The 72,089-nt window shown below is 46.3% G+C and overlaps 2 protein-coding genes and 1 pseudogene across 4 annotated transcripts; all 3 read left to right on the forward strand.

Annotated features, from left to right (window-relative positions):
- Positions 1-21,897: 21,897 nt before the first annotated feature.
- LOC121551668 lies at positions 21,898-27,851 on the forward strand (annotated as a pseudogene).
- A 440-nt stretch (positions 27,852-28,291) lies between these two features.
- LOC121550861 (intercellular adhesion molecule 1) lies at positions 28,292-35,541 on the forward strand. The gene is made up of 10 exons (XM_041863253.1): positions 28,292-28,975; positions 31,618-31,899; positions 32,085-32,414; positions 32,520-32,870; positions 32,995-33,258; positions 33,348-33,677; positions 33,804-34,037; positions 34,173-34,406; positions 34,677-34,940; positions 35,222-35,541. The coding sequence occupies exons 1-10, from the start codon at positions 28,900-28,902 to the stop codon at positions 35,443-35,445; spliced, it is 2,589 nt and encodes an 862-aa protein (XP_041719187.1). The 5' UTR covers positions 28,292-28,899; the 3' UTR covers positions 35,446-35,541.
- A 3,510-nt stretch (positions 35,542-39,051) lies between these two features.
- LOC121550862 (cdc42-interacting protein 4 homolog) lies at positions 39,052-59,815 on the forward strand. Of its 3 annotated transcripts, XM_041863254.1 has the most exons (15): positions 39,052-39,324; positions 48,464-48,579; positions 49,703-49,759; positions 50,266-50,413; positions 51,223-51,285; positions 51,975-52,079; positions 52,250-52,378; positions 52,585-52,731; positions 52,917-53,114; positions 55,105-55,275; positions 56,876-56,985; positions 57,225-57,357; positions 57,596-57,720; positions 57,817-57,956; positions 58,051-59,815. In XM_041863254.1, the coding sequence occupies exons 1-15, from the start codon at positions 39,301-39,303 to the stop codon at positions 58,200-58,202; spliced, it is 1,818 nt and encodes a 605-aa protein (XP_041719188.1). In that variant the 5' UTR covers positions 39,052-39,300; the 3' UTR covers positions 58,203-59,815. The 3 variants fall into 3 exon arrangements, with proteins under 3 accessions (XP_041719188.1, XP_041719189.1, XP_041719190.1); XM_041863255.1 differs by lacking the exon at positions 55,105-55,275; XM_041863256.1 differs by lacking the exons at positions 39,052-39,324; positions 55,105-55,275 and adding an exon at positions 49,973-50,061 and having other exon boundaries at positions 48,546-48,579.
- The last annotated feature ends 12,274 nt before the right edge of the window (positions 59,816-72,089 follow it).

Genomic DNA, 72,089 nt, shown 5'->3' on the forward strand with positions numbered 1-72,089 from the left:
ACACAACACTGACGGAAACAATCATATACAACACTAGACAAACACAACGAGAAACTTATAGGACACTAATTACGTCAAAACAGAAACAGGTGTGGAAACAAACAGACAAAAGCAAACGAACATGAAACATCTATCGGTGGCAGCTAGAATTCCGGAGACGACGAACGCCGAAGCCTGCCCGAACAAGGGAGAGAGGCAGCCTCGGCCGAAACCGTGACAGTACCCCCCCCTTGACGCGCGGCTCCAGACGTGCGCCGACTCCGGCCTCGGGGACGACCAGGGGGACGCGGCGCAGGGCGCGTCGGATGCCTCCGATGGAACTCCGTCAGGAGCGACGGGTCCAACACGTCTCTCCTCGGCACCCAGCACCGCTCCTCCCGGACCGTACCCCTCCCACTCCACTAGATACTGGAGACCCCCATCCGACGTCTCGAATCCAAGATGGATCTCACGGAGTACGCCGGTGCCCCTCAATGTCCAACGGGGGCGGAGGAGTCTCCAAGATCTCATCTTCTTGGAATGGGCCCGCTACCACCGGCCTGAGAAGGGACACATGGAACGAGGGGTTAATACACTTATACTCCACAGGTAGCTGTAATCTATAACATACCTCGTTCAACCTTCTCAGGACTTTAAATGGCCCTACAAACCGCCGACCCAGTTTCCGACAGGGCAGGCGGAGGGGCAGGTTTCTGGTAGAGAGCCAGACTCGATCACCAGGTGCGTACACCGGTGCCTCACTGCGGTGGAGATCAGCGCTCGCCTTCTGACGTCGGAGGGCCCGCTGCAGGTGGACGTGTGCAGCGTTCCAAGTCTCCTCCGAGCGCCGCGCCCACTCATCCACCGCAGGAGCCTCGATCTGGCTCTGCTGCCAGGGTGCCAGAACCGGCTGGTAACCTAACACACATTGAAATGGAGTTAGGTTAGTGGAGGAATGGCGTAGGGAATTCTGGGCCATCTCGGCCCAGGGAACGTACCTTGACCACTCCTCCGGCCGGTCCTGGCAGTATGTTCTGAGAAACCTACCCACATCCTGGTTTACGCTGCTCCACCTGCCCATTGCTCTCCGGGTGGTAACCCGAGGTGAGGCTCACCGAGACCCCCAACCGCTCCATAAACGCTCTCCAGACTCTGGAGGTGAATTGGGGACCCCGATCAGCCACAATGTCCTCGGGTACCCCGTAGTGCCGGAACACATGGGTAAACAGTGCCTCGGCAGTTTGCAGGGCCGTAGGAAGACCCGGCATGGGGCGCAAACGACAGGCCTTAGAGAACCGGTCCACAACGACCAGGATGGTAGTATTCCCTTGGGAGAGGGGAAGGTCTGTTATAAAGTCCACTGAGAGGTGGGACCATGGCCGTTGTGGAACGGGCAGGGGTAGCAACTTACCCCTAGGTAGATGTCTAGGCGCCTTACACTGGGCGCACACCGAGCAGGAGGAAACATAAACCCTCACATCCCTTGCCAACGTGGGCCACCAGTACTTGGCACTAAGACAGTGCACTGTCCGGCCGATACCCGGATGTCCAGAGGAGGGTGACGTGTGAGCCCAATAGATCAATCGATCCCGAACCTCGAGCGGAACGTACTTCCGACCCTCCGGGCACTGTGGTGGACTAGGGTCGGTGCGTAACGCCCGCTCGAGTTCGGCATCGACCTCCCACACTACCGGTGCCACCAGACACGACTCAGGCAGTATGGGAGTGGGCTCCACGGACCTCTCCTCCGCGTCATACCGCCGAGACAGCGCATCTGCCTTGCCATTCTGTGACCCAGGGATGTACGTGATCTTAAAAGTAAACCTGGTCAAGAACATACTCCATCTTGCCTGGCGAGGGTTCAGCCTCCTCGCCGCCCGGATGTACTCCAGGTTACGGTGGTCCGTCAAAATGAGGAAAGGGTGTTGAGCCCCCTCAAGCCAGTGCCTCCACACCTTTAGAGCCTGTACCACGGCTAACAGCTCCCTGTCCCCTACGTCATAGTTCCGCTCCCGCCGGACTGAGCTTCTTAGAATAAAAAGCACAGGGGCGGAGTTTAGGTGGCGCGCCAGATCGTTGTGAAAGCACGGCTCCTAAACCGGCCTCCGACGCGTCCACCTCTACTTGGAACGGCAAAGAGGGATCCGGATGCGCCAGCACCGGGGCCGAGGTAAACAGGTCCTTCAGCCTCCCAAACGCCCTGTCCGCCTCGGCCGACCACTGCAGACGCACCGGACCCCCCTTCAACAGAGACGTGATGGGAGCTGCCACCTGTCCAAAACCCTGGATAAACCTCCTGTAGTAATTTGCAAACCCCAAAAACTGCTGCACCTCCTTCACAGTGGTTGGTGTTTGCCAATTACGCACGGCCGACACCGGTCTACCTCCATCCTCACCCCTGACGCAGACAACTGATAACCCAAAAAGGAGACCGACTCCTGGAAAAACAGACACTTCTCTGCCTTCACATACAGGTCGTGCTCCACCAGCCTCCGCAACACCCTGCGCACCAGGGCCACATGCTCGACACGGGTAGGTGAGTACACGAGAATGTCATCAATGTACACCACCACCCCCTGCCCCTGCATGTCCCTGAAGATCTCATCCACAAATGATTGGAAAACTGATGGAGCGTTCATCAACCCGTATGGCATGACCAGATACTCGTAATGGCCCGAGGTGGTACTAAAGGCTGTTTTCCATTCATCACCCTCCCTGATGCGCACCAAGTTGTACGCGCTCCTGAGATCTAATTTCGTGAAGAAACGCGCCCCATGCAACGACTCAGTCATGGTCGCAATCAGCGGGAGTGGATAACTATACTTCACCGTAATCTGATTGAGACCACGGTAATCGATGCACGGGCGCAAACCACCATCCTTTTTCTTCACGAAAAAAGAAACTCGAGGACGCGGGGAAGTGGACGGCCGTATGTATCCTTGTCTCAGTGATTCGTCTATGTAAATCTCCATAGCTTTCCTCTCCTCCTGAGACAGAGGATACACATGGCTCCGTGGGGAGCGCAGCTCCTGCCTGTAGGTTTATCGCACAATCCCCCTGCCTATGGGGTGGCAACCGCGTCGCCCTCGCCTTACTAAACGCGATAGCCAAATCCCCATACTCAGGTGGAACGTGCAATGCGGGCACCTGGTTTGGACTCTCCACCGAGGTAGCCCCCTACGGAAACGCCCCAAACATCTACCCACACACTGAGCAGACCACTCCATCAGAGCCCTCTCCTGCCACGAAATCACTGGGTTATGGGTACTCAACCAGGGCATGCCCAGCACCACCGGATACGCAGGAGAGTCAATCAGGAACAGCTGAATCATCTCCTGATGATCCCCCCTGCGCACACATCCTAAGTGGCGCCGTGACCTCCCTGATTAAGCCCGTACCCAACGGACGACTATCTAGGGCGTGAACGGGAAAAGGAACATCAACAGGAATGAGGGGAATCCCTAACGCTAAACAAAACTCTTTATCAATAAAATTCCCAGCCGAGCCTGAATCTAACAGCGCCTTATGCTGGGAATGAGGTGCTACCTGTGGAAAACGTACAGGCATACAAAAATGGGCAACAGTGAGCTCTGGGTGAGTGGGGCGCCTACTCACCTGGAGGGAATCCCCAGTGCGGGACCTGTCGTCATCTCCCCTAGGAGGCCATCCCCAGCACCTAGCCGCGGTGTGTCCTCCCGACCACAGTTGGTGCAGTGGATGGACCCCCTAGCCTGCCGACTCCTCCTCTCTCTAGCGCCAGCGCCCCCGAGCTCCATAGGACAAGGCTCGGAGGCGCTGGAGGGTGGAATGGACGGACCCTCCGCAGGACGTCCGCGGGTAGCCAGCAGGGTATCCAGCCTGATGGACATATCAACCAGCTGGTCGAAAGTGAGGCTGGTGTCCCTACAAGCCAGCTCCCGACGGACGTCCTCTCGTAGGCTGCATCGGTATAGATCGATGAGGGCCCGATCATTCCACCCTGCATCTGCCGCTAGAGTACGGAATTCGAGCGTGAATTCCTGGGCACTTCTCCTCCCCTGCCGGAGGAAGACCAGACGCTCCCCGCCGCTTTCCCTCCGGGGGATGGTCAAACACCGCCCTGAAGCGGCGGGAGAACTCGGTGTACGTAATCGTCGTGGCGTCGATCTTCCTCCACTCCGCGTTGGCCCACTCCAACGCTTTTCCGGCCAGGCAGGAGATCAGGGCGGACACGCTCTCATGCCCTGAAGGTGCCGGGTGCACTGTGGCCAGGTATAGCTCTACCTGGAGCAGGAATCCCTGACACCCAGCCGCGGTCCCGTCGTAGGCCCTCGGGAGAGATAGTCGGACTCCTCGAGGTTCCGGCGCTGGAATGGGCGGGCTGGCCGATGGTGCTGGCAGGGCGGGCGGCGGTGGAGGCGAACCCCAGCCTCGGAGTGTGGTAATCACCTCCTGCAGGGCGGTCCCCATCTGCAGGAGCTGCTCTTGCTGGTCCCGAACCTGGGCTTCCAGTCTCGTCTGGGCTGCTTCGGCTCCTGCTGATTCCATTGTGGTATATGATTCTGTCAGGGCGTGTTGTAGGTGTAGTGTAGGAATCAAACGCAGGACGCAGACTGAATGTTCCAAAAGCTGTATTACTGGCCCAAACACAGGCAACAGGACAACTAAGCCCGACAGCAAAAACACGCACGAAGGCGAAGGTAGATGCGCACCAACAGGTGCGACCAAATGAAACGGTGCACACACAAGTGCAAATAAGCTCCAGCACAGTGGAGAAATACGCTCAACCGAGCAAGACACAACACTGACGGAAACAATCATATACAACACTAGACAAACACAACGAGAAACTTATAGGACACTAATTACGTCAAAACAGAAACAGGTGTGGAAACAAACAGACAAAAGCAAACGAACATGAAACATCTATCGGTGGCAGCTAGAATTCCGGAGACGACGAACGCCGAAGCCTGCCCGAACAAGGGAGAGAGGCAGCCTCGGCCGAAACCGTGACACTCATCTTTTTAAGTGGGAGAACTTGCACAATTGGTGGCTGACTAAATACTTTTTTCCCCCACTGTATATATATATATATATATATTGTGATGTCACGAGAGGCTGTGTCCTGGAGGGACGTTACAGCCCCCTGAGGTGGCTGCAAACCCAGACGGCTATGGCTCCATCTGCTGGTATGGTCGGGAACTCCACCCCTCTATGGCCAATCTTCCCACGCAGCTGAAACCAATCAGGAGCTGATGAGCTGAAGGTTTGTTGAAGGGAAGAGACACACTGGGGGTGAGTGTGTGGGGGTGAAGAGACACGGTCTCCAAGCTGGGCTCTCTGGAGGACAAGAGTGCTGCACGTCCACTTCCATGAGGAATATAAGGATTTGGAGATACTTACCTTTGGGAAATACTCACCTTTGGATATATGCACCTGTGGAAATACGTGTGGGACATTTGGAAGGACGTTTTGCTGGGTTGGCCACTAGCTGCAACGTGGAATACAGTAAGACTGGGGAAAAGTTATTTGAGCGAGGGAGAGTTATGATTTTGGATGTGGAAGAGACATCCCTGAACTGTTAACCCTTAAGAGCCACCAGAGAACAGAATTGTGTTATACTTTCGTTAGTTTCCCAAGACCTTTAATAAAATCCTTGTTTTGGTTGAACCTGGTCTCCTTGCACTACTTGAGCAATCCCGCTGAAAGCTGTGTAGCCTCTCGTGACGTCACAGATGGTGGAGAATACGGGCACGCTCAAGCGTTAATAGTGCATGTCAGAGGAGGATACCGAAGGTTTGATCACCCAGTTTTCCAAGTTGGCCGTAGGCTCCCCGCCGACTGAAATGGAGGACATATTGAAAGCCCTTGTTGCTGGCCAGCAAGCCCAGATGCAAGCAAACGTGGCTCTCTTGGAGGAGCAAAAGAAAGCCAACCTTCTGAAGGCAGAGGAATTGCAGTTGCAGAGACAGAGGGTGGTCCAAAATACCCGCCCAATAAAGGCAAGTGACTTTATATCTAAGATGGGAGCTACCGATGACATTGAGGCATACCTGCATGCATTTGAGGCCACGGCCACTAGGGAAGCCTGGCCCAAGCAACAGTGGGTTGGTCTGTTAGCCCCCTTTCTAACCGGGGAATCGCTGAATGCTGTCCGGGACCTGGGCCCTGACCAGGTTACTGACTATGATGCCCTGAAGTCTGAGATCCTCAGCAGATATGGACTCACAAAGTTTGGTATGGCCCAGCGCTTTCACAGCTGGACCTTCCAACCAGACCAACCTCCTCGGGCGCAGATGCATGAACTTGTCCGAATCGCAAGGAAATGGCTGGATCCGCAGAGGAATACAGCAGCGGCGGTGGTGGAGGCCGTTGTGGTGGATCGTTACCTACGCGCCCTGCCTTATGAGGCAAAACGGTTCATCAGTCAACAGGCCTTGACCACGGCTGATCTGACCGTGGAAGCTGTGGAAAAGTACCAGGCCACAGCGGAGATGCTGAATGCTTCCCGAAAAGACCCCAGGAGTGCGGCCCCACCACAAATGGGAAGAACCCGTCCAAAGGACCCCAAGGTCTCGAACCCAGCCACGTCAGGACTTATCCCGGCTCCAGGGGGAGCCAGAAACCAGGCGGGTCCAAGAAGAGTATACCAGGAGGGGGAAACTCGACAGTGTTACCGGTGTGGGGAGATGGGACATATCTCCTGGCAGTGTGGGAAACCAGCCGATGAACCTATGCCCACTGCGGAGTCCTCCAGCTCAGCACCCACACACCGTTTTGCCTCGCTCTTGGGAGTCGTAGATGGCGGCCCAGATCGACCCCCCACCTGCCCGGTAACTGTGAATCACCATGATGTGGAGGCCTTACTGGATTCTGGTAGCCGGGCCACCCTGGTGCGTAAGGATTTGGTGGGCCCAACGTGTCTGACCCCGGGGAAAGTCCTCCCAGTTTCCTGTGTCCATGGGGACACCAGAGAATACCCCATTACTGAACTTACAATGACCAGCACACGGGGAACCATACACACGACGGCGGGGGTGGTTGATTCCCTCCCCGTCCCTGTCCTAATTGGACGAGACTGCCCAGCCTTTTACCCACTCTGGAGAGAGTCTCAGGAGAGGATAACCCGAGTACCTCGGAAACGGAGAGGCAAGACTCATCCTGGGAAGGCTCCGGTGCAATCCTCCGAGTTACTCACTCCCGCCCGGGCTCTGATAGGGATGGCAGGTGCCCAGACCGACACAGAGACGGAGCTACAGAATCTGGACAAAGAACTGTCTGGTCTGAAGGGGACCGCTGAGAGGTATCGTTTGTTAAAGCAACAGTTAGACATGAAGACAGAAGAGTTAGATATCCTCCAGGCTAAACTCCAACAGAGCTCCTTCCCTAAGCAACAGGAGGAGCTGGAGAGGCTGCGCAGGACCATCGAGGAGTGTGAGGAGACCCTGCGCAGTAGTAAGGAGGTCCAGAAGAAGGCAGAGGAGAAGTACAAGGTGTTGGAGAACAAGATGAAGAATGCGGAGGCAGAGAGAGAGAAGGAACTGAAAGCTGCTCAACAGAAGCTAAACTCTGCTAAAACCAAGGCTGATGCGTTCAGTAAGAAACTCAAGGAGAGACAACAGGAGGCTGAGTCCCTGGTCCTAGAGTTGGAGGAGTTGAAGAGAGAGCAGTCTGGCAAGCACCACGGCAATGCGGACGCCCTCTCCCGGCGTGATGCCTTCTTCGCTGCCTTTACCCCGACGAGGACGTCGGTCCCGAGGGAGGGGATGTGTGATGTCACGAGAGGCTGTGTCCTGGAGGGACGTTACATCCCCTGAGGTGGCTGCAAACCCAGACGGCTATGGCTCCATCTGCTGGTATGGTCGGGAACTCCACCCCTCTATGGCCAATCTTCCCACGCAGCTGAAACCAATCAGGAGCTGATGAGCTGAAGGTTTGTTGAAGGGAAGAGACACACTGGGGGTGAGTGTGTGGGGGGTGAAGAGACACGGTCTCCAAGCTGGGCTCTCTGGAGGACAAGAGTGCTGCACGTCCACTTCCATGAGGAATATAAGGATTTGGAGATACTTACCTTTGGGAAATACTCACCTTTGGATATATGCACCTGTGGAAATACGTGTGGGACATTTGGAAGGACGTTTTGCTGGGTTGGCCACTAGCTGCAACGTGGAATACAGTAAGACTGGGGAAAAGTTATTTGAGCGAGGGAGAGTTATGATTTTGGATGTGGAAGAGACATCCCTGAACTGTTAACCCTTAAGAGCCACCAGAGAACAGAATTGTGTTATACTTTCGTTAGTTTCCCAAGACCTTTAATAAAATCCTTGTTTTGGTTGAACCTGGTCTCCTTGCACTACTTGAGCAATCCCGCTGAAAGCTGTGTAGCCTCTCGTGACGTCACAATATATATATATATATATATATATATATATATATATATATATACACTGCTCAAAAAAATAAAGGGAACACTAAAATAACACATCCTAGATCTGAATGAATGAAATAATCTTATTAAATACTTTTTTCTTTACATAGTTAAATGTGCTGACAACAAAATCACACAAAAATTATCAATGGAAATCAAATTTATCAACCCATGGAGGTCTGGATTTGGAGTCACCCTCAAAAAGTCTGTGGTGCAACGTGGCGTTGGTGGATGGAGCGAGAGATGATGTCCCAGATGTGCTCAATTGGATTCAGGTCTGGGGAACGGGCGGTCCATAGCATCAATGCCTTCCTCTTGCAGGAACTGCTGACACACTCCAGCCACATGAGGTCTAGCATTGTCTTGCATTAGGAGGAACCCAGGGCCAACCGCACCAGCATATGGTCTCACAAGGGGTCTGAGGATCTCATCTCATTCACACAGAGACTTTGCAATGTCCACATACCAGAAAGAGTATTTTGGATTCAGTTATTGGATAAGTTGATAACTGAAGCCAGCTTATCAAGGCCCTATAAGAAGAGAAAGTAATGTAAAAAGGATTTAATATTATTCAAATTTTATTATTTTTGTAATTTCTTGTACCATATTGTCTTTCATTGAAATAGTAAGTTGAATGCACCAATTTGTAAGTCGCTCTGGATAAGAGCGTCTGCTAAATGACTTAAATGTAAATGTAAAATCTCGGTACCTAATGGCAGTCAGGCTACCTCTGGCGAGCACATGGAGGGCTGTGCGGCCCCCCAAAGAAATGCCACCCCACACCATGACTGACCCACCGCCAAACCGGTCATATTGGAGGATGTTGCAGGCAGCAGAATGTTCTCCACGGCGTCTCCAGACTCTGTCACGTCTGCACATGTGCTCAGTGTGAACCTGCTTTCATCTGTGAAGAGCACAGGGCGCCAGTGGCGAATTTGCCAATCTTGGTGTTCTCTGGCAAATGCCAAACGTCCTGCACGGTGTTGGGCTGTAAGCACAACCCCAACCTGTGGACGTCGGACCCTCATACCACCCTCATGGAGTCTGTTTCTGACCGTTTGAGCAGACACATGCACATTTGTGGCCTGCTGGAGGTCATTTTGCAGGGCTCTGGCAGTGCTCCTCCTGCTCCTCCTTGCACAAAGGCGGAGGTAGCAGTCCTGCTGCTGGGTTGTTGCCCTCCTACGGCCTCCTCCACGTCTCCTGATGTACTGGCCTGTCTCCTGGTAGCGCCTCCATGCTCTGGACACTACGCTGACAGACACAGCAAACCTTCTTGCCACAGCTCGCATTGATGTGCCATCCTGGATGAGCTGTACTACCTGAGCCACTTGTGTGGGTTGTAGACTCCGTCTCATGCTACCACGAGAGTGAAAGCACCGCCAGCATTCAAAAGTGACCAAAACATCAGCCAGGAAGCATAGGAACTGAGAAGTGGTCTGTGGTCACCACCTGCAAAACCAGTCCTTTATTGGGGGGTGTCTTGCTAATTGCCTATAATTTCCACCTGTTGTCTATTCCATTTGCACAACAGCATGTGAAATGTATTGTCAATCAGTGTTGCTTCCTAAGTGGACAGTTTGATTTCACAGAAGTGTGATTGACTTGGAGTTACATTGTGTTGTTTAAGTGTTCCCTTTATTTTTTTGAGCAGTGTATATATATATATATATTTTTTTTAAATTTATTTATTGCATGACATAAGTATTTGATCACCTACCAACCAGTAAGAATTCTGGCTCTCACAGACCTGTTAGTTTTTCTTTAAGAAGCCCTCCTGTTCTCCACTCATTACCTGTATTAACTGCACCTGTTTGAACTCGTTACCTGTATAAAAGACACCTGTCCACACACTCAATCAAACAGACTCCAACCTCTCCACAATGGCCAAGACCAGAGAGCTGTGTAAGGACATCAGGGATAAAATTGTAGACCTGCACAACGCTGGGATGGGCCACAGGACAATAGGCAAGCAGCTTGGTGAGAAGGCAACAACTGTTGGCGCAATTATTAGAAAATGGAAGAAGTTCAAGATGACGGTCAATCACCCTCGGTCTGGGGCTCCATGCAAGATCTCACCTCGTGGGGCATCAATGATCATGAGGAAGGTGAGGGATCAGCCCAGAACTACGCGGCAGGACCTGGTCAATGACCTGAAGAGAGCTGGGACCACAGTCTCAAAGAAAACCATTAGTAACACACTACGCCGTCATGGATTAAAATCCTGCAGCGCACGCAAGGTCCCCCTGCTCAAGCCAGCGCATTTCCAGGCCCGTCTGAAGTTTGCCAATGACCATCTGGATGATCCAGAGGAGGAATGGGAGAAGGTCATGTGGTCTGATGAGACAAAATTAGAGCTTTATGGTCAAAACTCCACTCGCCGTGTTTGGAGGAAGAAGAAGGATGAGTACAACCCCAAGAACACCATCCCGTGAAGCATGGAGGTGGAAACATCATTCTTTGGGGATGCTTTTCTGCAAAGGGGACAGGACGACTGCACCGTATTGAGGGGAGGATGGATGGGGCCATGTATTGCGAGATCTTGGCCAACAACCTCCTTCCCTCAGTAAGAGCATTGAAGATGGGTCGTGGCTGGGTCTTCCAGCATGACAACGACCCGAAACACACAGCCAGGGCAACTAAGGAGTGGCTCCGTAAGAAGCATCTCAAGGTCCTGGAGTAGCCTAGCCAGTCTCCAGACCTGAACCCAATAGAAAATCTTTGGAGGGAGCTGAAAGTCCGTATTGCCCAGCGACAGCCCCGAAACCTGAAGGATCTGGAGAAGGTCTGTATGGAGGAGTGGGCCAAAATCCCTGCTGCAGTGTTGCAAACCTGGTCAAGACCTACAGGAAATGTATGATCTCTGTAATTGCAAACAAAGGTTTCTGTACCAAATATTAAGTTCTGCTTTTCTGATGTATCAAATCAAATCAAATTTTATTGGTCACATGCGCCGAATACAACAGGTGCAGACATTACAGTTGGAGAAACATCTCAAGGATGATCAATGGAAACAGGATGCACCTGAGCTCAATTTCGAGTCTCATAGCAAAGGGTCTGAATATTTATGTAAATAAGCTAAGGTTTTCGCATTGTCATTATGGGGTATTCTGTGTAGATTGATGAGGGACATGTTTTATTTAATCAAATCAAATCAAATCAAATCAAATTTTATTGGCCACATGCGCCGAATACAACAGGTGCAGATATTACAGTGAAATGCTTACTTACAGCCCTTAACCAACAGTGCATTTCTTTTTAACCAAAAAAGGAAAAATAAAACAAAACAAAAAAAAGTGTTGAGAAAAAAAAGAGCAGAAGTAAAATAAAGTGACAGTAGGGAGGCTATATATACAGGGGGGTACCATTGCAGAGTCAATGTGCTGGGGCACCGGCTAGTTGAGGTAGTTGAGGTAATATGTACATGTGGGTAGAGTTAAAGTGACTATGCATAAATAATTAACAGAGTAGCAGCAGCGTAAAAAGGATGGGGTGGGGGGGCAGTGCAAATAGTCCGGGTAGCCATGATTAGCTGTTCAGGAGTCTTATGGCTTGGGGGTAGAAGCTGTTGAGAAGTCTTTTGGACCTAGACTTGGCACTCCGGTACCGCTTGCCGTGCGATAGCAGAGAGAACAGTCTATGACTAGGGTGGCTGGAGTCTTTGACAATTTTGAGGGCCTTCCTCTGACACCGCCTGGTATAGAGGTCCTGGATGGCAGGAAGCTTTGCCCCAGTGATGTACTGGGCCGTACGCACTACCCTCTGTAGTGCCTTGCCGTCGGAGGCCTCTCGATGGTGCAGCTGTAGAATTTTTTGAGGATCTGAGGACCCATGCCAAATCTTTTCAGTCTCCTGAGGGGGAATAGGCTTTGTCGTGCCCTCTTCACGACTGTCTTGGTGTGTTTGGACCATGATAGTTTGTTGGTGATGTGGACACCAAGGAACTTGAAGCTCTCAACCTGTTCCACTACAGCCCCGTCGATGAGAATGGGGGCGTGCTCAGTCCTCTTTTTTTTCCTGTAGTCCACAAACATCTCATTTGTCTTGGTCACGTTGAGGGAGCGGTTGTTGTCCTGGCACCACACGGCCAGATCTCTGACCTCCTCCCTATAGGCTGTCTCATCGTTGTCGGTGATCAGGCCTACCACTGTTGTGTCGTCGGCAAACTTAATGATGGTGTTGGAGTCGTGCCTGGCCATGCAGTCATGGGTGAACAGAGAGTACAGGAGGGGACTGAGCACGCACCCCTGAGGGGCCCCCGTGTTGAGGATCAGTGTGGCAGATGTGTTGTTACCTACCCTTTCCACCTGGGGGCGGCCCGTCAGGAAGTCCAGGATCCAGTTGCAGAGGGAGGTGTTTAGTCCCAGGATCCTTAGCTTAGTGATGAGCTTAGAGGGCACTATGGTGTTGAATGCTGAGCTGTAGTCAATGAATAGCATTCTCACGTAGGTGTTCCTCTTGTCCAGGTGGGAAAGGGCAGTGTGGAGTGCAATAAAGATTGCATCATCTGTGGATCTGTTGGGGCGGTATGCAAATTGGAGTGGGTCTAGGGTTTCTGGGATAATGCTGTTGATGTGAGCCATGACCAGCCTTTCAAAGCACTTCATGGCTACAGACGTCAGTGCTACGGGTCGGTAGTCATTTAGGCAGGTTATCTTAGAGTCCTTGGGCACGGGGACTATGGTGGTCTGCTTGAAACATGTTGGTATTATAGACTCAGTCAGGGACATGTTGAAAATGTCAGTGAAGACACTTGCCAGTTGGTCAGCACATGCTCGGAGTACACGTCCTGGTAATCCGTCTGGCCCTGCGGCCTTGTGAATGTAGACCTGCTTAAAAGTCTTACTCACATCGGCTACGGAGAGCGTGATCACATAGTCATCCGGAACAGCTGGTGCTCTCATGCATGCTTCAGTGTTGCTTGCCTCGAAGTGAGCATAGAAGTGGTTTAGCTCGTCTGGTAGGCTTGTGTCACTGGGCAGCTCGCGGCTGTGCTTCCCTTTGTAGTCTGTAATAGTTTTCAAGCCCTGCCACATCCGACGAGCGTCAGAGCCAGTGTAGTACGATTCAATCTTAGTCCTGTATTGACTCTTTGCAAGTTTGATGGTTCGTCGGAGGTCATAGCGGGATTTCTTATAAGCGTCCGGGTTAGAGTCCCGTTCCTTGAAAGCGGCAGCTCTACCCTTTAGCTCAGTGCGGATGTTTCCTGTAATCCATGGCTTCTGGTTGGGGTATGTACGTACGGTCACTGTGGGGACGATATCATCGATGCACTTATTGATGAAGCCAGTGACTGATGTGGTGTACTCCTCAATGCTGTCTGAAGAATCCCGGAACATGTTCCAGTCTGTGCTAGCAAAACAGTCCTGTAGCTTAGCATCTGCGTCATCTGACCACTTTTTTATTAACCGAGTCACTGGTGCTTCCTGCTTTAGTTTTTGCTTATAAGCAGGAATCAGGACGATAGAGTTATGGTCAGATTTGCCAAATGGAGGGCGAGGGAGAGCTTTGTATGCGTCTCTGTGTGTGGAGTAAAGGTGGTCTAGAGTTTTTTTTCCTCTGGTTGCACATTTAACATGCTGGTAGAAATTAGGTAGAACGGATTTAAGTTTCCCTGCATTAAAGTCCCCGGCCACTAGGAGCGCTGCATCTGGATGAGCGTTTTCCTGTTGATTTATGGCCTTGTACAACTCATTCAGTGCAATCTTAATGCCAGCATTGGTTTGTGGTGGTAAATAGACAGCTATGAAAAATATAGATGAAAACTCTCTTGGTAAATAGTGTGGTCTACAGCTTATCATAAGATACTCTACCTCAGGCGAGCAAAACCTCGAGACTTCCTTAGTATTTGATTTTGTGCACCAGCTGTTGTTTACAAATATACACAGACCGCCACCCCTTGTCTTACCGGAGTCAGCCGTTCTATCCTGCCGATGTAGCGTATAGCCCGCTAGCTGAATGTTATCATTGTCGTCGTTCAGCCACGACTCGGTGAAACATAAGATATTACAGTTTTTAATGTCCCGTTGGTAGGATAACCGTAATCTTAAGTCATCCAATTTATTTTCAAATGATTGAACGTTGGCTAATAGGATTGATGGAAGAGGCAGTTTACTCGCTCGCCGTCGGATCCTTACAAGGCACCCCGATCTACGTCCACGATATCTCCGTCTCTTCCTCACGCGAATGACGGGGATTTGGGCCTTGTCGGGTGTCTGTATGATATCCTTCGCGGCCGCCTCGTTGAAGAAAAAATCTTCGTCCAATACGAGGTGAGTAATCGCTGTCCTGATATCCAGAAGCTCTTTTTGGTTGTAACAGACGATGGCAGAAACATTATGTACAAATTAAATTACAAATAACGCGGAAAAACACACATAATAGTACAATTGGTTAGAGGGCTGTAAAACGGCAGCCATCTTCTCCGGCGCTGTCTGTCTAAATACTTATGTCATGCAATAAAATGCAAATTCATTACTTAAAAATCATACAATGTGATTTTCTGGATTTTTGTTTTAGATTCCGTCTCTCACAGTTGAAGTGTACCTATGATAAAAATTACAGGTAATTACGAGGTAATTGAGGTAGCTACAGTGAGGGAAAAAAGTATTTGATCCCCTGCTGATTTTGTACGTTTGCCCACTGACAAAGAAATGATCAGTCTATCATTTTAATGGTAGGTTTATTTGAACAGTGAGAGACAGAATAACAACAACAAAATCCAGAAAAACGCATGTCAAAAATGTTATAAATTGATTTGCATTTTAATGAGGGAAATAAGTATTTAACCACCTCTCAATCAGAAAGATTTCTGGCTCCCAGGTGTCTTTTATACATTTACATTTACATCATTTAGCAGACGCTGTTATCCAGAGCGGCTTACAAATTGGTGCATTCAACTTATGATGGCCAGTGGGACAACCACTTTTTTTTTTTTTTTATGGGGGGGTTAGAAGGATTACTTTATACTATTCCAGGTATTCCTTAAAGAGGTAGGGTTTCAAGTGTCTCCGGAAGGTGGTCAGTGACTCCGCTGTCCTGGCGTCGTGGGGCAGCTTGTTCCACCATTGGGGTGCCAGAGCAGCAAATAGCTTTGACTGGGCTGAGCGGGAACTGTGCTTCCGTAGAGGTAGGGGAGCTAGCAGGCCAGAGGTGGATGAACGCAGTGCCCTCGTTTGGGTGTAGGGTCTGATCAGAGCCTGAAGGTAAGGAGGTGCCGTTCCCCTCACAGCTCCGTAGGCAAGCACCATGGTCTTGTAGTAGATGCGAGCCTCAACTGGAAGCCAGTGGAGTGTGCGGAGGAGCGGGGTGACATGAGAGAACTGGTCGAACACCAGACGGGCTGCAGCGTTCTGGATAAGTTGTAAGGGTTTAATGGCACAGGCAGGGAGCCCAGCCAACAGCGAGTTGCAGTAATCCAGACGGGAGATGACAAGTGCCTGGATTAGGACCTGTGCCACTTTCTGTGTAAAATAGGGTCGTACTCTGCGAATGTTGTAGAGCATGAACCTGCAGGATCGGGTCACCGCTTTGATGTTAGCGGAGAACATTTTTACATTTACATTTTAGTCATTTAGCAGACGCTCTTATCCAGAGCGACTTACAGTTAGTGAATACATTTTTTTTTTTTTTTTTTTATACTGGCCCCCGTGGGAATCGAACCCACAACCCTGGCGTTGCAAACGCCATGCTCTATCAACTGAGCTACATCCCTGCCGGCCATTCCCTCCCCTACCCTGGACGACGCTGGGCCAATTGTGCGCCGTCCATGAGTCTCCCGGTCGCGGCCGGCTGCGACAGAGCCTGGATTCGAACCAGGATCTCTAGTGGCACAGTTAGCACTGCAAAGCAGTGCCTTAGACCACTGCGCCACGACAGGGTGTTGTCCAGGGTCACGCCAAGGTTCTTTGCACTCTAGGAGGAGGACAAAATGGAGTTGTCAACCGTGATGGCGAGATCATGGAGCGGGCAGTCCTTCCCCAGGAGGAAGAGTAGCTGCGTCTTGCCGAGGTTCAGCTTGAGGTGGTGAACCGACATCCACACTGATATGTCTGCCAGACATGCAGAGATGCGATTCGCCACCTGGTTATCAGAAGGGGGAAAGGAGAAAATTAATTGTGTGTCGTCTGCGTAGCAATGATAGGAGAGACCATGTGAGGATATGACAGAGCCAAGTGACTTGGTGTATAGATAGAATAGGAGAGGGCCTAGAACTGAGCCCTGGGGGACACCAGTGGTGAGAGCACGTGGTGCGGAGACAGCTTCTCGCCACGCCACCTGGTACGATTGACGCAATCCAAGAGTGAGCAGCGCCGGAGATGCCCAACTCGGAGAGGGTGGAGAGGAGGATCTGATGGTTCACAGTATCAAAGGCAGCGGATAGATCTAGAAGGATAAGAGCAGAGGAGAGAGAGTTAGCTTTAGCAGTGCGGAGAGCCTCCATGACACAGAGAAGAGCAATCTCAGTTGAATGACCAGTCTTGAAACCTGACTGGTTTGGATCAAGAAGGTCATTCTGAGAGAGATAGCAGGAGAGTTGGCTAGAGATGGCACGCTCAAGAGTTTTGGAGAAAAAAGAAAGAAGGGATACTGGTCTGTAGTTGTTGGAGGGATTGAGTGTAGGTTTTTTGAGGAGGGGTGCAACTCTCGCTCTCTTGAAGACAGAAGGGACATGGCCAGCGGTCAAGGATGAGTTGATGAGCGAGGTGAGGTAAGGGAGAAGGTCTCCAGAAATGGTCTGGAGAAGAGAGGAGGGGATAGGGTCAAGCAGGCAGGTTGTTGGGTGCCCGGCCGTCACAAGTCGCAAGATTTCATCTGGAGAGAGAGGGGAGAAAGAAGTCAAAGCATAGGGTAGGGCAGTGTGAGCTGGACCAGCGGTGTCATTGGACTTAATAAATGAGGATCGGATGTCGTCAACCTTCTTTTCCAAATGGTTGACGAAGTCATCCACAGAGAGGGAGGAGGGAGGGGGAGGAGGAGGAGGATTCAGCAGGGAGGAGAAGGTGGCAAAGAGCTTCCTAGAGTTAGAGGCAGAGGCTTGAAATTTAGAGTGGTAGAAAGTGGCTTTAGCAGCGGAAACAGAGGAAGAGAATGTAGAGAGGAGGGAGTGAAAAGATGACAGGTCTCAGGGAGTCTAGTTTTCCTCCTTTTCCGCTCGGCTGCCCGGAGCCCTCTTCTGTGAGCTCGCAATGAGTCGTCAAGCCACGGAGCAAGAGGGGAGGACAGAGCCGGCCGGGAGGATAGGGGACATAGAGAGTCAAAAGATGCAGAAAGGGAGGAGAGGAGGGTTGAGGAGGCAGAATCAGGAGATCGGAGGGAGAAGGATTTAGCAGAGGGAAGAGATGATAGGATGGAAGAGGAGAGAGTAGCGGGAGAGTGATAGAAGAATTTGGTAATGACTAATTATTAATGACTAATTATTACACCCTGAAACTGTGTGAAAAGTGTTAGAATCATAAGACTATAATCTGATAATATGTGTAGCTTAGTTAGAAGTACAATGAGGCAGTCAGAATATTGTGAGAACGGCGATAACTAAAAAATGCAGCCTGCCCGAGCAAGGAGTATACTATGATAATAATATGTGTGTGTGTGTGTGTGACCTGATGGTCAGGAGAGCAGAGGAAAACATGAGCTAAACCCATGTATAGTGGAAAAATACAGCCCGCCTAAAGTGGGGTGGGATTTTTGTATGACGTGTGTATAAAAGATGGACTCTGAAATTGTGATAACAGAATTCTCTGGGCAGAATTCTCTGAATAAAGACCTGGCTATTGCACTGAGGCTCTGTCCGTTTCTTGATCCAAAAGCCTTACAACCTTTTGGGAGACGCCCAGAGACACTGAAATAGTTAGTTAATAAATTATCTTAACAGAGAGAGAGAGCGAAGGTTGCAACGGCACATTACCATCTGAGTAGGGGCAGACTGAGTAGTGTTGGAGGAGAGCGAGAGAGAAAAGGATACAAAGTAGTGGTCGGAGACTTGGAGGGCAGTGAGATTAGTAGAAGAACAGCATCTAGTAAAGATGAGGTCAAGCGTATTGCCTGCCTTGTGAGTAGGGGGGGACGGTGAGAGGGTGAGGTCAAAAGAGGAAAGGAGTGGAAAGAAGGAGGCAGAGAGAAATGAGTCAAAGGCAGACGTAGGGAGGTTAAAGTCACCCAGAACTGTGAGGGGTGAGCCATCCTCAGGAAAGGAACTTATCAAGTCGTCAAGCTAATTGATGAACTCTCCAAGGGAACCTGGAGGGCGATAAATGACAAGGATATTAAGCTTGAATGGGCTAGTGACTGTGACAGCATGGAATTCAAATGAGGAGATAGACAGATGGGTCAGGGGAAAAAGAGAGAATGTCCACTTGGGAGAGATGAGGATTCCTGTGCCACCGCCGCACTGACCAGATGCTCTCGGGGTATGCGAGAACACATGGTCAGACGAGGAAAGAGCAGTAGGAGTAGCAGTGTTTTCTGTGGTAATCCATGTTTCCGTCAGCGCCAAGAAGTCGTGGGACTGGAGGGTAGCATAGGCTGAGATAAACTCTGCCTTGTTGGCCGCAGAATGGCAGTTCCAGAGGCTGCCAGAGACCTGGAACTCCACGTGGGTCGTGCGCGCAGTTCTATACAGGTAACGAGCTGAGATTAGACCAAAGGATGTCAGGGACAAGATTGTAGACCTACACAAGTCTGGAATGGGCTACAAGACCATCGCCAAGCAGCTTGGTGAGAAGGTGACAACAGTTGGTGCGATTATTCGCAAATGGAAGAAACACAAAATAACTGTCAATCTCCCTCGGCCTGGGGTTCCATGCAAGATCTCACCTCGTGGAGTTGCAATGATCATGAGAACGGTGAGGAATCAGCCCAGAACTACACGGGAGGATCTTGTCAATGATCTCAAGGCAGCTGGGACCATAGTCACCAAGAAAACAATTGGTAACACACTACGCCGTGAAGGACTGATATCCTGCAGCGCCCGCAAGGCCCCCCTGCTCAAGAAAGCACATATACAGGCCCATCTGAAGTTTGCCAATGAACATCTGAATGATTCAGAGGAGAACTGGGTGAAAGTGTTGTGGTCAGATGAGACCAAAATCGAGCTCTTTGGCATCAACTCAACTCGCCGTGTTTGGAGGAGGAGGAATGCTGCCTATGACCCCAAGAACACCATCCCCACCGTCAAACATGGAGGTGGAAACATTATGCTTTGGGGGTGTTTTTCTGCTAAGGGGACAGGACAACTTCACCGCATCAAAGGGACGATGAACGGGGCCATGTACCGTCAAATCTTGGGTGAGAACCTCCTTCCCTCAGCCAGGGCATTGAAAATGGGTCGTGGATGGGTATTCCAGCATGACAATGACCCAAAACACATGGCCAAGGCAATAAAGGAGTGGCTCAAGAAGAAGCACATTAAGGTCCTGGAGTGGCCTAGCCAGTCTCCAGACCTTAATCCCATAGAAAATCTGTGGAGGGAGCTGAAGGTTTGAGTTGCCAAACGTCAGGCTCGAAACCTTAATGAGTTGGAAAAGATCTGCAAAGAGGAGTGGGACAAAATCCCTCCTGAGATGTGTGCAAACCTGGTGGCCAACTACAAGAAACGTCTCTGTGATTGCCAACAAGGGTTTTGCCACCAAGTACTAAGTCATGTTTTGCAGAGGGGTCAAATACTTATTTCCCTCATTAAAATGCAAATCAATTTATAAAATTTTTGACATGCGTTTTTCTGGATTTTGTTGTTGTTATTCTGTCTCTCACTGTTCAAATAAACCTACCATTAAAATTATAGACTGATCATGTCTTTGTCAGTGGGCAAACGTACAAAATCAGCAGGGGATCAAATACTTTTTTCCCTCACTGTATGTAGTGTACATATAGGTAGGGGTCAAGTGACTAGGCAACAGGATAGATAAAACAGTAGCACCACTCTGACACCACCTGGTATAGAGGTCCTGGATGACAGGGAGCTCTGCCCCAGTGATGTACTGGGCCGTACGCACTACCCTCTGTAGCATCTTGTGGTCAGATGCCAAGCAGTTGCCATACCAAACGTTGAGACAGCCAGTCAAGATGCTCTCGATGTGCAGCTGTAGAACGTCTTGAAGAGCTAAGGGCCCATGCCAAATCTTTTCAGCCTCCTGAGGGTTAAGAGGTGTTGTCGTGCTCTCTTCATGACTGTGTTGGTGTGTTTGGACCATGATAGATCCTTAGTGATGTGGACCCCGAGGAACTTGAAGCTCTTGATCTGCTCCACTACAGCCCTGTCGATTTGAATGGGGGCGTGCTCGGCCCTCCGTTTCCTGTAGTCCACGATCAGCTCCTTTTTGTTGCTGACGTTAAGGGAGAGGTTGTTGTCCTGGCACCACATTGCCAGGTCTCTGACCTCCTCTAGATAGGCTGTCTCATCGTCGTCGGTGATCAGGCCTACCACCGTCATGTCGTCGGCAAACTTAATGATGGTGTTGGAGGCAAAGACTTTTGGAGGATGGCCTGGTGTCAAGAAGGGCAGCGAGAAAGACACTTCTCTCCAGGAAAAACATCAGGGACAGACTGATATTCTGCAAAAGGTACAGGGATTGGACTGCTGAGGACTGGGGTAAAGTCATTTTCTCTGATGAATCCCCTTTCCGATTGTTTGGGGCATCCGGAAAAAAGCTTGTCCGGAGAAGACAAGGTGAGCGCTACCATCAGTCCTGTGCCATGCCAACAGTAAAGCATCCTTAGACCATTCATGTGTGGGGTTGCTTCTCAGCCAAGGGAGTGGGCTCACTCACAATTATGCCTAAGAACACAGCCATGAATAAAGAATGGTACCAACACATCCTCCGAGAGCAACTTCTCCCAACCATCCAAGAACAGTTTGGTGACGAACAATGCCTTTTCCAGCATGATGGAGCACCTTGCCATAAGGCAAAAGTGATAACTAAGTGGCTCGGGGAACAAAACATCAACATTTTGGTTCCATGGCCAGGAAACTCCCCAGACCTTAATCCCATTGAGAACTTGTGGTAAATCCTCAAGAGGCGGGTGGACAAACAAAAACCCACAAATTCTGACAAACTCCAAGCATTGATTATGCAAGAATGGGCTGCCATCAGTCAGGATGTGGCCCAGAAGTTAATTGACAGCATGCCAGGGCGGATTGCAGAGGTCTTGAAAAAGAAGGGTCAACACTGCAAATATTGACTCTTTGCATAAACTTAATGTAATTGTCAATAAAAGCCTTTGACACTTATGGAATGCTTGTAATTATACTTCAGTATACCATAGTAACATCTGACAAAAATATCTAAAAACACTGAAGCAGCAAACTTTGTGAAGACCAATACTTGTGTCATTCTCAAAACGTTTGACCACGACTGTACTTTCACCTTCCTGGGGAACATCTGGTGGGCATTCAAGGCTTGAAAGACAGTCTGAGCTGCATCTTAGATATTGCGGTAGCGCTTTTACATGCTCTGCTTTCCACTGAAAATACCTGTATGGGTTTTTGCATCTGTGTGGAGTGTCTGACTGTGATGTACTTCTGGTGTACAATTACAGTTGTTTCAAATGGGGAAATTTTTACTGAATTAATACATTTCTACATGTTATAGATATAGAGTAGCATGTTTTATTGGGGGAATCTGCTAATGAATCTCTATCACTGCTTATTTCCATGGACAGAGGAGCAGTTGAACAGGTTGATGGAGAAGCAGCTGACTATTGGCCTGTCTCTGTTGCTGGGGCTCCTCCTAGTCATGTCTGAGGTGGAAAGGGGGGGCGGAAGGAGGAGTCCCAGAAGCACCCGTCCCACTCCTCAGAGCAAAAAGCAGGCCACTGCTCCTACACCTTCATCGTTCCCCAGCAGAAACTGAAAGGGGCGCTGTGTGTGAGCACCGAGTCTACCACCGGCGCCGCCAACCACTCAGAGATAGCGGCTCTGCGGGAGGAGTTGAGCCATCAGCAGGAACAGCTGGAGAAGCTGAGGGGCCAGCTGGAACAGGAGGGGGCCCTGGCTACGGAGGTATGGGCGCTACGGAAAGAGAGTGGCAGCATGAACGCCCGCATCGCCCAGCTCTACACTCAGCTGCTGCACGAGGTTATGTTCAAGAAGGACCAAGTGGTCGAACAGAGGCAGGTCGAGAACCTACTGCTCAACGTCACCACACAGGTAATCAGACAGAGAGCATTATGGGAACAGCTGTGTTCATAAGGGGGAAGTTAGAATCATATAACTGTATACCTGCTCCTACTATCTCTCTACTGTCTTAGCATCCTTTGCCTATCTATGACTGGCATGTAACACCTTTATAACATCCCTCATTGTCCCATTGTCTGTTGCTCGGCCATGGTGGACCAACATCCCAGATGCTGCAGATGTCCACTAGTTACAGGGATCTGGAGAAGAAGTATGGAGCCCTCACCTCCATGATGAGCAACCAGAGTCAGCTCATCACCCGGCTGGAGAAGCAGTGCCAGGCCACCAAGAACACTACCCCGCCTCCACAGGTAGGGAAGCTCTGTATTTATCAAACCACTGGTATTGTTATCATGGGCCTTTCTCAGATTGAACATCATTAGCCATCTCCTTGGACTCTGAGCTGTCATTTAGCGGCCCACTGGACTGGATACTCCGGGGTTCAGAGGTCATCTGTCCAATACAACACAAACATATAAAGACTTTTGTACAGAGCATTATGGGTACTGTAGTATGTTATGGTACAACTTTAGCTTAAGATGTGGCTGTAGTGGAGACCAGGGTGGTCCTCCACTACAGCCACATTTACATTTACATTTACGTCATTTAGCAGACAGGAGGAGAGAGAACCCCTCCAGGGGATAAAGGTGCTCCCCACCACCATGGCCGACACTCCTACTGATGCCCACTTCATAAACTTCCCTGTCGCTAAGACCCCAGGTAAATCACTGCACCCTCGGATCTTACAGCTTAACCATCACTGTCTGTGTAGGAATGGAGGACTGTTTTTGTAAGGCAGTGGGTGAAAGAGCAACACTGTGTATCAATCTTCACCCCGCAACGTTATCACACATTATAACACTTTGTTTCTATTTCAGTCAATACATTGCACATCTCATTGGTTCCTGTTTAGTTTTGATATTGTTTTTCATTGTCACCTCTGACAACAATCACAACAAGCAAGCTGTTTTCTTTCGGCCCTTCAAATGCTTAATTGTTTGCGGTTCGGACCTTGAGTTTGTGTATGAAACAATGTCAGTATTTTGTCAGTGTTATTTACTCTCCAGAAGACACTGTGCAGAAGCTCGGGGAGTCACTGACCTGCTGATAGGCCTAAACAATGTCGAATAACTGCCAGCTGTTCTCATCTGAGAAGAGTAGGGGCTTTGTTAATGAGGAATACACACACGCATGCACACACACACACTGTCACGATCGTTGTAAGAGGCAGACCAAGGCGCAGCGTGATAGGCGTACATCTTTTAATGAGTACTTGACACCAACAACAAAATGATACGTGAAGTCTAAAGGTTCACCAACACAAACCTATACAGAACAAGATCCCACAATGACTAGTGAAAACAGGCTGCCTAAGTATGGTTCCCAATCAGAGACAACGAGCCACAGCTGCCTCTGATTGGGAACCACCCTGGCCAACATAGATCTAAACGATCTAGAATGAAAACATAGAACAACTAAACATAGGAAAATCCACACCCTGGCTCAACATTTAAGAGTCCCCAGAGCCAGGGCGTGACAGTACCCCCCCCAAAGGCGCGGACTGCGACCGCGCCACACCAACACAAGAGGGTAGGGGCCGGGTGGGCATTCCGCCTCGGCGGCGGATCCGGCTCCGGGCGTGACCACCACACTCTCTCTACCCCCTCGTTGCGCCCCTGGTCTGGCCCCTCTGGCCGGAGCTGGACTGAACACCGGTGGAGCGGATTGCTCTGGCTCCGGCGTGGAGCAGCTGACCGGTGCCGGACCAGGCACCGGTGGAACAGGCACGGACCGTGCCGGACTGACGACACGCACCACTGGCTTGGTGCGGGGAGCAGGAACGGGCGGACCGGGCTGACGACGCGCACCACTGGCTTGGTGCGGGGAGCAGGAACGACCGGGCTGGACGTCGCACCACTGGCTTGGTGCGGGGAGCAGGAACGGGCCGGACCGGGCTGACGCACGCACCATTGGCTTGGTGCGGGGAGCAGGAACAGGCCGGACCGGGCTGGCGACACGCACCACAGGCTTAGTGCGGGGAGCAGGAACGGGCCTGACCGTACTGGGAACACACACCACTGGCCTTGTGCGGGAATCAGGAACAGGCCGGACCGGGCTGGCGACGCGCACCACAGGCTTAGTGCGGGGAGCAGGAACGGGCCTGACCGTACTGGGAACACACACCACTGGCCTTGTGCGGGAATCAGGAACGGGCCGGACCGGACTGGTGACACACACCACTTGCTTGGTGCGAGGAGAGGGACTGGGTTTCCTCATAAACCTCCGCTCCCTCTGCTGCCTAACCAGTTCCTCTCGCCGTGCCTCCACACTCTCCTTCTCCCTTGTGACCAGTGGCCCCCGTAACCTGGCGGCCTCCTCTGCTAACCTGCTGAACCGCTCTATCGCGGCCTCCTGCTGCCTCGTCGTCCATGGCGTGAGCCCCCCCCTAAATATTTTTTGGGCTTGTCTATCCCCCGTGAACATGGCCTCCATGGCTCTCGCCAGACTCTCACTCTTCTCCTCCCAAGTCCATCCTCTCTCCTCTTCACGCTGCTTGATCCAGTCATGGTGGGATCTTCTGTCACGATCGTTGTAAGAGGCAGACCAAGGCGCAGCGTGATAGGCGTACATCTTTTAATGAGTACTTGACACCAACAACAAAACGATACGTGAAGTCTAAAGGTTCACCAACACAAACCTATACAGAACAAGATCCCACAATGACTAGTGAAAACAAGCTGCCTAATTATGGTTCCCAATCAGAAACAATGAGCCACAGCTGCCTCTGATTGGGAACCACCCTGGCCAACATAGATCTAAACGATCTAGAATGAAAACATAGAACAACTAAACATAGGAAAATCCACACCCAGGCTCAACATTTAAGAGTCCCCAGAGCCAGGGCGTGACACACACACACAAAGTTTGACTTTGATATAACATTTGCAAAGTCATCAATAATATTTGTTATAAATAACAATCAAATGGGCCAAAATATAATCCTCTCTTTTAGGAAATAAACCATCAAAGTACCTAATCCAGAATTTGGCACCAATAATCAGATTTGTCAGCACCTCCTCTTTAGAAAGAGCGATTAGGATGAATTCCAAATAAAAAGATAATTGAATCTAAAAAAATCTAATTTACCAGCAGTACACACAGCAAACACACACACACATACACACACACACACACACACACACACACACACACACACACACACACACACACACACACACACACACACACACACACACACACACACACCCTAACAAACACACACCCTAATCACAGCCCTCTTTAGGACATTGCAATGTAACCTTGAATTACAAGGCGATACCCTCCTACAATGCACTTTGTGTGTGCAACTGGAATGTGTGAGATTACAAGGCAGACCATTTAGATGAGTGTGACCACCTTGATGGACAGGGTCCTCCCACAGTGGAGCTGAGCAGCAGCAGTAACAGGGGGACTTCACACCAGTTAGAGTGTATAATAAAGGGACCATGACTCAGAGCTTATCTATGTGTGTGATGAGGAGATACTCGTCTATAGAATGAGTGTACAGTTACAGTATGGATGACCCTTGGTCTGATGTGTGTGAGAGAGAGGTGATGCTTAGCCTTTCTGTGTCCGTTCATGCAGTGTATGCTTATCTTTTCCAGTGTGACATGAGACATTCAACATGTGTTGTGAAAGAATGTCTTCGGCAGTAAAGAGATAAGCTGAAGCAAAGCGAAAAAACATGTATCTGTGACCCTGTTGACTCTAAAACAAACAGAATTCCAGACCACTCTCTCAATTACGTGTTTCACTCACATCACTCCCTCATTTCAAGCATTTGGTTGAGCCTGCCTGGTGGCAGGTGGGCGGAGTTGGGACGTTCTGGACTTCCATTGGTTCCATTGCACCCATTGGTTCCTTTGTACCAGGCAGGCTCAATCGAGCACAATTATTACTATTTGAACCCAGGTCTGTTCCTAAATCCTAACTGCCTTTGTGAATCACATACCTATACTATCTCTGTCCCTCAAGACCCTGGAGATACTGCCAGCATGTGCTGGACTCGGGCGAGACCACCAATGGGATCTACCTGCTGCATCCACAGAGCACCAACCGGCTTCTGCAGGCCTGGTGTGAACAGACCAAGGCCCAGGGAGGCTGGACCGTCATCCAGAAGACACAGGATGGATCAGTCAACTTCTTCAGGACCTGGGAGCAGTACAAGGTGCTCTCACCTCCAGTGGCAGTGATCCACTAAAAGCGAAGCTCTCAAGAGCTTGTTATGACATCAGACAGTGTGCAGTTACCATTGTTGTGCTCCAAAACACTGCAATACCAAAAACCCACACCGTGAGTGTGTGCACTGCAGACCCATAATCCTTTCCCTCCATATAATCCTCCATTTACCTTTCATTTCAGCTGATTATATGTGATGAAACATGAGCTGTATAGTTACTGTAATTGGCAATCATCACAATGGGCTATAAAACCAGAAGAACAGCTGGTATTACAGGTCAGAGACTCAAGAGTATCCTTCAGTTGAGGACGGTTTAACATCACAGAAGTCATGAAAACTATTGCTACAGTGAACATAACCCTAAACTATCTGTTGTACCCCTCCACCCCAGCAAGACTTTGGGAACCTGGATGGAGATTACTGGCTGGGTCTGGAGCACCTCTACTGGCTGACCAAGCAGGCCCACTACAAGCTTCAGGTGGCCATGGAGGACTGGCAGGGCCGCCAGGTGTTTGCAGAGTATGACAGCTTCCGTCTGGAGCCTGAGAGCGACTGGTACCGTCTGAGGCTGGGGGAATACCAAGGCAACGCCGGAGACTCAATGTCCTGGCACAATAACAAAGCCTTTACAACTCTGGACAAGGATAAGGATGCTTATTCAGGTGAATCCTCTCTCACCTCTACTACCCTCTCTCTTTTCCTTTCTGCCTCTTTTCATGGCTGCCTGTTTTAACACCCAGGTTTGGCATGATGAGTTGGTTTTTCTCTCCATTTCCTCATTAGGGAACTGTGCCCACTTCCAGAAGGGGGGCTGGTGGTACCACATGTGTGCCCACTCCAACTTAAACGGCGTGTGGTATCGAGGGGGTCACTACCGCAGCCGCTACCAGGACGGGGTTTACTGGGCAGAGTTCCACGGGGGCTCCTACTCCCTCAAGACGGTCACCTTGATGATCAAACCCACCTAACCCTCTTAGATATACACCACAGGAGGTTGGTGGCACCTTAATTGAGGAGAATGGGCTCGTGGTAATGGCTGGAGTGGAATAGTTTCAAATACATCAAACACATGGTTTCCATGTGTTTGATGCCATTATTCTCTTAGTTCCAGCCATTATTATGAGCCGTCCTCCCCTCAGCAGCCTCCTGTTGCGATGAGGTGTTGTTGAATGAGTCAGGCGCAGCAGGCTAAATCACAGAATAACACTTTAATCTGCAAAATACAGGTTTACGCAGAAATGCGTCAAACACACTCCAGGGCACAAAACAGGCACACTGGAAAATACAAGGCACACGGGAAAAAGACTCCCGTCGAGACAAAATACACGAGCTCCACCGAGCTTCACTAACCTCCACAATAAACAGTCACCCACACAGACAAGGAAGCAGAGTGAACACTTATACAATGACTAATGAGGGAATAAGGACCAGGTGTTTGTGATTGAAGACAAGACAAATGGAGTGATGATAAATGGATCGGCAGTAGCTAGTAAGCCGGTGATGCCGAACGCCGAAACCTGCCCGAACAAGGAGGGGAGGCAGCCTCGGCGGAAGTCGTGACACCTGTGTTATACACACATGTCAATCATGCATCAGGGCAATATTATTGTGCCTTCATTGATAAGGAAGGATGTTAATGAAGTTCTTATATGTTAAACAAATATGTTAATAAGACAGTGTTAGACTGACATGACAACCCAACATGTGGAATTGTTTTCTAACTGCAATGTATTTTTTAAATAAAAAATTGCAAAACAATGTTTGAACATGACTTTTTGATATTATCTATCTGTCCTCTCACACATATACACTCGCATACACAAACACCACAAGGTGATGTAGGAGTCCGTTTCTTTTGCTTGTGAGAACTGACGTTGTGGTTTGATGTCATGTTTCCGTTTAGCAGTTTCCTCTCTCTGCACAGCATCAGGGCAGGGTTTGAATTTCCTCTTTGAAACACTCCCTTCACACAGCAAGGTCTTGCTCTCTGCCTGAGATACACTAACTGGCACTAGCACAGCGTTAGGACCGAGCCTGGACCAACGGTCAGTCAGGGCATCCTCTCTTACAACATCCCCCATCACCCTCACCGTGCTCAGCATGGAGTGCCAGAGAACTACCATGCTGTCACCCCAGAGGATGTTGGGCCTCCTCATGCTCATATTGTTACATGGAGGTGAGTGGTTAATTTGTTCCATACTTATCTATTAATATCTATTGTTGTGATCGCTGTGTGGATTATGATGTTTATGTTGATCGTAGTTTATCACATAGTTCACATAGTTATTATCTACTCTGGTGATATGGTAACAGTTTGCTGTCTCCCAGGATGGTACTCAAACATGTGCTCACCTCCCACTAATCGAAGTTGAACGGAAGTTGATTGTTGGCAAAGGAAATTCGTTTTAACCCCACAATGGTCAATTTGAAGACTAATATTTGAGAGAAATTAATGTCAAGAAATTAAAGTATTGAATGAGCAATAAAAAATGAATATTGATACAGTGGGGAAAAAAAGTATTTAGTCAGCCACCAATTGTGCAAGTTCTCCCACTTAAAAAGATGAGAGAGGCCTGTAATTTTTATCATAGGTACACGTCAACTATGACAGACAAATTGAGGGAAAAAAATCCAGAAAATCACATTGTAGGATTTTTTATGAATTTATTTGCAAATTATGGTGGAAAATAAGTATTTGGTCACCTACAAACAAGCAAGATTTCTGGCTCTCACAGACCTGTAACTTCTTCTTTAAGAGGCTCCTCTGTCCTCCACTCGTTACCTGTATTAATGGCACCTGTTTGAACTTGTTATCAGTATAAAAGACACCTGTCCACAACCTCAAACAGTCACACTCCAAACTCCACTATGGCCAAGACCAAAGAGCTGTCAAAGGACACCAGAAACAAAATTGTAGACCTGCACCAGGCTGGGAAGACTGAATCTGCAATAGGTAAGCAGCTTGGTTTGAAGAAATCAACTGTGGGAGCAATTATTAGGAAATGGAAGACATACAAGACCACTGATAATCTCCCTCGATCTGGGGCTCCACGCAAGATCTCACCCCGTGGGGTCAAAATGATCACAAGAACGGTGAGCAAAAATCCCAGAACAACACGGGGGGACCTAGTGAATGACCTGCAGAGAGCTGGGACCAAAGTAACAAAGCCTACCATCAGTAATACACTACGCCGCCAGGGACTCAAATCCTGCAGTGCCAGACGTGTCCCCCTGCTTAAGCCAGTACATTTCCAGGCCTGTCTGAAGTTTGCTAGAGTGCATTTGGATGATCCAGAAGAGGATTGGGAGAATGTCATATGGTCAGATGAAACCCAAATATAACTTTTTGGTAAAAACTCAACTCGTCGTGTTTGGAGGACAAAGAATGCTGAGTTGCATCCAAAGAAAACATTACCTACTGTGAAGCATGGGGGTGGAAACATCATGCTTTGGGGCTGTTTTTCTGCAAAGGGACCAGGACGACTGATCCGTGTAAAGGAAAGAATGAATGGGGCCATGTATCGTGAGATTTTGAGTGAAAACCTCCTTCCATCAGCAAGGGCATTGAAGATGAAACGTGGCTGGGTCTTTCAGCATGACAATGATCCCAAACACACCGCCCGGGCAACGAAGGAGTGGCTTCGTAAGAAGCATTTCAAGGTCCTGGAGTGGCCTAGCCAGTCTCCAGATCTCAACCCCATAGAAAATCTTTGGAGGGAGTTGAAAGTCTGTGTTGCCCAGCGACAGCCCCAAAACATCACTGCTCTAGAGGAGATCTGCATGGAGGAATGGGCCAAAATACCAGCAACAGTGTGTGAAAACCTTGTGAAGACTTACAGAAAACGTTTGACCTGTGTCATTGCCAACAAAGGATATATAACAAAGTATTGCGAAACTTTTGTTATTGACCAAATACTTATTTTCCACCATAATTTGCAAATACATTCATAAAAAATCCTACAATGTGATTTTCTGGATTTTTTTCCCTCATTTTGTCTGTCATAGTTGACGTGTATCTATGATGAAAATCACAGGCCTCTCTCATCTTTTTAAGTGTGAGAACTTGCACAATTGGTGGCTGACTAAATACTTTTTTCCCCCACTGTATGTTGCAATAATGCAATACTGTAACAGTCATCAGTAGACAGGGCTCTGAGTTTTTTCTGGTCAGGTCACATGGATAGGAACAACTCAGGACCCTAATTAAAGGATACAATTATATAATAACATCAAATCACAAGAAATACACTTACACTCACTTAGGTACAACACAGACACTGTTGATGTAATTGAGTGTCTAAATGGGTGCGGTGCGTGTGAATTTCCATGTGGTGTAACATTGATGGCAACATATATGACTGGTGAAAACCACTGATGGTGGGTGTGGTGCTTGATTGTTAGTATGGTAGTTTGGCTAGTATGTGCTAACCTATGGAAGCTCCATATTTGACAGATCCACCATTGTCACTCAGGTGTCAAAAATAAGAATCCTTTGACTTTCATTTTGTAACACAGGGATGGACTATGTGCTTTTCAGTGCCCTTTTAAGCAATTGTTGTTCCATTATATACTCTACCTGCACAATAGGAAATGCGTCTGAATATTTTGGGCAAGGTGATTCCCCTTTCAACGTGTTTTAGTAGGGATGAGATCATCAACAACATAATGTAATATTTTCACAAGAACTTTAAATGTCTGGGCAGCCAATGATCAGCCATTTTATGTAATGTGGCTCAGAGTTCACCCGTACTGCAGTTTCTAGGAAAGGTAATTGTGAAATTAGACTAAAGACACCACCCACTCTGACTGCATCACCAGCTGCAGATGGAGCCTGTCCTCCTGACATCAACCCTCTGACTCTGGAGCCTCCTGTGGTGGTGGTGAGACACGGGGATCCACTGGAGGTCAACTGCAGCACGTTGTTCAACACCCACCTGGGGATGCACTGGGTTTCTACAGAGGGAAAAACAAGCTTGGAGGAAGATAGACAGTTTGTCACCTGGAACGTGGCTGGGGTGGACTGGGGTACACAGGCTCAGTGCAACATAAAGTTGAATGGGAGTCTCCAATGCAGTCAAGACCTTACTCTCACTGTGTACAGTAAGTGTGTCCCATTGAATATGAGTAGATTCATTAGGAAAACGTCACCGTTTAGCAAGTATGAAATATAGTGACTGGACTATTGAAGTCCACTCACTATACAATTAACACATATAAGCAGGAAGTGTACAGGATTTTTTTTAAAGTGTGGAAAACAATTATTGAGAAAGGTTTTTCTATCACAGAGACTCCAGACAGCGTCTCCATCTCTGTTCTGAGCCACTCTGGTCCCATGGTGGAGGGGACAGAGTACCAGCTGCAGTGTGACATACAGAACATCGCTCCTCTACAGAACCTGGTTGTGAAGTGGTACAAAGGGAATGAACCCGTAGGTAATGTAACTTACAGTAACATCAGTAAGACACCAGTGGATGTGTCAGCTACTCTGATGATCAGCCCCAGTAGAGATGATGATGGAGCTCAGTATAGATGTGGAGCAGAACTGGACCTGGGACCAGAGGGACCACAACCCCATCCTACAGTGACATCAGAACCTCTCAACATTACTGTGCACTGTGAGTTTATCAATACTCGATCTTGCCTCTGTACCCCTGACCAGGAGGGAAATTCTACAACTGTATACGTTTAAACTGTCTAAAAGCCCCTCCTTTTCTCCTCAGACGCTCCTAAGTTCCTTCCAGGGAATGACACAGTGGTGGTGAGTGCAGGTAGTGATGTGTCTCTGGACTGCAGTGCTGAGGGGAACCCTCCTCCTGAGCTGAAGTGGACCAACAACACTGCAGAGGGAAATGCCAATGAGACCACTGTAGGGCCCCTGCGTACTCTCTCTATCTCCAGAGTAACAGCTAATGCAACATACAACTGCACAGTCACAAATAGACTGGGCTCCATCACCAAGCAAATGCATGTCCTTGTAGAAGTACCTCCACAACGTCACCTAACGATGTTCCCCACAGTACCCACAACTCCAGGAGCTACGACCACCCTCCCAGCAGCAGCCAAGCCAAAAGGTATTTACCAGCTCATCTCTGCGCTCACATTATTTAATTCACCCTCACTTACCTCACAAGGCAGAACAGTTTATATTTGATGTGGATTTGACATTAATGTCTTCATTCTTGTATGTTTTTACAGTAGTTACCTCTCCTCTTGAGCTCAACCCTCCCAGAGTGGTGGTGAGATATGGAGACTCAGTCTCAGTCAACTGCAGCACATCATCCACAGTCCACGAGGGGATGGGCTGGGAGGCCACATACGGAGGTACAGGTTTTGAACAAGATGTTAACATTGTCACCTGGACTGTGGATCATCTTACTGATTGGACAATAGAACCTAAATGCTACATGACCCTCACTAACAGCGACCAACCCATAGAAGTGCTTCCAGTCATTCTTTACAGTGAGTATTTTCCTCCTTGTGAATGTGAAAGTTATATTTAACTGTATATCAGCATTGAGGGTGTTTTACCTTGTTGACCTCCTCTACAGAGACTCCAGACAGCATCTCCATCTCTCCTCTGAGCCACTCTGGTCCCATGGTGGAGGGGACAGTGTACCAGCTGCAGTGTGACATACAGAACATCGCTCCTCTACAGAACCTGGTTGTGAAGTGGTACAAAGGGAATGAACCCGTAGATAATGTAACTTACAGTAACATCATTAAGACACCAGTGAATGTGTCAGCTACTCTGATGATCACCCCCAGTAGAGATGATGATGGAGCTCAGTATAGATGTGGAGCAGAACTGGACCTGGGACCAGAGGGACCACAACCCCATCCTTCAGTGACATCAGAACCTCTCAACATTACTGTGCACTGTGAGTTGGCTATTAATCTTGATCTTTATCATGATCATAAATCAAAAACAGCACCACATGACAGGTTTAGCTTCCAGTTGACTCATTTCGAGTTGATACTCCTTCTCGCTTTCTCTCCATTTGCAGACAAGCCAGTGATTGAACGTCTAAACCTGCACAGTCATGTGAATGAGAGTTCCACCCTGGACATGATCCTTTATACTGTCAGTGGGAATCCTCCCCCTAACGCTGTGTGGTACCAAGAGGGCAGACAGGTCAATGCCTCTGCACCCCTGGCCAGGACGGACTCAGGCCAGTATGTCATCACGATCACCAATGACATAGGCAGCACCAACTCTACTGTTCACATCACAGTGGAATGTAAGTGTGTGAGATCTAGTATTGTATTGCGAGATGAGATCTATCAGATTGTTTCCTGTAAGATGCTTTTCTATCTCCATCTGTTTTCAAATTGATAAAATCTATGCTGAATATTTCTCTCCCTACTCTTTTCAGATGCCCCCAAGTTTACCTGTCCTGATCAATATATTTTTAAAGAGAATGAAAATCACAACCTCTTAGTCACCTGTACAGTTGATGGCAACCCATCTTCTAAAATCACCTGGTATAAAGCCCAACAGAAAGTGGATATCCCTCAAAGTCTGACTAGGGAAAACAGAGGGGAGTACACCCTGGTTACAAACAACAAACATGGACAAGCCTCTCACACGCTTGTTATTGACGTCTTGTGTAAGTAATGTTTCTATCTTTCAAGTATGTTATTATTGGACTATTTTACAAACATTTAACTCATTCTAGACACACATACTATCAGCTTTACACTGTTCGAACCAATCTTAAAGGTAGAATAGGCCTAATAGTGATTGAGCCAGGTTTTACATAATTGTTTATAACCTTTAGTATTTTAGTCTCAACTGAACTGCATGGCACCCTATCTGAAATCCCATAAGTTGCATGGTTTTGAGTGGCCTACTCTAAAAGCACCCCCGTTCTCCTTAGATGCTCCTGAGTTCCTTCTAGGGAATGACACCGTGATTTTGAGCGGAGACAGTGATGTGTCTCTGAACTGCAGTGCTGAGGGGAACCCTCCTCCTGAGATAAAGTGGACCTTCGCTGCAGGCAATGTGACGGTGTCCACTGAGGGGCGCCAGAGGACTGTTAGAATCACCAGAGCCACGTCTACCAACGCTGGGATCTACATCTGCACTGCCACGAATAGAGTTGGGACGGCCACTAGAACTACAACAGTAATCCCTATGAAAGGTATTATAAGTGACCGACTGTGGGTCATGTTATGGTAGAAACGTAGCTGACCCTGATGTAGTGATTCATGTTGTCATAAGACATACTTCATATATACATCATCTTTGCAAACGCCAAACATTCTTTCAGTAAGATGAATGAATGAATCACATTCAATCCCAGAGAGATGAATTACGAAACAGGAATCCTAGGTCACGAGCTAGCCTGAATCTAATTATAAACAGAATTGGTCTGAATCATGTCTAAACTCTCCTGTTCTCTTTCTATCTCCTCCTCTTCAGGTTACTCCACAATTATGATTTGGTGGATTCCAGTAGTTATCCTAGTCACTTTTGTCCTGATAGTTGTTCTCTACTGTAGGTGGAGGAAAAGACATGGACATTATAATTTCATAACAAACAACAACACAGAAGTCAACCAGCCAAACAATGTTCCAATGATGCCACCGCCTACAACAGTGGTAGGCAACCCTGATCCAGGGGGGTATCCTACGAAGAAGGTTTGAGAAGTTACCGAGGTAAATTTGATCAACTCTGAGTTCAATTCGGGATAACCGGTCATACAAAAGTGTCTCACCCTTTTTTTTTTTTTTTTTTACTATTTTCTACATTGTAGAATAATAGTGAAGACATCAAAACTAATAAATAATACATATGGAATCATGTAGTAACCAAAAAAGTGTTAAACAAATCAAAATATATTTTATATTTGAGATTCTTCAAATAGCCACCCTTTGCCTTGATGACAGCTTTTCACACTCTTGGCATTCTCTCAACCAGCTTCATGAGGTAGTCACCTGGAATGCATTTCAATTAACAGGTGTGCCTTCTTATAAATACATTGGTCATTTAGCAGACACTCTTATCCAGAGCGACTTACAGGAGCAATTAGGGTTAAGTGCCTTGCTCAAGGGCACATCGACAGATTTTTCACCTAGTCGGCTCGGGGATTACAACCAGCGACCTTTCGGTTACTGGCACAACGCTCTTAACCACTAAGCTACCTGCCGCCCCGCTAATTAAACGTTAATTTGTGGAATTTCTTTCCTTCTTAATTTGTTTGAGCCAATAAGCTGTGTTGTGACAAGGTAGGGGGGGTTTACAGAAGATAGCCCTATTTGGTAAAAGACCAAGTCCATATTATGGCAAGAACAGCTCAAATAAGCAAAGAGAAACGACAGTCCATCATTACCTTAAGACATGAAGGTCAGTCAATATGGAACATTTCAAGAACGTTGAAAGTTTCTTTAAGTGCAGTCGCAAAAACCATCAAGCGCTATGATGAAACTGGCTCTCATGAGGACCGCCACAGGAATGGAAAACCCAGAGTTACCTCTGCTGCAGTGGATAAGTTCATTAGAGTTACCAGCCTCAGAAATTGCAGCCCAAATAAATGCTTCACAGAGTTCAAGTAACAGACACATCTCAACATCAACTGTTCAGAGAGGACCGTGTGAATCAGGCCTTCATGGTCGAATTCCTGCAAAGAAACCACTACTAAAGGACACCAATAAGAAGAAGAGACCTGCTTGGGCCAAGAAACACGAGCAATGGGCTCCCAAGTGGCGCAGTGGTCTCTTCTAGAGATCCTGGTTCGAGTCCAGGCTCTGTCGCAGCCGGGAGACCCATGGGGCAGCGCACAATTGTCCCAGCGTCGTCCAGGTTAGGGGAGGGTTTGGCCGGCAGGGGTATTCTTGCGCATTAGCGACTCCTGTGGCGGGCCGGGCGCAGTGCACGCTGACACGGTTGCCAGGTGTATGGTGTTTCCTCCGACACATTGGTGTGGCTGGCTTCCGGGTTAAGCGGGCATTGTGTCAAGAAGCAGTGCGGCTCGGCTGGGTTGTGTTTCGGAGGACGCACAGCTCTCGACCTTCGCCTCTCCCGAGTCCGTACGGGAGTTGCAGTGATGGGACAAGACTGTAACTACCAATTGGATACCATGAAAATGGACATTAGACCGGTAGAAATGTGTCCTTTGGTCTGGAGTCCAAATTGGAGATTTTTGGTTCCAACTGCCGTGTCTTTGTGAGACGCGGTGTGGGTGAACGGATGATCTCCGCATGTGTATTTCCCACCTTAAAGCACGGAGGAGGAGGTGTTATGGTGTGGGGGTGCTTTGCTGGTGACACTGTCTGTGATTTACATTTTTACATTTAAATTTTCGTCATTTAGCAGACGATCTTATCCAGAGCGACTTACAAATTGGTGCATTCACCTTATGATATTATGATATATTATCATTTAGAATTCAAGGCACACTTAACCAGCATGGCTACCACAGCATTCTGCAGCGATACACCATCCCATCTGGTTTGGGCTTAGTGGGACTATCATTTGTTTTTTAACAGGACAATGACCCAACACACCTCCAGGCTGTGTAAGGGCTATTTTACCAAGAAGGAGAGTGATGGAGTGCTGCATCAGATGACCTGGCCTCCACAATCCCCCGACCTCAACCCAATTGAGATGGTTTGGGATGAGTCGGACGTCAGAGTGAAGGAAAAGCAGCCAACAAGTACTCAGCAAATGTGAAGCTGGTTGAGAGAATGCCAAAAGTGTGAAAAACTGTCATCAAGGCAAAGGGTGGCTATTTGAAGAATCTCAAATCTCAAATATATTTAGATTTGTTTTAAAAAATGTGGTTACTACATGATTCCATATGTGTTATTTCATAGTTTTGATGTGTTCACTATTATTCTACATTGTAGAAAATAGTAAAAAATAATGAAAAACCCTTGAATGAGTAGGTGTGTCCAAACTTTTGACTGATACTGTACATTTCTGAACTAATCTGCTCCGGGGCATCTCATGGCTAACTCCAGTCCAGTGGAGGCTGCTGAGGGGAGGACGGTTCATAATAATGGCTGGAACAGAGCAAATGGAATGGCATCAAACACATGGATACCATTCCACTGATTCCACTCCAGCCATTACCACAATTAAAGGTGCCACCAACCTCCTGTGAACTCCACTTACCCTGAATGAAATGACTGAGCCACGAGTTGAGGATCATTGAAATAAGATTCCTTCCCACTTGTAAAGATTGCATCATCATCCCCTTCATTTGAGGAAGACAATATTTTTTATTCAAAATTGAAATGTTAAAATATATCACATTACAAATTTAGTAATGACAGAATGCATTTTAAACTTCAGGCACGGTAACACTTTTGTATGACACAAAAATTATTTGGTCTACAAGCAACAATGGGATTTAATAAATAAAATCCTTAAAAATACATTTCATCCACATCATTGAACAATTAATTATGAATGAAAAACTAAATATAATTTATTTCAAACAACAATGATCTGCAAAATGTTTCTTTAAAAATTAAGATTAGGGTGGGGATTCAATCAGACTCATGTATCTTGCTTGATTTTGAATGTGACTTTGAGTAAGAAATCTGAGAAATGTGAGTTTACTCAATGGTTTTCAACTTTTAACTCTGGCAGGCAACTATGGCAGAGCATGTTAAAGTGCTTGTATGGGATTTTGAATCAATTTCAACTGTGTGTAGACTAGACTAGAAATTACACTGTATAATAAAATAACAAAAGGAAATTGATTAATGCCATGCGCTGGCTGCCCTCTTGAACAAATAATGTTGTAAAATTAGAGGATTTCTGTAAGTATGAAGTAGCTGTGTGTGTGCTTATCTCAGTCTAGAAAAGGAATCAGAATACTGTAGATACATAGGCCTTGATTCAGTGGTACAGTTTGTTGAATTGTGTTTATACAATCTAACTATGAGCTTTTATGTGTGACTCTAGTGTTTATTTTTTATGCTTTTGTTGATATTTTTTTGCCTGTTCAACAAATGTCTTGCATGTCACCATAACAATGAATTTCATAAGAATGTAAATATTTCTATATCAGAAATTAATTGTATTGCTTGCTGAAGCCTAATTACAGTAGAATCTGAACATTCATTTTCCTTTATAAAACTATTTTCAAAACTGTTTTTAAAAGTGACTTGTGGATTCTCATAAATAAACAAGCATCACTGCTTTTGATATGCCACTGCCAGTCTGTCGCCAGTGAACATTTTAATGAAGGCAAATACATTAGTGAACGGTCCCTTTAAGAATTAGGATTTGGGAGTGACGCGGATATGAAAGCTAGTTTATCCCTCTTTCCTTTGCAACGAATATTGTTTAGATTAACTAGACTAGTTAGCGATAACTAGCTAAATTATAGGGTGAAATGATTCTCACTGTTTAGAAACGGAAAGGATACCAGAAGGGGTGTTTGAGCGTCCTCGGAATTAATATTGTCGGGATTGAGGCGTCCTCCAAATTGCGATAACTTTGAAGAAGTTCTTTGTATTCAGGGATCCGCTGATAAAAAGACGTTAAACATGGACTGGGGCACGGATCTCTGGGTGAGTTCGCGAGCTGTATGGGATCTGCCAAGAGCTTTAGCTCTCGTGAAGTTTTGCAAAGTATTGTTTTTGCCAATTTTAATGTGATGTAGTATGTAGGTTCTTCTACGACTATGAGCATACCAAGAGACGGGGTTTGATGGAGGTAGTCAAACTATACTGAGAATTCTTTCTCTCAGAACATCTGTCCCAGCCATACTCAACTGGACCCAGAACGGGGTCAGAAACGGATCGCGGGTCCCAAGTGTAAAAAATAAGAATATATATATATATATATATATATGAACTCATTTAGGCTTTGTCCCCTGGTATCATATAAACACACATACGATATCGTAAAATTGCAGGAAATAAGCTTTAAAACTGCAAAAACAATCTCTGCCCCATGCAGAATTCAGGGCTGCCAACTTTTGAAGAAAGCTTGGAGTGGGATTTGCTATGTGAATTTCATTGCCCCCTGGCACAACTCCTAGATGGGGGACTGGAGATCCTCCACCAGGAAAATGTTACTGTTTTAAAACTAATTTCTTGCAATTCTACATATTTTGACATGGTTTAGGCCTATGACCGGGATGGAAAATTAAAACCACAGGTCAGGTGTATTTAGGATGTGTGAACTATAAATGAACACTCAAAATTGGACTACTTTGAGATTTTGGGGGGATTTATGTGGTTTTACATTTTATTCAGACAGTAATGAAATGAGATGGGGCAAATGCTAGAAACAGTTGGAAGGTTGTAAGCAGGGATTGATCCCTGTTCTCAGGTGGAAAGTTGTATGCAAGTTGTATGCAAGTTGTATGCAACATGTGCACAGGACATTTTAATATTAATGGTTGATGGCAGTGGGTAACCAAATCATAGATTGCAGTCTCCTTGTCCATAGAATGCTTTCAAGGTAAACACACAAACATTTTGTAATTTGGGTGAACTCTCTCTTTAAAATAGGGCTTGAAGAAAATCCTTCTTGCTCTCCAGGAGGGTTGGCCACTCCTGATCTATGTTTCCCAAGTGCTGGGTGTTTGAAAATGTACTTGTTATAACAATATTTTCTTAAAATCACCCAAGCTTGATGAAAAATCGAATGAATATCAATATTCAGGGGGTTTATGCCTACTAAGGAGATAGATTGGGGGTAAGGCCCTGCGATAGACTAGCGTCCTCACGCTACAGAAACAGGAGACTATAGGGCTCCTGCCCTATGAGCCATTCGGCTCACACAAACCAAGGCTTGTGCAGGGCTACTTACTTACTACTTATGCCTACTATATAGTTGAAGATCCTTGGCGTCATCTTACTCTATATAGACAAAATATGATGTGTTTATGAGTTGTGAGTCCCCCTACCATCTCTGCCTAGCTTGTGCACAATACTAAAATATTTGATTCCTGGAGCATTTAATATCAATGCTTATTTGTATGATTTATTCCAAACTGTCCATGAATTGCTGCAATAATACATTGCCTCATATCATTCATTTTCAAAGACACAGGTAGACGTATCAGATTTCAAATATGTGATTACACTGGAAAAATTGGGAAGAAGTGGAATAATAATGTGTGGGGAATACCAGTATTGTTCTTGCTGACAAGCACACTAATTACCCTCTATTTTAGCCCATTGTTTAGAATGAGAATTGTTCCACTGATCAGACTGAATTAAGTAAATAGATAATAAAGTCTCCTGAAGACAAGATTACATAAATCTGCCCCTACACCCTTACCAAAAAATTGTTCTATTCATTGTCCCCCCCCTCTAGAATCAAACATACACTTTTCGGTTCACAATCTGTTTCACAAAATTATTTCATTGTTACAAATAAGTTCACCCTACCAAACTTCCCTGCTAAAACATACTGTAGGTCTCTCTGATGCCTTTTTGTTGTTACAGCCTAAATGCCAATCACCAAATGAGGGGACTAATGCAAGTGTGGATTAAATTGACTTTAGTACATGTTGTCAAAAGGCTGCATTCTATGAAGCTGATTCCTACTCCAATATGTGATCGATGCCGTATGAATGCTGTTGGAACACTAATGCACATGTTTTGGGAATCTGTCAATTCAAGCTAGAGATGTTTTTTTGCTTTGGGTGTGTCTCAATCCACCGCATCCACTGATGTTGCAGTTCTGCATCTGCTGTGAAAAGTGGCAGAATTATAGCAGGGTTTGTCAGACCATGACACATCCCGAAAACCGTTCTTCTCGCAAAATCAAATGTAGCGTCCGAACGGTTTGGCCTACAAACTATTATGACCCCTCTATGGAAAGATGACTCTCACGAACACGATGGGACGCGTCTGAAGTCGGTACAGCCGATCTGCCAACTTCTGTCTGTAGCATTCAAACAGTCTGGGCTTCACACTAATATGACGCCTCTGTGGAAAGTTTAGACTCACGAACTTGTACATGTCGGTTGTTTTGTTCTAGGATGCCCACAGGCCTCAAGACTCATCTGAAGGTCCCCCAGCACCAGTTGAAACATGTATATACACAGCGCATTTGGAAAGTATTCAGACCCCTTCCCCTTTTCCACATTTTGTTACGTTACAGCCTTAAAATATCTGTGCAGCGACGCTCCCCATCCAACTTGACAGAACTTTAGAGGATCTGCAGAGAAGAATGGGAGAATCTCCCCAAATACAGGTGTGCCAAGCTTGTAGCGTCATACCCAAGAAGACTTGAGACTGTAATCACTGCCAAACGTGCTTCAACAAAGTACTGAGTAAATGGTCTGAATACTTATGTAAATGTGATATTTCCGTTTTTTTATTTGTAATAAATCAGCAAAATTTTCTAAATCTGTTTTTGCTTTGTGATTATGAGGTATTGTGTATAGATTGATAAGGAAAATAAACAATTTAATATATTTTAGAATAAGGCTGTAACGTAACAAAATGTGGAAAAAGTCAAGGGGTCTGAATACTTTCCGAATACAATGTATACATTAGTCTATGCCGCTCTGACATTGCTCGTCCATATATTTATTTATATATTCTTAATTCCATTGCTTTACTTAGATGTGTGTGTATTGGGTATATGTTGTGAAATTGTTAGATATTACTTGTTAGATATTACTGCGCTGTCGGAGCTAGAAACACAAGCATTTCGCTACACTGGCAATAACATCTGCTAAACACGTGTATGTGACCAATTATTTGATTTGATACATACATACATACTGAACAAAACTATAAACGCAACGTGCAACAATTTCAAAGATTTTACTGAGTTACAGTTCATATAAGGAAATCAGTCAATTGAAATAAATTCATTAGGCCCTAATCTATGGATTTCACATGACTGGGAATACAGATCTGCATCTGTTGGTCACAGATACATTAAAAACAAAGGTCGGGGCGTGGATCAGAAAACCAGTTTGTATCTGGTGTGACCACCATTTGCCTCGTGCAGCGTGACACATCTCCTTCGCATAGAGTTGGCAGGCTGTTGATTGTGGCCTGTGGAATGTTGTCCCACTCCTCTTCAATGGCTGTGCGAAGTTGCTGGATATTGGCGGGAACTGGAACACGCTGACATACACATCGATCCAGGGCATCCCAAACATGCTCAATGGGTGACATGTCTGGTGAGTATGTAGGCCATGGAAGAACTGGGACAGTTTCAGCTTCCAGTAATTGCGACATGGGGCCGTGCATTATCATGCTGAAACATGAGGTGATGGCGGCGGATCAATGGCACGAAATAGGCCTCAGGATCTCAACGCGGTATCTCTGTGCATTCAAATTGCTATCGATAACCCCACCGTCACCATGGGGCACTATGTTCACAACGTTGACATCAGCAAACCGCTCGTCCACACAACGCCATACACGCTGTCTGCCATCTGCCCAGTACAGTTGATTCATCTGTGAAGAGCACACATTTCCATCATGCCAGTGGCCATTGAAGGTGAGCATTTTCCCACTGAAGTTGGTTACGAACTGCAGTCAGGTCAAGACCCTGGTGAGGATGACGAGCACACAGATGAGCTTCCCTGAGACGGGTTATGACAGTTTGTGCAGAAATCCTTCGGTTTTGCAAACCCACAGTTTAATCAGCTGTCCGGGTGGCTGGTCTCAGACGACCCCGCAGGTGAAGAAGCCGAATGTGGAGGTCCAGGGCTGGCGTGGTTACACGTGGTCTGCGGTTGTGAGGCCGGTTGGATGTACTGCCAAATTCTCTAAACGGCTTATGGTAGAGAAATGAACATTCAATTCTCTGTCAACAGCTCCTAGTGGATGCCGATTGCACGCTCCCTCAATACTTGAGACATCTGTGGCATTGTGTTGTGTGACAAAACGGCACATTTTTGTGGCCTTATATTGTCCCCAGCACAAGGTGCACCTGTGAAATGATCATGCTGTTTAATCAGCTTCTTGATATGCCACACCTGTCAGGTGGATGGATTATCTTGGCAAAGGAGAAATGCTCACTTACATGGATGTAAACATATTTGTGCACAACATTTTAGAGAAATAAGCTATTTAAAATATGAATATCATACAGTGGACACCTACGCCTTTGCATGCAATGCCCTGATGCTTTTAGTGCTCAAATCTCAGACAGCTGAACCGTGAGGTGGACAATTATTGTTTTAGGAAAGTAGCCCCCCCCCCAAAAAAAGTCTATAAAGTTTTGCATGTGCTACACCGAAACACAAGGAATAGTGTTTTTGTAATTTGTTATAGGCTGTTTTTAAGGACTCATAAATGTGGTTCATTTGGCCAACATCCCTCATTTATTGATGGCGCTGGCAACGCCAGGGTGGATCTGAATGCAGATTGATGTCTATAACATTTCTCAAATGTCTGGTAAATGAAAATGTTCTCTGTTATGTTGTCCGGCGCCACATTTTCCTAAAGGAAACACTGAAATGGCATATTGTTTTTATGAAGATTTTAGAATATTCACATGAAAATCTGTCGCCAATTGGATGGGTGCATTATTTATTTTTGACACCTTGTGTTGGACCAGCGTGTCACTCTCTGAACCGATACAAATGTGACTCTGTTTACACAGGCAGCCCAATTCTGATATTTTTCACTAATTTGTCCTTTGCCCAATCAGTTAGTTTTGCCCATAATTGGAATAGTGTGTGATTGCAGCACGCAATTTGTGGCGTTCCTGCATGTGGGCATTCCTGAATCTGCATATACGCAGATTTCCATAATTGGGCAAAAGATCAGAATTGGGCTGTCTGTGTAAACGCAGCCATTGTAGCAGGTACATAAGTTGTAGCACGATTAGTAACTTTAGAATCGAAGTGCTGTCATTGGGGACGCTGAACAACAAAGCGGCTCGTGCTGGTCTCTTGTCTAGTCTCTCAGCTCATTATGGTATTAGCTAGCTAGCCAAGTTCAAGTCAATGTTTCATTTCTCAAGAAAAAGCTTATGACCCAGATTGTCGTGCACAAACTGCCAGACATGCAGAATGTCTAGGGCCTAGGCCTTTGATGTTTTGAACTTGTGTAAACTTCATTGACATTCCTTGCCCCAAGACTAATTTATGTTGTGTCCCAAGGAAGGATCCACTTTTGGGAGGGCCATGCCCGCAACAAGTTGTCACCCAGTTGGGCGTTACTTGATTCCCAGAAATAGGACACTTTTGCCTCCTGCTGCCCACCGCGCGCATGGATGGAGCACACAGTCTCATGGGCATGGGCATGGCTGCTTGAACCAATCACTTGCTTGCTCCCCTGTAGTCATTTTGCTTCAAATACATTTTATTTTGCGACTTATATTGACACCCACCATTGACTTGAAGTTGACATATTGAATGATATCAGTTGCATGACGGCACGTTTACCCCAGATCCTTCAATGTTTTCAACAGTGCACTGTACTGAGCATGCCAGTGGTCACCAACCCAACCCAACTCTAGTCCTGGAGAGAGGGTTTAACAACTAGGCTAATTACTGACCACCAATACCTTCATTGAGGAGTTTAAAATAGCCTGGAAAAACACTGTAGTGTACACTGTTGCTTTCCAGGACCAGGATTGGTGCCCACTAGAGTACCGTGTGACAACAAGCAATAGCCTTCTTTTTTACATAGATTGCTGGATGGATCTTTGCTCTCGCTAATCGATCTCACATGGTTTTAATGAGTATAATGAGTTGATTTCAACCTCTGTTGACTGCCACCGGTTGTCATGGATTCCCCAGCCAATGTGCACCAGAGTGAGTTACAGTGGTAGCTGGTAGGTGACACAATGGACAAGACAAACAGAGAAACAAGCAGTCTTTTCACTAAAGATCAGGCCAAGAACACACTGCCCCTCAATGCTGCTACACTGTTTGTCTGAGAGCTAGGCTATGGCTACTCCACCACCCACCCAGTGATCTGACTTCCTACACACACACACACACACACACACACTTAATGAATATGCAAATGGAGCGTTACAGAGAGGAGGGTGTGACGGTAGGCTCTGACCTCATTACCCATGTTCCCCCTGGGCCTCTCTCTCTTCCTCCTGTCCGTCCTGTCCCCTTTCCATCCTCAGTGCTGCGCTGCATGGAGCACCAGCAACCTAATTAGTTTTGACCTCATTTAATGAACTCAAAACATCTCATCTAGCCATGCTTTTGTATTTATTTATATGGATATATTTGCCACATCTGTTTCACTTTTTAACCCAAGAGGCATTTCTTCAAACCACCTACTTTTCTCTGAAAACATGCAAACTCAAACAGATTTTATTAGCTAGTAGTTTACTGTACCTTCTATCAGGTTTAGCCGATACTACTAGTTAAATTGATTGTGAGAGAATGACTTCAATTTGCACACAGACCTAACCAGGTTTTCATATGTTTGTATTTATGTGTGAGGGAGACTATTGGCATTGGCAACATTCATTCAACATTCATTCTTTCCCTCGCCACAACGTCCAGACTGCCCAATTGGTTGTGATTGTGTTTGGGCAGTAACGTTCGTGGCCAACTCTGCTGCCTGCTCTGTGGCATCTATCACCCTGCTTTCCTTGCCGTTAATCCAGCAGCTATTTTAGGCACCTAGTGTTCAGTGTGCAAGATCAGTGCATGGGCATTAGACCTGGCTGCTAGTGTGACTGAGTGAGTACAGGCTCTGTGTGTGTTCCACAACTGTAAAAAATGTAGCATGGCAGACATGCTCTTTATAAAGTTCATGAAAGACAGAGGCTAAGGGAGGAAACATTCTCCATAGTCATGGAACAGGATGACTTCCCATGCCCAGGATGACGCCTTTACAAGTTAATCTGTCTGGAGTTGGGGGTGGGGGGGGGGTGGTGGAGGTAGAAGACACAGGCTGCTGGGTTGAGGCAGGGCCAACATGGATGGATAGGCCTACAGTCTTTGAAAGATTACTGTCTTTGATGTGTCTGTGTGTCCTAAATGCTATTGTGAAGCCTACAGTATGCTAATGAAAGCCAAACTGAATGTCCTAGCTTACTGAAACTTTAAATTGGAACCAATTTCTAAACAAAATGGTCTTATGGAGAGGGAATAAGACCCCCCCCAGCCAGTAAGCCTAATGGTTGTGAAACAACACTCAGCTTGGTTTATTTACAACTTAACCGCTAAGACAGGAGGACTCTGTTAAACTTGAATGAAAACCAACCAGTTGGTATGTTCTCTCCTTGTCTCTTGGTGGTGTTTAGGGTGAACACAAAAGAGCACACTGTGGCCCTCATTTTCCTGCCCCAAAACATTTGATCAGACTTCTAAAAATAACTCCTCCGTGTTGGACATACACATGCACACATACAGCAACTCCCTCACAATGTCTCATACAAGCCCACATGTTGACATGTTACCACAGAAATCAGCCTGTGTTGATAAACTCAATCTCCCAAACTGATGAATAAATATATATTCTCAAATAAAAGGCCTTAGGTGTTATTTGTTCACTCTCTTTTTGTGTGCCCTTTGAGAGGGGTAGGATGGGTCAAGAACATGGCCCAACATGATAGGACTCTCTTCCCATAGACGTCCCTCCTCCATACTGTAACTACAGAGGGCTTGGAGGTGTTCAGAGGGAGGGAGGATTGGCTATTCCTAGATATCATCATCACTCTCTAACAGGCTTGTCTGTGCTTGAAGTGGCCATAAAGCACCCAGCCAAAAAAGGAACTAAAGAGAAGAGACTAGAAGACTCCTCACTGCATATCAAAGTGTGGGAATTTCTGTTAATGATACGTGTGGTAGCAAGTGTAGGGAAATCAAATAACGATGCGTTACGTTTAGTGTTGTTTGTAGGTTTCTTTATTCGCCCATCCACCACCCTCTTCAGAGGGCAAAAATAAACACTTTGTTTTTACAGCTTTTTATTTTTTTGTACATTATACACACAGTTGACCAGAAACAAGCTACATAGGGGCAATACCAGAATAAATTATCTAATGATTCTGTCTCTGCAGCAAAATCTGCAGAGCTGAGATGGTTGTATGCCCTATATACATAACATTCTGTTGGTGGCAAGAGTTTTGTACAATCATTTAAATTGAAAAACTCTTAAGTTTTGAATCAAGTGTTGTTTTTTGTATCAGTTCATAAACCATGTGCCATGTATGTTTTTCAATTTATGATGATTTCTTTTAGCCAATTTTGGCCTTTAAAGGGGAGACAAACTAGTTCCCTACCTTCACTCCCTTCCACTTGCCTCCTCCATGTTTGCGGTAATGCTGCAATCAGTTGGTTGTTTAGTGTTCTATGCAATTCATATTGATATCTCAGTTTGGGATGTTTCTACTGAGTCCACGTACCACAGGAAGTGCAAGAGCGAGGCGCTTCCTATTTCCTGTCGGTAAAAGGTGGTCCTCCTCCCTGTGTCTCTCTGGCCCTTTTCTCACTTTTATTCCCGCTAAGGCAGCAGCATGATTTAGCGCCACAAGGTTGGGGGTCAAGGGTTGTGCATATGTAGAGAATTCTTGGAATGCATAACATATGGGTAGATATGGTGACTTGAGATTCAGTATCAACAGTCTGTAAACGAAATGTTGCCTCAGACTGATTCATATCCAGCATTCTTTAGATAACGTCACTCATCCCATGGAACGTGCCCTGTCATTCTTATCTAATGGAGATGAGCTATCCATCCATCTTGTGTGTATCGTGAATAATATCTATTTCTCTCTCTCTTTCATGTTCCTTCTCCCCAGGACCAATATGACATCATCGACAAGCACACGCAATCCGGCCTGGAACTGGTAGAGAAGTATGTCAAGTTTGTGAAGGAGAGGACGGAGATAGAGCAGAACTATGCCAAGCAGCTGAGGTAGGCCTCATTTCTCATGGTTCCTCTTTCCTCGGGCCTCATTCCTGCATGTGTGCCCACAGCAGTTGATGTGTGTGCTCAAAAGCTGTTTTATGAAATGTATGCTGTTTTATGAAACGTATGTGGTGTCTTATGACTAGTTTGGGGCAGAATTGAACTTGTCTCCTCCTGTTGGCATTGCCCCAGCCCACACAGTCCCAGAAACACTGCCCTCATTCTCAAGCTTGGGCCTGCACTGCTGCCTCCCTTACTCTCTATTCCTCACTCTCACCCCGAGTGTCTGTCAGTATCTGCTGCTGAGCTCTGGTGGAGAGGAGAGGAAGTGGGAGCAGACTGGCACATGATCGGACAGGATGTGGTCAGAGAGAGCTCTAGTGAAAGAAGGAAGAATAGGAGAAGTGGATCTGTTTTAACATGGATGTTCTTCTTGACTAGTTTTGCATTGGCTTTCCCTTAAAGGGGCAGTGCAGTCAAAGACGTGATTTATTTATATATATATATATCCACACTGAGGTTGGAATAATACAGTGAAATTGTGAAAATTATGATAATGCACTTTTAGTGTAAGAGCTGCCTGAAATTTCAGCTTGTTTGGCTGCGTGTTTTTTGTTGTTGTTGACCTATACGTTAATAATAGGCCAATAACAGCTAGCTTTCAGGTTACACATCCTTCCCATTAGGCTCGTCTCTCAGACCACTCGCAGTCTTAGCAAAATTCTTTTTTGAGAAATATATTTTTTCAAATAAGCTATTTTTGATTAAAAACAATTACAGTGAGGTCATTAATTGTTGCCCAGAAATGATTTGAGACAAAAACAGCAAAAATGAAAGATCAACTGTGCTAGTGGACTGGGCCAGTCTTGCCTACAAGAAGCAAATACTATTTGTGTGTATTGTTTTTTAGAGGAATGGATTGATTTTTAAGTCGAATAATTTCTATTAAACGCAAACTGAAACCAATTTAGGTCAGTAGAACTTGTTCATTGAGATTTTAATAGACTCCCTAATTTGATGCATTCTGTTTTCCTATCATTTAGGATAATTAAGTTAGAATATGTCAAAAGCACAGATGCAATCTTCCAGACTACTTACCATATCTTTCCCCCTCTCCTAATATTGACAGAAATCTAACAAAGAAATACAATCCTAAACGAGGCAGTAAAGAGGAACAGGAATGCAGGTGAGCTATTGTGTGCTTTTGTGTGTGTGTGTGAATGAAAGTGCGGGTGCATAAAATATATTTTTACCTGCCCAGGCCAGCTGTGATCTTCAACATGACTTTCAGTTCCTAATCAGACATAGAGAAGGAAAACAAAGCTTGACTAAAATAATACACCAACAATACATGACGTAATTTCAATGACGTGTTTTCAAACTGCTTTCCTGTCTGTAGTACTGTAGTTGGAGAGGCTATGCCAGCACCTGCAGAGCAATGCAAATGACTGCTACTATACCCCCTGAGAGGGAAACGGGAATAAGGAAGTAATGGACCTATCATTACCTGGCTAACACAGCTATTTAAGCAACAGTGTATGTAACTTCCTGTCAATGCCCAAATCCATTACAGATCTCATCTCTTCTGTATCCTTCCCCTCCCACCCTCCCTCCCTCTCTCCCTCCCTCCCTCTCTCCCTCCCTACCTCCCACCCTCCCTCCCTCCTCTTTACTCACCACCCTCTCCCATAGGTTCTCCAACCACCAGTCCTTCCTGGACATCCTGAATGAGATGAACGACTATGCAGGACAGAGGGAGCTGATTGCTGAGAACATGATGATGAACATCTGCATCGACCTCACCAAGTACCTGCAGGAGCTCAAGATGGAGCGCAAGACGGTGAGAGAGTGAAACATCCACACTGAGAGGGAAGGATGGAAGAGTTCAAAACTCAGAATATTATAGTGAGGGTGAGTGAAGATGGGAGGGAGCTAGGGAAAAGGAGGGAGAGTCAGAAGGAGACAGGAAGGAGGAGCAGAGATTTGTAGGTTCCCCTGTTATGGCAGGAAGGAAGCCTTACTTGGGTTGTCTCGTAGGGGGTGGTCACAGTAGTGTTGTATCATCCTCTGAAAGGAGAGGAATGCCTTGGCCCAACCCCAATGGAATATAGAAACACTATAAAGTCTCCCAGTAGACATGATCCACAGACAGACAGACTGCTATTTGTTTACCATCTGTTTTGTTCAGTGGTTTTTGGTGGCCATTGTTTATTCTGTACCCAATGCCCATGGCCCTGTCTAAGTAGGGACCGTCATGTCATCCTAGTGTTCTCTGTGTCTCATGTGTTCTCTGTGTCTCATAAAAAACACATAAAAATAAATAAACAACAAAAATAAAAATAAAAAAAAAATATATATATATATATATATATATATATATATATATATAAAACAAATGAAAATTAAAAACATACTCAAATGTTTCTTTTTTTAACATTTGAAAGAAATTAAAAAAATTTTTTTTACAAATAAAAATTCACTAAAATAAATACAAAAATTAAACAAAATATAAATAACAAAACATTTGTAAAGTGGTTGTCCCACTGGCTATCATAAGGTGAATGCACCAATTTGTAAGTCGCTCTGGATAAGAGCATCTGCTAAATGATGTAAATGTAATGTGTCCTTTCTCTGTTTGTCTGTTTTCAGCATCTGTCGGAGGCCAAGAAAGCCCAGCAGAGTTTGGAGAGCACCTATAAGCAGCTCGACAGTGTAAGTTTGTTTACATGTCGGGCCGTCTGCCAATAACACCCCTCTTCCAAAGGTAAAATCTACGTTGTTGCTAGAATACTAATGTATACATCCTCTCTTTACAGTAGGCCTATACTTTGCTTGTCAGTGAACAACTTGTCTGTTTATTCTTTCTGTTCAGTCAAAGGGCAATGTTTTCTCCAGTCACTGTCCTCCATTGTCTATAGTTGTGAAAGAGGTCAAATGTTTCTGAATGCACTCTCATATTGTCTGCTTTTTGTCTACTGTGAGTGTGGTCATTGTTACATCAGTGAAAGGGACGTTTGTTGACTAGTTGTGAGCGCATGCATGTGTGTATGGTGACTCAGGTGAACAGTATTTGTGATGTTTACAGTAAAAAGAGATTAGGAGCTCCTTTTAAAGCAGGGGTAGGGAACCAAAACGCGACCAGAAACCAGCAGCACTCCAGCCCGTCGCTCTTCACTGTATGGGTCAGCACCACTGGCCTAAACCACTGCTGTTCCAGCCCCATTCAGTAAAGAGTCAGGTGCTAGTGGGCCTAGGGCAAGTGTTCACTACCTTTGGGTGAAGCAGAGGTCCCTCTTGTACACAATAGTAGAGCCTATTCTATTCCATTCAAACAATGCCCACAGAGCACAGTATTGGGTTAGGTAAGATCAACATGGAGGTGTTTGTCTCTCTGTGTTTAGAGTAAGAAACGTTTTGAGAGGGAGTGGCGGGAAGCGGACAAAGCTGCTCAGTATGCCGAGAAAACTGACCAGGACATCAACGCCACAAAGGCCGACGTCGAGAAGGTAGTAGGACACCAACACAGAACAAAAAGAACACTGATTTTCATTTTCCGTTGCCCTACTGAACACAACCCAGCTGTCCTACTTGTCCTGTTTCCCCTTAAACAGTGGAATGTGAGCCACCAGACCAACCTGTGTGTGACCTGTGTGTGTGTTTTGTTACTTGTGTCCAGGCCAAACAGCAGGCCAACATGAGGACACACATAGCGGAGGAGTGTAAGAACGACTACGCAGCCCAGCTGCAGAAATACAACAAGGAGCAGAGCCAGTTCTACTTTAGCTACATGCCTCTCATCTTCAACGTAAGGCAGAGCCTCTCACCCATCCATCCTGACCTTAGCTTACATTTCCTTCCTTATGCTGGAACTATTTTGAATACCAACATTTGGTTCAACAGACATTAAAAACACAGCTGACCTTTGAGATTGTTATTTTTTAATCAGGCACCGTGACATGGCAGACCTGAGTGAGTGACGCCCTGTCCTGTATGTGCCTCCTCTCCCTATAGAAACTCCAGGACATGGATGAGAGGCGGGTGAGGAAGCTGGCACAGGGCTACGTCTTGTTCTCAGACACAGAGAAGCACGTGATGCCTATTATCGGGAAGTGTCTGGAGGGCGTCGCTAAAGCAGGCACTAATGTCAATGAGAGGAATGTGAGTCGGCCATACTGTACTGCATGTATACAAAACAAACCCAGACGTAATGTACATAGATACATGTGGTCCAATGAAGGTCGACAGAATGTGAGGGAAATAGGTATTAAACACAAATGCTTTGAAACGTTTTGGTATTGTTGGTCTGTGTTTCACTGTCATCATGTAACCTACTATTCCCGCAGGACTCCATAGCTCTTATAGAGCAGTACAAGTCAGGCTTTGAGCGTCCTGGGGACCTGGACTTTGAGGACTACAGTCAGGGCATCAACCGTGCCTCCTCAGACAGCAGCCTGGGCACCCTCGGTACCCCCAAAGGCCCCCTGGAGCTGCTGGGCAAGAACAGGAGCAAACCATTCTGGCTGTTCAGCAAGAAGAGTAAGGTAGGCTGCTAGTAACACCTCTCCTCCTCACAGACACAATGACAGACTAGTTTACACCCCTGGTACATCCCACTCCCATGACTCAGTTCTGACTAGCTGAGTAACTTTCTGAATTAGGAATAGACATTATTATCCTAATCTACAATTCATGCCCAAATCAGGTTATTTCCCTCCTCTATGAATGACTAGTCCCCAGAGTGGATGTATCAGTGTATGAAATGATCAGTGCTCCAAGGTGCAGTTAGATCAACCATGAGCAGTGTGTCAGTGTTAAGGCAGAGGGGCTGAATCAGGGAGACAGAGTCTGGGAACTTCCCTCTGGGGACCACCTCAGTCACAATGGTCCTGAAGCTATGGTCTCACACACAATCTTTCCTGTTCCCAGAGCTCTGCATGTACATACTGCATGACCCCCCTCTCTAACACACACGTACGTACACACACCTTTCTAGAACAGGTCTTTGCATGGCTGTGTCCCTGGCCTGTCTGTGAATAAGCCCCCTCTCTCTCTCTCTGCAGCATGTCGCTGTGGTTTCCAATAGGTCAACGCTACTGGCAGGCAGCATTCTGCTGGGCTTGTGCTTTCATCAGCACAGACAGGCACAAACACATTAGATTTTCAGCTACAAACACACTGCTATTCGACTGTATTATACTGGCCCAGACTATAACATTAGGAGTCACACCACCACAATGACACCTTTGGGAAATGCCAACCATCAGGGATGATACTGGGACAGTGAGGGATGACTAGTCCCAGGTGAACTCATTTTTGCTGTGTTCTCTCTACACCATCATTGGAGATCATGGATGACGTTGGACTACCACTAGAGGCCATCTAGATCGAGAATATATCGGATCTCCCTTGAACGGGCCTCCTGAGCCAGTCTGAAAAGAATAGACATTATTGTTGAGAGTAAAGCAAACAAACACCTAGCTAACCTACATCATGGACAGCCTCTACCCACTGCTGCACCTCTCTCTCCATCTCTCTCTCTCTCTCTCTCTACAATCTCTCTCTCTCTCTACAATCGCTCTCGCTCTCTCTCTCTCTCTCTCTCTCTCCACAATCTCTTCCAGCACTTTCCTCCTACTGTATGTCTGATTGGCTACCCTGCTGACTGCTGTCCAATCCTGTTTCTGTAATACACCCTATCGTCCTGTCTGTGTGGTGCACCGCTCTGTGTCATCGTTCCTGCTCTCCCCAAAGAGGTGGTTCAATAATTATTAGAGTTAACTTTCATATTGGCCTGTGAGAAAGAGCTTTGGATGTCATTTGTAAAAAGTCTACCCCCTCCCCACTGCACAATACTGATTCAAATAGCTCCTAGTTAAAGTGCTTTTTAGTCCAGGACTACTGTAGGTTTAGGCTGATCTGTGTCTGAGAAACCAGTCTGTAGAGTTGACTATATTCTCCCTCACTGCTCCTCACTTGGTCATGAGGTTACATCATCATGCCAATGTTCAGTAGTTCCCACCAGCTTAGAGACCTCCCCTGTTTCTTATTACCCTTATTACAAGCACGTATACTAGGCCCAGACCTATAGGGTGTCCTTTGTACACAGTTCAGTCTAGCTGTGTATCTGTGTCCAGATTGAGGTTAACCAATGGAACCTCCCATTGAACAAGTCCCATTGGTCCGCTCCAATCTGTCATCCTTGTTCCGCACGTAGGCTCACTCTACTCTACCCTTCGTCGTTGCTTGTGTTTTGTTGCTGGTGCTGGTGTTGGTGTTGGGGCTGTGGTGCTGTACTGGTGTTTCATTGCTGGTGTTGGGGCTGTGGTGCGGCTGTTGTGGTGCTATGTGAATGGTCCGGTGACTGTGGGCTTCTGCAGGGGTAATTGCTGCAGTGTTGTCTTCTCTGTGTGGTGTGCTTAAGGTGTTGATGGTGTGTCTCTCTCTTTCCCTTGTCATCTGTTTGTTTTTGTCCTCCCCATCCTCTCTCCTGCATACCCCCTCCCTGGGTGTCTGTGCCTCACCCCGCCCCAGCTCTCTCCCTCCCCCTCCACACTCACCCCCTTGTCCACGCCCCCCGCCCCCTCACCCGCTAACGGACCCCCCTCCCCCAAGTTCGGCCGGGACCCCTTGTCGTACTGTTTGAAGGAGATCAATAAGACAGTCAAACCCAGAATATCCTCCTTCCGGACCCTCGGGCGATCGGTGAGTCGTTGCGGCCCCTGACCCTGATGTCTCCTCACAAAGGCCTCCGCCCAACCTGTTTGGTGGATCAACCTGTTCTGTCTTATTGTTCCAGGAAATGACTGAATACGTCCAATCAAAACGTACTAATTTAATGAGCAAAATGTTTCAGGTGTTCCCTCAAAAAGAGTGCAGACGTATCTGATCGAAACCCTCTGTTCTTATTTGTAGATAAAACAACATAATACCTGATATGATCTCTGCCACATTGACCTTTCAGAGTGGAAAGACAGAATCTTGGAAGGTGTCATACACTGAATATACCAAACATTAAGAACACCTTCCTAATATTGAGAACAGCCTCAATTTGTCGGGACATAGACTCTGCAAGGTGTTGAAAGCATTCCACAGGGATGCTGGCCCATGTTGACTCCAATGCTTCCCACAGTTGTGTTAAGTTGGCTGGATGTCCTTTGGGTGGTGGACTGTTCTTGATACATACAGGAAACTGTTGAGTGTGAAAAACCCAGCAGTGTTGTAGTTTTTGACACAAACCAGTGCGCCTGGCACCTACTACCATACCCCGTTCAAAGGCACTTAAATATTTTGTCTTGCCCATTCACCCTCTGAATGGCACACATACACAATCCATTTCTCAAGGCTTAAAAATATTTATTTAACCACCTAAGAGCAGTTCTTAATGTTTTGTATACTCAGTGAAATATATATATATATATCTCACACACGAGCTGTCTGTCTGTTTCTCTCCCCCTCAGAGGCTCACTCCAGAGAGGATCATAGTAATGGTAATACTAGAGTGGTGTCTGTGTGGGGTGTTAAAGGGTGTCACAGCTTCTCACATCGACGGGGAATCTCACACATGACCACCTCTCCATCAGTACAATTGGACAAGCATCTAGGTCTCAAACTCTGCTTGTTTACCCTCTCAAATCAATGCTGGAATGTTCACGCTCTAGTTTAGCTGCTAGCACATGAACTGGAACACAGCCAGATTCACATTCAAGATTCGTTGCAAAGCAGAGGGCTGAAAACATGGCCTGTCTGTCCTCTGGAGTTAGAGTTGAAGAGGTGGCCACCTGGTGGATGAGGGGTGTAACAACACTTAACTCAAGTCACTTCTGCAATGGGAAACATGATCTAATTTGTATCGTTTGACAGATATTTTGGCTTCAGTTTACCTCCATTATTTCACAGTTTACTGGTCTGTCACTATGATAAAAACCTCCTTCCTTAAACTTTCACTACAAACCCAATGGAAGAGTTCCTAAAAACAGGTTATCTTATTAGGGTGGGTGTGCTGCCAATGGGATGGTATTGGGAATTATTATATGGGTGAAAATGGTGGTGGTCTTGGGTTCAGCTCACTGTGTAAAAACAAAGCATATCTGTTTGTTCACTCTAAAGCAAAAACAAATGTCATAGCTAGAGGTGAAATATGCTTTCTTGTCATAAACTGTTTCCCTTGAGCTGAACCATAACCACAGACCGCCATTTCCTCTAGAGGTGGTTGTGTGTTCCTCTCCTACCACATGCCATGATGATAGAGAACCTGTGTGTGTTGAGTGTTAAAGTGACTGCCCCTCCCTGTGCGTTTTCTCAGCCCACAGTTACAGAGGACTTTGGCCATCTCCCCCCTGAGCAGCGCAGGAAGAGGTTACAACAGAAACTAGACGACATTGGCAAGGAGCTGCAGAAGGAAGTGGACCAGAGGTGTGTGGGGGGGTGTGTGTGTTTGACTGACTGACTGCTTTGACAACCATCTCTGTGACTACTGACAACTGCTCCCAACATAGTATTCCTGTGTGTGTTGTTTACCAATTACTTCACTCCACAGGGGATGCCTTTCCACAGAGAATCAATCCACCCCTCATCTCCTCCTCCTCTCTCTGTTCTCCCCTCTCTCTCTGTTGCTCTGTCTCTGTGTGTCTCTCTCCCCCGTGTCTCTCCAGTGAGGCCCTGGGGAAGATGAAGGATGTGTATGAGAAGAACCCCCAGATGGGAGACCCTGCCAGTCTGTCTCCCCAGATCAACCAAACAGCCCAGAACATGGAGAGACTGAGAGGAGAGCTCAACAAGTATGAGGTAATGGACTCCCCTCTACTGGCCATAGTTATGTACTGCATGCTATGTTCCCATATGCAAGCTAGAATACATATTGTTTGTTACCTCTTCACATAGTTCTTTGTAAACACAGACGTCATGTTTTCCTTAATTTAGTATACTAACCTGTCCCACTCTTGTACTTGATCTCACTCACAATCTGTCACAAGCACAAACTATAGGAAACAATCGTATATTTCCTCCGTGCTTTGTTTCGTAGTCATGGTTGACAGAGGCAGGAAGGCGAGGGGATACGATGCTCAGGAGAGATACATTACGAGAGGATACGTTGAGCTACAGGTCTCACTCCTTCAACAACAACGGCAGCACTCACGAACCATACAGGTTAGAAACGACGCTGAGACTTCACTCATGGCTGTCAGTGAATGTACTGTAGTCATATGTATATTTATTATTAAGCATATGTGTTTCTCCCTCCAGCCCTGATGGAGCCCACACTGATGAAGGCACCCCAGACTCCTCTCAGGCCATCTACACCGAGTTTGACGACGACTTTGAGGAGGAGGAGGAGGAGCTTGTCGCTCCCATCGGCCAATGTACAGCCATGTACAACTTCCCAGGTAGGTGTGGATGGGTCACAATGACAATGTGCTCAACACTATTATGGTATCACACACATGGCTATAGTCTAACATGCTGTCATGTCCCTGCTAGGTGCCAGTGAGGGGACCATCGCCATGCAGGAGGGGGAGGTATTTTCTGTAGTGGAGGAGGATAAAGGGGACGGTTGGACCAGGGTCCGCAGGGCCAACGGGAACGAGGGCTACATTCCAACATCCTACGTCAGCATCAGCCTCAGCAAGTGACCCGACACCCATCCCACCCACACGAGGCCTGAGGGAACGGCCAATCATCACTGATGATGATTCCAAAAATACTGTGGCAGCTCTCTCATGGGACCAACCAGAAATAAATAAAAGCACGGTGGGCGGGACCATCTGGGTGTCCGTAAGGACACTACTAGGGCCAATTGAGTCGCTTTGATTTCCTCACGGAGATGCGCACCCATGATTTCTTTCCCCTGCTGGCCAGAGAAGATGCAGTCAATCGTGCTTTTGGTTCTTCCTGGCTTGCAAGGCTGTACCAGGTCACTATAATTACCACAAGCCACACATTTTCATCGTAGTTCTCCAGATATTATCACAGTGTGGTTGTGGTTTAGTAATGGATATCATAGCAGGACTGATGATATAGATTAGAATGAGGCACCAACCAACCAACATGTCCATATGCCCTCACCGTGGCAAGGCTTCTCACATTGAGAGGAAGAGGAGGAAGAGAAGGGCTGTTTTCAGGGCTGTACTGGAGCGTTTGACATCAGGGTTGTGTTCAGTAAGAAGAAAATGTTTTGAACCCGGGAGGTACTACCTGAACTTGTCCAATGAGAACACAGTGCTACAGTGTACCCTACTGAACAGGAGCCAGAATTAGGAGGAAGTTTCCCTAACACATTATTAACCATAAACTGCTCTCTATCACTCCCATGCAGCCAGAATGTAAACTGATCACATTCTTGCTCTTCTTCATATTTGCATACAGCTTTTTGGACAAAGAACATTTGCTCAGATCAAGGAAGTGTCTCAACACAGGTCTATGGGCACTGCATTTCTTTCAACAGTAGGAAATCCCTGTTGACACAGCCACTATTCAGATCAGATATGCTCATATGTGAAGACAACACCATGAGTTTGCATGACTTTATTTCCTTGTGCTCTGATATATAAATATATTAGCCATCCAAGAGGCCAAAGACTTTGACAGTATAGCCCCCTTAGAGAGAGACATGCACATACTGATAGCAATAAAGAAATGTTTAAGACGATCACAGCCATATCTTCACTACAGCTCAGTTTCAAACCATCAACATAAATGGCCTATACGAGAGCACTTTTATAGCTCTTGATTCTGAATGGTAAAGAATCAGTTGTTTGTATTGAGAATATAATTTATTAAGTATGTGTAAGTTGCTACATTAAGGATTAAAGTTTAAGGCAAGTTTTGGTTTGTATCATTGGAGTTAATTCCCATTTGTACTTTTTCCTGCAAACACAGTGGACTGTCTGTATCCAGAGGTGAGATAGATATCAATAAATTGTTGCAGACAGAATATATGCAATGTTAAGACTATCGTATTTATGTTATAAATAATATATTTTAGCTATCACAACACCACTTGTCTTATTAGCTTTTTAACCTTATAAATAAAGATTGTGAAGTTGAGAGCAGATGTGTATCTTCGTGAGGTGAATGTGTCCATTTTGTCTGGATTTTAGTAGACCCTTCAGTTGAGCCACACTGCAGGAATATTCCTAATGTAAAACTCACATGTCCGGGTGCCTTTCTGGTTAAAAGCATTGTGTATATACCTAACATCCAAATGTCTTCTGTTTTAGACTAATAAATGTAAAGCACATTTCAAGTGGTTGTATCAATTATTCTGGATTGTTTTGTATTGCTAATGTTTGTCTTGCATAGAGCCAACTGTTGTATTATTTATAAGAGAGCAAGTTGGTCCCCATGAAATAAGATGCATTTGAATGAGATGAGAAAATGCCTAGAAATATCAAGTGCATGTACATATAGCGAGTCACAGCAGATGGCACTATTGCTGCAGTGTATCATTTATTGTGATCTGATATCCAAATAGCCTCTATCCTCTTCTCTCTGAGCAGGGTATTTAAACTATTAAGCATTCCTAAACTTGTTTATTATTATGTAGACCAATAATTTGCATGCATCATTAATACCCATTCACTTGAAAACATACCAGCTACAGAGGTTATTTTCACACATGCCCTACTAATCATGGTGCACTTGCGCTCATTCTGAAAATTGGCCTCTGCTTGATCTGCTTGACTTTTTTTAGTGATCTAAAAGTCCAACAACTGATAGATTTTTGGGGGGTTTCGATCTGTCCTTTTTTACCAAAAAGAATAATGATGCTCTGTATGGGGGCCCATAAAGAGGAAATTATACCTTTCCTTTCTAAAACCTAATTGGCTTGCTGCTGCGCTCAAGGCCAAGTGACCACCGGGCAGCGTTGACTGTTCAGTTGATTGAGCTTGGTCATTTGTTTGCACTACTCTTACTCTCTGGATACGATAAAGGTCTCTCCTGTAGAGAAGCCATCCTCATGGCGACTGATAAACGGTCCGATGGTTAGCCTTAAACTTCCTCTGTTGTCATAACTGATGCATTAACAATGACTTTGTCCTCACTGTTGAGGTGGGAGGCTGAATCGCTCCACTGGTTGGAAAGTTTGGGCTATGGTCTGAATCTTTGGGGATGGTGCAAGTTTATTTTATTTGTTCAAACTAGGCACTGGAAGTCTTAGACTGTGTCTTTAAGAAGCCAGGCAGATAGGCTATAAGGTGTAGGCTTCCTCCAATCAGAAAGGAACATCCTGTTGTTTGCCCTCTGAATGTCAAGGGATAGCCTAACATTTAAAATCTCTCCCTGCATGCAGCAGCGGTTGTCAGAGATAAGGGTGCTCGATATGGGCAGAGTGCCAACCTCTAGTCTGTGTTCTCATGTAGCTTATTGCACTAATGCATCTCGATAAACAATGAACATAATACTAACAATCTTATTTCCCTGTACTGCTCTTTCTGTGAAAAGGTACTAACAATACATCTACTCAAGACATTATTCATGAATCAATAAGGTGGGAGAGCAGGAAAAGCTCCTGTGCTTAAAACTAAATGATCCCTTCTTCCCCTAAAAATAAGATGTTCAAAGACTAAATGACAGGAATGGATGGTGGATTCCTCAACAGGCATGTGAGACTGATGGAACAAGAGATGTAGTGGCAAGGCAGAGGAAAAGTAAACCGAAGCGACACATGCGACCAGAGATACAGTGTGGGAAAAAAGTATTTGATCCCCTGCTGATTTTGTACGTTTGCCCACTGACAAAGAAATGATCAGTCTATAATTTTAAAGGTAGGTTTATTTCAACAGTGAGAGACAGAATAACAACAAAAAAATCCAGAAAAATGAATGTAAAAAATGTTATAAATTGATTTGCATTTTAATGAGGGCAATAAGTATTTGACCCCCTCTCAATCAGAAAGATTTCTGGCTCCCAGGTGTCTTTTATACAGGTAACGAGCTGAGATTAGGAGCACACTCTTAAAGGGAGCGCTCCTAATCTCAGCTTGTTACCTGTATAAAAGACACCTGTCCACAGAAGCAATCAATCAATCAGATTCCAAACTCTCCACCGTGGCCAAGACCAAAGAGCTCTCCAAGGATGTCAGGGACAAGATTGTAGACCTACACAAGGCTGGAATGGGCTACAAGACCATCGCCAAGCAGCTTGGTGAGAAGGTGACAACAGTTGGTGCGATTATTCGCAAATGGAAGAAACACAAAAGAACTGTCAATCTTCCTCGGCCTGGGGCTCCATGCAAGATCTCACCTAGTGGAGTTGCAATGATCATGAGAACGGTGAGGAATCAGCCCAGAACTACACGGGAGGATCTTGTCAATGATCTCAAGGCAGCTGGGACCATAGTCACCAAGAAAACAATTGGTAACACACTACGCTGTGAAGGACTGAAATCCTGCAGCGCCCACAAGGTCCCCCTGCTCAAGAAAGCACATATATAGGCCCGTCTGAAGTTTGCCAATGAACATCTGAATGATTCAGAGGAGAACTGGGTGAAAGTGTTGTGGTCAGATGAGACCAAAATCGAGCTCTTTGGCATCAACTCAACTCGCCGTGTTTGGAGGAAGAGGAATGCTGCCTATGACCTCAAGAACACCATCCCCACCGTCAAACATGGAGGTGGAAACATTATGCTTTGGGGGTGTTTTTCTGCTAAGGGGACAGGACAACTTCACCGCATCAAAGGGACGATGGACGGGGCCATGTACCGTCAAATCTTGGGTGAGAACCTCCTTCCCTCAGCCAGGGCATTGAAAATGAGTCGTGGATGGGTATTCCAGCATGACAATGACCCAAAACACACGGCCAAGGCAACACAGGAGTGGCTCAAGAAGAAGCACATTAAGGTCCTGGAGTTGCCTAGCCAGTCTCCAGACCTTAATCCCATAGAAAATCTGTGGAGGGAGCTGAAGGTTTGAGTTGCCAAACGTCAGCCTCGAAACCTTAATGACTTGGAGAAGATCTGCAAAGAGGAGTGGGACAAAATCCCTCCTGAGATGTCTACAAACCTGGTGGCCAACTACAAGAAACGTCTGACCTCTGTGATTGCCAACAAGGGTTTTGCCACCAAGTACTAAGTCATGTTTTGCAGAGGGGTCAAATACTTATTTCCCTCATTAAAATGGAAATCAATTTATAACATTTTTGACATGCGTTTTTCTGGATTTTGTTGTTGTTATTCTGTCTCTCACTGTTCAAATAAACCTACCATTAAAATTATAGACTGATCATGTCTTTGTCAGTGGGCAAACATACAAAATCAGCAGGGGATCAAATACTTTTTTCCCTCACTGTAGCTGGAGATCTAGTAGGTAATGTATGATAGGCTATCTGCTTGTATAAGGGATTTGCATCGATGTGTGTGCATCTGATGTACTTGGGCTCGTTGTAGATACTGATGTTCATGCTCTCAGATGTCCACGTGTGCATTAGTGTAGATGTTTGCTCTCCTTGAGGTTGGATGGGTTCTTCATGGGAATTCAATATATTTAGTTTCATGTTAGAACGTAGATTGAATTACATTAGTGCCCGAATCAGAGAAAATGAACAAAACAAGCTTCACAAGGAAACCCTAGGTACAAGTGAAGATGCCTACACAATAAGTATATGGTGCCATGGTTACTATGTTTGTCACTCTCTAGAGACTGTTTGTGTCAGGGCAGATCATGGAGCTTTTGAATTCATGGGTAAAGAGTATGACCTCACCTGCCAACTGAGATGTCCTGTGGTTTTGTTGGTAGCTGTTAAATATCAGAGTATCCATTAAACATCCGATAACTGATGATTATTGATCAGTTACTGTAAATGTAGAGCTACTTGTAAATCAGTTGGATAGAATGTGATATAAATACACTGTAGATAGTATGAGTAACAAGCTGATCCTCTGTTACTATCTCCAGTAGAAATCTGTCTCTGTCAGCCACCAGCAGGCTGTTACTATCACACTCGCTCTTTATTGCTGCATGTTCCAACAAAACAAGATATTATGTCTGTGCCTAACGCAGCACTGGTGATTAAAGATTAAACAACCAGATCCACAATCAGTTAAGTTTTCCGGGAGAAAGAGGCACTGGAGAAAATATGGAAAAGCTTCAGATTTTTGGTATAGCTGTGTGTGCTGGGTTGGAACTTTCACATATGATCTTCAGTCAGTGGATTCTCAATCACAGAAACCATGTACTGTAATACATGATTGATTTCCAGAACACTATACAGTTCTGAGAATGCTATGCTGGAACTGTAAACAAACATCAAACTTTATTCTGCTTATAATAGTCCACATCTTTATGCTCGGGGCCAGCCCTTTCCTCACACGAATGCAAAGCCAATCTCTCATTATGCAATAATTCTGAAAGCAGCTGCTAGGCCTCTGAAAGAAAACAGAAAACAGCAGAACTAAAAAGTGGGGGATGGAGGGAGAGAAGGTCAATCAGAGAGAACATTCAGTTAATCTTTCCCTCTTGCCTGCTCTGTGTTGTCTGCTCTGTGTTGCCTCCCTGGTTGTCTGCCTGGTTGTCTGTCTGCCTGCCTGGATGTCTGCCTGCCTGCTCTCTGGTTGTCTGTCTGCCTGCCTGCTCTCTGATTGTCTGCCTGCCTGCTCTCTGGTTGTCTGTCTGCCTGCTCTCTGGTTGTCTGTCTGCCTGATCTGCCTGCTGAGGGGGATGAATGGGCTTCTTTAAAAAGCTCTGATTAATAAGAGGTTTTAATTGCAAGCATGCCTGTAGCAGCAGCAGTACCAGAAGCTCTCGCTCCCCTCTGTCAGTCACTAGCTCAGGGGTGGGTCAGAAGTGTGTTGGTGGGGAGGAGTCACCCTTGAGGAAGTGCAGACACCTGTAAACTCCTCCTGGCTGTGTTGACATCAGCAAACCTTCTGCCCCACCCCTCATCACGGTAATGACGAGTATACAAACAGGGCAGGCAGACCCCACCCCCTTCTCCCTGACTCGCCAGCCATAATCTGTCATTAGCCCTGTAGGAATAATTCAGCAGCTGGACTCATACTCAATACAGTAAGTACTTTTGATATGTTCCCTCTCCCTCCACTACCGTTGATGTGCTGTAGTGGTGTAACCCACAATACACAACCCCACACTAGCTTTGTTTTTTTGCCCCCATTCCCCAGATCATGCTCTTTCTATCCTGTTGCATCAGCTCCTTACTTTTCTTTCTTAATTGTCATCACTGTAGTGTGCAATGTCTCAGGTCTCTCTCTTTCTTGCATCAGTTTGCGTCAGTCAGTTGGCTCCACCCATTTTCACTCACTGCATTGATCACAGAATCCCATTTTAGACTGTTTGAGAGAAGATCTCCAACCGTGGCGGAGTTTTACAGTATAAATACTTGGTATTAATTTAATCCAAAGCAAAAATGGAATAGTGGATAGAAATGCAAGTCCTCCTCAGATGCTGGTTTATCCCCTGCTTTTCATGGAGGTCTCCTCAGAAGCAGTGTTCTGTATGTATATGTTCATCACCTTATTGGAAGCTGCCTGGCAGGTTGTTACTAGTAGTTGTGACATTACCTGGTCTTTCCCACCCTCTTCTCTCTGTGCTGCTTGGGTATGCAGGAGAACCCGTGGTGATTGATGAGTGGGCCGGGGGAGCGGAAATCTATCCCCTGGCTGCGGGGCGGGCCCTGTGATGGATGGCCCCTCAGAGCTCTGCTCTGGGTTGGACTGATAGGCCACGGGCCTGAGAGAGAGAGCCCATTGCTGCCTGCCTGCCTGGGAGAGGGGGAGGAGGGGTGGGATGTGGAGGAAAAGGCAACAAGCAGTCCACAATATCACCATTTCTCCCCAAGCTGAGATTTCATCGGTGCTGTTATGAATGTAGCAGAGCAAACACCAGATGTAGGGAGTAACTAAGGTTATTTTATTACCCTGAATGTACAAAAGCATGACCTTGCTTAGAAAGCATCTCTATAGTGCTTCTGAATACTTCATAAAGCCTTTATAAGTTATTGTTCAGTGCTATGCAGGGATATCAGGCAGACCATGTTGACTTTTACTTAGCTTCTGGTTAATAACGACTTGACTGAACAGCGTTGTAGCAGCAGAAACAGGTTAGTTAGACAGCAGTTCTTCCCAGTCAACCACACTCTGAAAGGGCAGGTGAAGGACTTTCTCACCACCAGTAGCATCCATATGTGCTTCAAATCAATACTGTTAAAACTTCAGCACTGTGTCCTTTTGTATATGCTGTTTGGCTGAGAGGAACTGTTTGTCAGTGTGGTTCTACAACCAGGGAGGAAACATTTTCAATGATGTCAGATAGATTGGCTGTCAGAGAAATGTGTCCTCCTCTTTCTTGACTGTTTGCATTCTCCCTGCAGTGTCCACACATACTGGGGGGGGAATCAATCAGCTTTTCTCAGTGACACCTTGGATGTCAACATCAGCCGGAACATTGCTTTGTGTGGGAGAGACAGACTCCACACTGTCACACACACAGACAGTAACCTGCTGGTAGAACCACCTCGGATTCCTCCTCTTTGAAGCCCGGGGCTGATCGTCTCCCTGTAGTGAATAAGATGAAGATCAATCACAGTGATGCACAGAGTGTGGCTAGAACCTGACAGAAAATTAATATCTGTGTTTTTATAATCTCTAGAGATAGAGGGGAAAACACTCCCTAGGCTCTGAGATGAGTTTGGTGGGAGGGACAGTATTAGTCCTGACAGCTGCAGCCTTGTGTACATAAACACCTAGCTCATGTTGGAGTCGTACTACTCGTTAGTGCTGACTTCGCCTTTGATAAACACATTATAGATGCTTCCACAGTGACCTGCTGCACTATTTATGAAGTCCCATGTGATCTCCTGACAATTTCCTCAATGCAGCAAATAATATGCTAATAAATGTCTGATGGAGGGAACTTTGCGAAGTTACATCCTGTCACTTTAGTACCGCAGTTAACCGTGCCCACTTTGTTTGTTCCTTTTACAGTTACAACAATCAGCTCTTTATGAAGAGGCTCCTGTATTTTTATTCAAATACAAAAACACCCACTTCTCACATGCACTTGCTCATTTGTACACACACACGCACACATGCACACACACACACGCACACACACACACACACACACACACACACACACACACAGAGCTCTTGTCATCTGCAATATGTCTGTGGTTGCAGTCAATTTTGACGCGCCTGCCATCCAATATTGTGTGCTGCAGTGGGCCAAAGTAGTGATACATTTGCATGGATTAAATGTCAGCACCTGGTAGGGAGACGCAGCAGCAACCTTCATCCTGGCTTGGTCTGTTTCTTATCACCAGCTCTATCCTCAGCAGCCATGGACAAGCAGAAAGAGAAGGAAGGGGCCATTCACCCAGGAGGGAGGAAGAGAGGGAGAGTGAGAGGACAGATAAGTGACAGGGGCCAGGAGGACCACTGCTTTCAGACAGAAAGCAGAGAAAGAGAGGGACAGAGAGATGAATCATCAGAAAGTGACTTCATTCTTGGCTGCGAAGCCTGCACAGGTCGCCTGCTGCAGAAGTCCCAGAGAAAGGGAGAGAGCAGAGACACAAGGTGAGATAAGTTTGAGAGCTCTGATCCAGCAAACCTTATCTGCGGTCACTGCTCTTCAAGCTTCAACACAAAACTCTCCCTGCCTGTTTTTGTCAACATTTTACCCATCACAGAGAGTTGGCGCATCTGGCTGATCACTCGAAGCTTGACCCAACACGTTTCAGCTTCTCCAGAACTGTGCTAAATGTACAATTCGTTAGCAAAATTGCTTGTTTATCTAAACGCGCTTGAGGTGTTTGGACTTGTCATCCCCAGCCACACGGACAAGAAGTTCCAGAGAACCTGCATACAGAATCCACATCAGCATATTTCCACTAAATGCAGATTTAGGACAACATTCTCTTACTCAGCTAAGTGCAGTAGTCCAACTCTCTGGCTCCATGCTGTTGCTGGAGAGGCACATGTCTCCACCACTGTTGGCTTAACTGCCTTTTTCATCTCACTAAATCGTTCTCAAATCTTTGCCCATCTTCTCCATCTTGTTCAATGCCTCGCTCTCTTCTCTCTCACACTGGAAGAGTTGCAGTGCAACATAGTGGTGTTTAAGATAGATACACTACATTACCAAAAGTATGTGGACACCTGCTTGTCAAACATCTCATTCCAAAATCATGGGCATTAATATGGAGTTGGTCCCCCCTTTGCTGCTATAACAGCCTCCACTGTTCTGGGAAGGTTTTCCACCAGATGTTGGAACATTGCTGCAGGGATTTGCTTCCATTCAGCCATAAGAGCATTAGTGAGGTCGGGCACTGATGTTGGGCTATTAGGCCTGGCTCGCAGTCGGCGTTCCAATTCATCCCAAAGGTGTTCGTTGGGGTTGAGGTCAGGGCTCTATGCAGGCCAGTCAAGTTCTTTCACACCGATCTCGACAAACCATTTCTGTATGGACCTTGCTTTGTGCACGGGGGCATTGTCATGCTGAAATAGGAAAGAGCCTTCCCCAAACATTTGCCACAAAGTTGGAAGCACAGAATCGTCTAGAATGTCATTGAATGCTGTAGCGTTAAGATTTCCCTTCACTGGAACTAAGGGGCCTAGCCCCAACCATGAAAAACAGTCCCAGACCATTATTCCTCCTCCACCAAACTTTACAGTTGGCACTATGCATTCGGGCAGGTAGCGTTCTCCTGGCATCTGCCAAACCCAGATTCATCCGTCTGACTGCCAGATGATGAAGAGTGATTAATCACTCCAGAGAATGCATTTCCATTGCTCCAGAGTCCAATGGCGGCGAGCTTTACAGCACTCCAGCCGATGCTGCTCGGCCATGGAAACCCATTTCATGAAGCACCCGACAAACAGTTATTGTGCTGACGTTGCTTGCTCACTTGGTAGTGAGTGTTGCAACCGAGGACAGGCGATTTTTATTCGCTACGCACTTCAGCACTCGGCGGTCCCGTTCTGTGAACTTGTGTAGCCTTTCACTTTGCGGCTGAGCCGTTGCTGCTCCTAGATTACAGTTGACTGGGGAAGCTCTAGCAGGGCAGAAATTTGACGAACTGACTTGTTAGAAAGGTGGCATCCTATGACGGTGCCATGTTGAAAGTCACTGAGTTCTTCAGTATGGGCCATTCTACTGCCAATGTTTGTCTATGGAGATTGCATGGCGGTGCGATTGATGTTATGCACCTGACAGCAACGGTTGTGGCTGAAATAGCCGAATCCACTAATTTGAAGGGGTGTCCACATACTTTTGTATATATATATAGTGTAAGTTGAGGCGCTGACCTTTTTAGAGAACGTAAATGTGTTATTTCTGAGGCCAAGTTCAATTGAACGAGAAAGCAGAGAGTGAGATTTGGGGGAGAGATGAGAGAATGAGACAGGAGTGACAGTGAAAAAGAGACCGATAGATCAAGAGGGCAAAAGAGAATGTGTGTGTTGCATAGGATATAGGGGAGAGTACTGTCTCTGCTCATTTGCCCCCAGGCAGGATGATTTCCCTGTGAAAGGCAATCAAACAAAACTCTATGAAGAAGAAATCCTATCAGAAATGCACTTTTGGAGGGCCTGAATCGGTCTGTTTTTATAACCCCAGGCAGGGTAGCGTAGAGCCTGCCGCCCGCGGATCAGGCTATACGCTCTGTTTTCCCATGCGGCTCTATCTCATCAAGCCAACATTTAACATCTCTCTGCTCTTTTCCTGGTGCATAATTGAGATTATATGCTGTGTAGAATGTAGATGTCATGTGATTTACCAGTTGGCCTCTTGTTAGAGGAGCTACAGTGGGGAAAAAAAGTATTTAGTCAGCCACCAATTGTGCAAGTTCTCCCACTTAAAAAGATGAGAGAGGCCTGTAATTTTCATCATAGGTACACGCCAACTATGACAGACAAAATGAGGAAAAAAAATCCAGAAAATCCCATTGTAGGATTTTTTATGAATTTATTTGCAAATTATGGTGGAAAATAAGTATTTGGTCACCTACAAACAAGCAAGATTTCTGGCTCTCACAGACCTGTAACTTCTTCTTTAAGAGGCTCCTCTGTCCTCCACTCGTTAACTGTATTAATGGCACCTGTTTGAACTTGTTATCAGTATAAAAGACACCTGTCCACAACCTCAAACAGTCACACTCCAAACTTCACAATGGCCAAGACCAAAGAGCTGTCAAAGGACACCAAAAACAAAATTGTAGACCTGCACCAGGCTGGGAAGACTGAATCTGCAATAGGTAAGCAGCTTGGTTTGAAGAAATCAACTGTGGGAGCAATTATTAGGAAATGGAAGACATACAAGACCACTGATAATCTCCCTCGATCTGGGGCTCCACGCAAGATCTCACCCCGTGGGGTCAAAATGATCACAAGAACAGTGAGCAAAAATCCCAGAACCACACGGGGGGACCTAGTGAATGACCTGCAGAGAGCTGGGACCAAAGTAACAAAGCCAACCATCAGTAACACACTACGCCGCCAGGGACTTAAATCCTGCAGTGCGAGACGTGTCCCCCTGCTTAAGCCAGTACATGTCCAGGCCCGTCTGAAGTGCATTTGGATGATCCAGAAGAGGATTGGGAGAATGTCATATGGTCAGATGAAACCAAAATATAACTTTTTGGTAAAAACTCAACTCGTCATGTTTGGAGGACAAAGAATGCTGAGTTGCATCCAAAGAACACCATACCTACTGTGAAGCATGGGGTTGGAAACATCATGCTTTGGGGCTGTTTTTTCTGCAAAGGGACCAGGACGACTGATCCGTGTAAAGGAAAGAATGAATGGGGCCATGTATCGTGAGATTTTGAGTGAAACCCTCCTTCCATCAGCAAGGGCATTGAAGATGAAACGTGGCTGGGTCTTTCAGCATGACAATGATCCCAAACACACCGCCCGGGCAACGAAGGAGTGGCTTCGTAAGAAGCATTTCAAGGTCCTGGAGTGGCCTAGCCAGTCTCCAGATCTCAACCCCATAGAAAATCTTTGGAGGGAGTTGAAAGTCTGTGTTGCCCAGCGACAGCCCCAAAACATCACTGCTCTAGAGGAGATCTGCATGGAGGAATGGGCCAAAATACCAGCAACAGTGTGTGAAAACCTTGTGAAGACTTACAGAAAACGTTTGACCTGTGTCATTGCCAACAAAGGGTATATAACAAAGTATTGAGAAACTTTTGTTATTGACCAAATACTTATTTTCCACCATCATACGCCAATAAATTCATTAAAAATCCTACAATGTGATTTTCTGGATTTTTTTTTCTAATTTTGTCTGTCATAGTTGACGTGTACCTATGATGAAAATTACAGGCCTCTCTCATCTTTTTAAGTGGGAGAACTTGCACAATTGGTGGCTGACTAAATACTTTTTTTCCCCACTGTATATACCTGGTTTAAGGTCTTGATTGTTTCAGTGTTTAAAACCGACATCTGCACCTTGGCAATTTAACATGGAGCTGCTGAAATTACTAATTGGCCACACACATTTACATTACATTTTAGTCATTTAGCAGACGCTCTTATCCAGAGCGACTTACAGTTAGTGCATACATTATTATTTTTTCATACCCCCTGTGGGAATCGAACCCACAACCCTGGCGTTGCAAACGCCATGCTCTATCAACTGAGCTACATCCCTGCCGGCCATTCCCTCCCCTACCCTGGACGACGCTGGGCCAATTGCACGCCGCCCCATGGGTCTCCCGGTCGAGGCCGGCTACGACAGAGCCTGGATTCGAACCAGGATCTCTAGTGGCACAGCTAGCACTGCGATGCAGTGCCTTAGACCACTGCGCCACTAGGGAGACACACTTAACCTGCGTTTACACAGGCAGCCCAATTCTAATCTGTTTTTCACTAATTGCGTCTTTTGACCAATCACATCAGATCTTTTCACATCAGATCTTTGTCAGAGCTGATCTGATTGGTCAAAAGACCAATTAATGAAAATAATATCAGAATTGGGCTGCCTGTGTAAATGCAGCCTTTGGCTACTCTACACTCTCTCCTCTAGTCATACAGTACCCTCCAACACGCATCCATTCCAATGACACACGCACATGCATGCATGCAAAGCACATTAGAACCTATCCAGGGGCTAGAGGACCCATTACTGTTCTGTTGAAGAAAACATGTGAACTAGCTTAGCATAAATGAGTGCACAGACTGCCATCCATCATTTAAAGTCCCCTAGCAGCCTATCACATACATAGCATCGTTTTATTATCACTGGGGCGGGAAAAAAAATATTTTTTAGCTCTGGTTCCATCAAAAGTTGCAGAAGCGGTGACATAAAATGTCTAATGCAGATGTAGCTGATGTTGCCTAGCTGCCGGCTGTTCCCAGAGATTTCTACTGCTAGCTAGTTTGATGAGACAGGCCAGCTCTCGCCTGTTTGTCTGGCAGTGATGGCGTGGGGAGTAAAGCAGTCTGGGTGGAGTGGCGGGTGACTGGACGTGTGCTGTGGCTCTGTGTGTGTGAGTGCATGCGTGCGTGTCAGGAGGGATGGATGGATGGATGGATGGATGGATGGATGGATGGATGGATGGAT

Source organism: Coregonus clupeaformis, chromosome 35, assembly GCF_020615455.1.
Source record: "Coregonus clupeaformis isolate EN_2021a chromosome 35, ASM2061545v1, whole genome shotgun sequence".
In the NCBI taxonomy this organism is placed as follows: domain Eukaryota; kingdom Metazoa; phylum Chordata; class Actinopteri; order Salmoniformes; family Salmonidae; genus Coregonus; species Coregonus clupeaformis.

Coding starts and splice junctions, on each gene's coding strand:
- LOC121550861 (XM_041863253.1), top strand. CDS start 28,900: ATGGAGTGCCAGAGAACTACCATGCTGTCACCCCAGAGGATGTTGGGC. Junction 32,415..32,519: donor TCTCAACATTACTGTGCACT/GTGAGTTTATCA, acceptor TTTTCTCCTCAG/ACGCTCCTAAGTTCCTTCCA. Junction 34,038..34,172: donor TGTTCACATCACAGTGGAAT/GTAAGTGTGTGA, acceptor TACTCTTTTCAG/ATGCCCCCAAGTTTACCTGT.
- LOC121550862 (XM_041863254.1), top strand. CDS start 39,301: ATGGACTGGGGCACGGATCTCTGG. Junction 49,760..50,265: donor AAAGAGGAACAGGAATGCAG/GTGAGCTATTGT, acceptor CCTCTCCCATAG/GTTCTCCAACCACCAGTCCT. Junction 57,721..57,816: donor AGCACTCACGAACCATACAG/GTTAGAAACGAC, acceptor TTCTCCCTCCAG/CCCTGATGGAGCCCACACTG.